We start from the raw sequence: 51,772 nt of genomic DNA, 5'->3' as shown, positions 1-51,772 counted from the left end.
TATTTTAAAATTATTTAAGGATATTTTTGTCGATAATAATTTTTTTGTGCATTTTTATCAACAACAAAATTATTCGAATATATTTTTAGTAATTTACCCGTTTTTTATATATAAAAAATGCCCAAGTTCCGTTTTTTATATATAAAAAATACTCAAGTTCTGATGCTAAGAAACTTGAAACAAGTGATGTGAGGTGAGGTTGGGAAAAATTAAAAACATGATTAGTACTAACTGCGGCGTAATTTTCCATAATTGACGCTAATAACCAAATTCTATGTAACCAACTAATTACCAGAAGGTGAACCTTTCTTGTGTTAAAAAAAAAAAAAAAGAGAATAAGTTAAAGCAAGAAAAATAAACAAAAAGAATAAGCTAAAGCACTAAAGCAAAGTGAGGTTCTTTTTTCCAATTCAATTTGTCACTTGAAAACAGATGTTTATAGAATGCAGTCCACAGACAACAAATTATGCTACGCGTAAAAGCATTTATGCTCTTTGCATTGATATATATATTTATCACCAAGCATATATGCTAATTTGGTTCAATTTTATTCAACATTAACCACATAAGAATATAAGATGCTAATGCTATTTTTTGGGGTCATAAAAGCCTGCAACGTGTACATAAATATATGTACACAACTTCACATCACTTAACAGAATATTGTGAGTTCAACTCTTTTCAGTGCCTTTCATTCTTCTATCTATTTATCTAAAATTATTGTTATTAATGACACTAAAGAATGCATAAATTTGTGACCATTAATTGAAGGTGCATGAACAATAATGTTACTTCAACTGCTAATTGCTAAATGCAACTGATTTCATGTTGCAGCAAACAAACTACTGAGATCTGAGATGTGAGACCTTTCATATACATACAAGATTTTCTGAATTACACAGCATTAGCAAACAGGAAATTAAAGTAAATTAATGATGGTTAGCTCTCTAATAAAAAGAGCACAAGAAAATCAATTTATCAATACTTTTCCATCATTCTTCTGGCCTTCATCATGCAAGACAGGTTCTAAACACCCAAAGATTATGTAAGCTTGAAATGTCCATCTCCACAAACCAACACCACCAACAACAAAGGAGGCATTCTAACTCTTGTTTCAATCAATGATTGAGTACGTAAATACAGAGGAAGATCGATCGTTTCGCTTCCTATCATCGACGCTGCTTGCTAGTATTCAAGGGAGAAGCCCTGATGATGCTCTTAGATTGTGTGTAGCTGAGATGTGGAGTTCCATCCGATTTCTTTTTTCGCCGCCCTTGCTGGGATATTCGAGAGTGATATGACAAGATTGCAAGGTCATTGAGATCTTGCAGCGGCATCAGAGCTTTCACCACTTCGTCCATGTTGGGACGGCATTTCGGGTCTCTACTGAGGCAACTGTAAGCTAACTGAGAGATTTTCTGCACCCCTTTTAGAGAATAATTTAATTCCAGCCGAGGATCCACAAGTTGATATAGCTTTCTCTTGTCAGCTAAATATGGCCTAGCCCATGAAACAAGATTCTGTTCCCCGCTCGGGCGCTTCTTGTCCATCGATCTTCTTCCTGTTAAAATCTCAAGTAATACAACTCCGAAGCTATAAACATCACTTTTAGCTGTCAAATGCCCTGGTAACAAAAAAATCAGTAACAGACAATTTATTAGCTCTTTTAATTTCTTAGAAAATCAAATGTGTACTATCATCCTGCTAGTTAGTTACAACATTACAAACTTAACAATCCCATAGTGCTCGAGTTCTGGAACATGCTTACTTGTTTACCAAGATAGGGGGTACTGAAATTAATCATCTTGGCATAATGTGCTCTTTTCTACATTATGTTATGCTTTGTAGCAGAATCAATAATCTATTACACAACTTTGTTTAAGCACAGATTTTGCGGAAGCACATACGTGTGTGTGCGTGTGTCCTAAACTGCTGCATTCTTACCTGTCATGACATATTCTGGAGCAGCATAGCCATATGTTCCGACAACTCGGGTAGAAACATGCGTCTTGTCTCCTTGAGGCCCAGCTTTTGCTAGACCAAAATCTGAAAGCTTTGCATTATATTCCTATAAAACAAAATGTGAATAAATCCGTAGACTGCACAAATCTTCTTGGACACTAATATTGCTAACCAGACACACATACCGTATCAAGCAAAATATTTGATGTTTTAAAATCTCTATAAATGACTGGTTCAGGACCATTATGGAGGAAGGCCAATCCTTTTGCTGCACCAAGTGCAATCTTAACCCTGTTGGACCACGGAAGAGGTACGGTTCCTTCAAAATGAAGGAAACATCAGCAGTTTTATTGTAAGACACAATAATCAAGAGGAAAGCAACACGAAACAACTCGTTCTACAAACCTAGAAATTATTTATCACATACTCCAGATACTAGATTCTAAGTCAAGGCAGAAACTCACTTCTGAATAGATGATTCTCCAGACTTCCCCGGGTCATAAACTCATATACAAGAAGCCTCTGATCATCTTCAATGCAGTAGCCAATAAGTTTCACAAGGTTAGGATGATGAAGCTGTCCGAGAAAGGTAACCTCGGCCTGCATTAATAAAATGCCATGTGACAATCCAATGAACCAGCATGTCCTAAGCAATTCTTTATGAATTCAATCTACTAACCCAAAGGCAGATATTTACTAACCACCCATTCTCTATGGCCCTGAAGACCATCTGGCTTCAAGTTTTTGACAGCCACGGTAACCCCTGACCCAGGTTTCGCCGGGGCGGTTCCATCTTCCTCTATCCATCCTTTGAAAACATAACCAAAACCACCCTCCCCAAGAATACTATCCGGTCTGAAATTTCCGGTTGCAGCTTTAAGTTCTTGAAATGTAAATTTAAGAAGTGGGCAAGGAGCCTTATTCTCCTGAGGTGGGGGATCAGGATTGTCAGAAGATACTCTAGCTTCATTAGGAGGGCATAATTCTCGATTGCTAGCATTCAGGTATCTTGTCTCAGTTGCTGCAACAATGCAAAGAAATGTGAAGCCTTCCTTCTTCAAATTTTAACCACTTTATTGAACATGGTTGATTATACATGACAATTGCATTTAGCTTGGTTTTTGGATCTGATATAATGTAAATAGAACCAACATAGTACATAAAAACTGAAGGAAAAAAGGAAACACAAAATTTCATGATTTGAACTACAAAATTGGCTAACTTACTGAGAGTAAAATTATAATGATAGAAAAATCAACATTTAAAAGAAAGAATGAGAAAATTGGAGCAGTCTGTACTTGAATGGAAGTGTTTAATTTTGTTGAAAGGGAATTATGCAGTAGCACAATGGGGGGGGGGGGGGGGGAAGGGTACTGGGAAAGCAAGAAGAAAAAAGGATCCATCTTTTTTGATAATTGAAATCCATAAAAAAAGCAGCTTTCCCCAAAAAAACAAAGTAATGAAGAAGGGTACCTGCATCATAAACGAGACTAGTACGAGGGATAGTGTTAGGGGAGTGTCTGGAAGCTGAAGAAGATTTGCAGGAACCTCTAACACCGCGTTTGAGAACAGACCAGCAACCGCACTTGTTCTCCATCTAGCAGTTGAGTGTGGTTGCATGTGGTGGTTCCATAAGAGAGAAGACAGAAGAGAGAAAGAGAGAGAGAATGATGATCGTAGTGGCATCATGGCGGAGTGTAGAAAAAGAGGTTTTTGTTGCCACCACCTTTTTCTGTGGGGGATGCCATGCCCCAATTCCAATGGGGACACTCCACTCTCTCTCTCCTCCTCTCTACGCTTTTTCAAAAATTAACTGTATTTAAATTTTTTTTCTCATGAATAATAAAATAAATTTATATAATCATCTTATCTTAAGATTAAAATATGTTATAACACATAAATTTATTTTCAAATAGAATTATATAAGTGTAATACATTCAAATAAAGATGATATACAGTAAAAAAAATATAAGATATTAATATATTATTTATAAATTTATTGTTAATAATAATTAATTATTATATTTTTAACATATATATAAAAAGATATATTTAAAAAATATATCTATTAAACACAGTTATAAAAAAAATATTTTTATTAAATATATTTACAAAAATATTTTTATCAAACATAATTATAAATAAGAGTTGACAATAAAATAAAATACTGTTAGTAATGTAATAAAATTGAATTAAAAAATAGGCTAATTACATAACAAAAATAACATTACTTTCTATTGTTTTAATTTTTAAAATTTTAAAATTAAAAATAAAAAATTATCTGAGTTAGCTTATGCTACATAGTTAACCCCCAGACTTTTTTTTATTACAAGACATGTTTTACGCAAGTCGCATATAATTTTAATTATTTCATTTAGTATTAATAGTTTATTCATAGTGTATTTTAGTATAAAGATATTAAATAAAATTATTAATTTAGTTTAAAGAAATAAAAAATTAAATTTGTTATTACTAAAAAATATTTTACTATATATCAAATAATGTGTTTATTAGTTTTCACTTTATTATAAAAAATTATCTAGATCATAATATTAATAGTATATCATAGGATTATTATTATTAATATATTAACTTAATTTTAATGTTTATTATTTATGTATTTAAAAATTATATTGGAGAATGATTTATTTAGTTTCATAATAAATGATATTTTTAAATTTGAATAATTTATTAATTAGTTTGTACTTATTATACCTTATATTTAATAATTTATTGGAAAAAGATTATTAATATAATAAATAAAAAATAATATAAAAAATATTGTTTAAAAAATTATAATGACAAATAAACCTCTAACTAATTTAAATTTAGAGACAATTAGATCTATGTCTATTTCTAAACCTAACACGTCAACATTTTCTGTTCAGAGTTGATAAAAAAATATCTATACAGACCGCGTTGTGTGACGAAATTAGAGAATAAAAATCGAAATAGATCGATTTTATTTTGAAAAATCGCATTATCATTCTTAAAAATGGACCGGACAAGTTGGAACTTCACTCTTTTTTCTAATTGATTTCAATTTGTTTCATAAAGAAATGTATGCAATGTGAGGATGAGTGCGATATAACAAAGGTTCATGTTATTGTAGTTTTTAACAACATTAGCGTGCCTTACACAGAATGTAATAATGTACCTGTCTTACAAAATAACTAACATGCATTAAGGGTGGCAGCAGTAATTCTATTGGCGGGTATCATATATACGTTAGGAGTAAGTGTTAAACTAAGAAATTTTTATTTATATAAAAAATATTTAACTATTAAATTAAGATTTTTAATAAAAAAATTTAATATTTTTGTTTATATAAAAATTAAATTTATTTAGTGATATATAAATATTAAATTATTATTTTAAAATTTTATTAAATCATTAAATATTATATTTTTTTATGACCTAAGAATAAAATTGTCATATTATAAATCTACAGATAAAGTAAGATGGAGTTTTACTGAAATTAATTTATAATTAGAATTGGATACTTATAAGTTAAAAATGGATAAAATTAAAGTTGATATTTCATAAACTCACGAATAGAGTATTATTGAATTTTAATAAAAAAAAAAACTTACAAGTAAGATTAGAATAAGTCTAAATCCTATTCTATCTTATTTATTGTTACTTTTAATATGCATAAATGAAAGAAAGATTAAATAATTTTTATGATACTTTTTACTTTTTGAATTATCGGTAAATTTTTTATTAGTAAATTTTTTTTATAAAAATACATTAAATTTTTTATGGAATTATCGACGGATTATTGTATTAATCTCATATTTCATTAAAAAATAAAATTGACTATATGATTTATTATTTTATGTCTAATTTATAAATCTTTTTTTTTTTTTGTGGGATTCATTACTCTATTCATTTTTTCTTTGAAAAAAAAAAGAAAAAACAAAAGTATACCACACTTAACTTATTAATAATTATAAAATAAGAAGTTGAACATGCTAAAACAAACGAGGATAATGTTAGAAAATTAACTTATTTATGGGTAATACATATATTAATTATAATTACAAATTAAATTATTTCATAGTAAATGATTTATATAACGATAATTTCGTTTATTATTATAAATATTAAATTAAATAAGTTATAATTATTTTAAATTTAAAATTAAATAAAAATAAAATCAGATATATTATTTTATTTTATATTTAGAGATTAATATGTGTTATACTCAAATATAAATAATAATTTTGGGTTTCGATCCTCACCACACCAAAACTATTTTTATAACCCTTTTCCTAACAAAGAGGTTACAAACCAAACCTACTAGAAATATAAAAAATTTCTGTTAAAAAAGACTGAGACAACTCTTGTATTACTTTTATGAATATAGATACACTTTCACATCTTGATATATATATTTTTGATAGTTTAATATAGATAATTTGAATTATAAAATTATGAGAAAAAGACAAATAGATTCTTGATCTTTTAATCTGCATATATTTAAATTCTCGAGAATTTAAAAATACATTTGATAAAAAAATATAAATAAAATGACATGAATTAAAATTGAATAAAAAAGATATATTAAAATAGAAATAGAAACAAAAAGATCGATTGAAATTGAATACAGAGAAAATCACTAAATTTTCTATCCAATTGGACTCTTTAACTTAATTTGTCCACATCATAATTTGAGAATTGAATCAAATGAACACCTCAACTTTCTACCCAATTCTCTGTGCAACAAGAGAGAGACTCACTCAACTTCATTTGTCCACACTACGGTTTCATCACAAAATAAAAATAAAAAGTGCTTTGACACCTCTAATCACTCAATACTATAATTACAATAGCTAAGGAGGCTGGTATTTATAACCTCCTATTAGGTTAAAACAAAGAAAATCCTGAATCTCATAAATATAAAATCCAATCTAGTAATTAAATAAACAAAAATAAAAATACATTAAAATAAATTAATAACTTTTAAATAATATTTGATCTCTTTATATCACGAATATTTGAATCACGTATCAATATTAAGATCCTGATTTTTTAAAAATTTAAACATATCATCTCTCATGTTCACTTGGTCTATCAGATCCAACAGAAAATTAAACTTAATTTTCATTGTGTTGACCTGATTGATACAAAATTTATAAAATAAGAGAAATTAGATCCAAAGATCAATATGTCTAAATTTTAAAGAGGTTAAAGATTTAAATATATTTTAAAATTTTCAAAAATTTAAAAATTGATTTATCCTTTTTTTCTAAAATTATTTGTTCAAACAAAAACATATGAACCAAAAATATATTGTGAAATTATTAAATTAAAAAATAAATTAATACCTAAAAATGATTAAAAATAATAAATTCGGGTAAGTTTTAAATATTTCTCTTGCCATATATAAGCAATCTCCAAAACCTCACAATAAGGCATCAATTAAGTTAGAACAATATAATAATTAAAACAAATATATTGCTTGGTCAAAACTAAAGAAAAGATGGTCAACAGCATATTTGAGTGCAATCCCATCACTCTTTCTCTCTCTTGCCCCCAATAAGGGAGGAGACCATATATTCTTACCTGGATGATCAATGGCTTTAGAATAAAAAGAAAGAAAACTCTAGGACAGCAGTTTTATTGAATTTTGGTCAGCATGTAACTAGCAGAAAAATGTGAGTCATTGGATGAAATCTCACACTAATCTCACACCATTAAATTATCATTGATGGTTAGTTGATGGCTAACAATCATAAAAATTGCTGGCCCCTAACATTGCTCTAAAAAAAATAGTTGTATTGTTTTTCTATATTCTTATGCTCTATTTTTTTATTTTTTCATAAATCACTTCTAGTGAAAAAAAAATACATATAACATTATTTTCATACAAATCATTTTTTTAAAATTTAAGGATGACTTATAGGTGTTTTTAGAACTAAAATTAGATTAGATGTTTTAGATTTATTTTTGTAAATCATACACTATTTGCTGCTAAACAACAACAGCAGTAGTGACTAAAAAAAACGTAAGGGTGATTTATCGTCACCAATAATATGGAAAAGAGTATATATATATATATATATATATATATATATATATCTAATGGTAGTCACATAATAATAATAATAATAATAATAAAGAGTGTACATGTTATAAATTTCTTGGGTTAAAAACTTTTAAGGGTTTTTCATATTTAAGGTGTGTTTGGCAAAGAGAAAAAATGTATAGATAAATCAAATTCATCTACATATTTTGTTTTATAGTATCTTTGTCTTCATCTAAATATTTCTAATCGAGAAAATTTATTGTTTACATACCTAGCATTGATATTCAATAATAAAAAACCATTGATATTTAAAAAAAATTAATAATAATATTAGAAAGACAATTATCAAAAGTGATATTATTTAATCTAATATCATAATTTTATACAAATAATATTTACAATGGCATGTTTATTATATTTAATATTATTTAATTATTCTAATAAAATTAAAAAATACAAAATAAATAATTTAAAATTATTTTATGTTGTTTTTTTATTATTTTATAAATATTTGTGTATTCTGAGCGTGTTATAAATATTTTCTCCTAATAGAAAAAGAAAAAGAGTAAGTGGGGAATAGGGGGGGGGGGGGGAGGGCCGATGGAGAGGGTGCAGAGTGCTTGGTGAGATGTCATTTCATCAACCAACAATAAACAAAATTGTATTCTATATATGATGCTTCCATGAATGAAAAGCAATTTCAGATACTATTATTTATTTATTTATTAATTATTTGTATTTATTATTTGTATACTATTATTTGCAACTTGACATGCCTTGTTGGAAAGGAAGTGATGCCAATTTTTTGACCCCACTAGGTATGTGGGTTCCACTAACAAATACAAGACAAGAGGGTGTTTGGAATTTATAATTTATAATTTTTATCTATTATTTTTAATTATTATTCTAATTTCTTTAATTTAATAATATATATTTTACATGTTATTAATTAAAAATATTAATTAAAAACAATAAATTTTATTAATCTTTTAATATTTCTCTTCTGTTAGTCTTCTAATATCTTTCAATAAATAGTTATCACTGGTCACTCATGAGTGTAAGGCACTCAATTAGATCATATGGCCAAAAACAAAAGTTCCTGTTGTTGGATCCATAAAGTTAACACTCGAAATAATTGGCACAATAAGGTGAAAAACTAAAAGTGCTTATCTGAATTTCTTTACATTTTTGCAGATGTATATAATGTGACGCACAATAACAAATGTGCCAGACTTTTTGAATAATGCTAACTCCACAATTATTGGGGCATTATCAGTGCCCAAAATTTTCCAACTAATTAATTTTTAAATTTATTATTTAAAAATACTTAAATATATATTTTTTATTTAAATAAGTATATAAATGTCTGTACATAATCAATATATTAAAATTAAATTTATATTAAATTTGATTAATATTATTCCAATTGCAAAAATGTGTGTCTAATTAAACTATGAAATCAATAGCACTAGGATTAAGGATTAGGGGGCACATGGACTGGTCCGAAGATCCGGTCCGATCTCAACTATTTTAGGGGTTAATTTGGTGTGATTATCGGGTTTAAAGTCGGGTAAGGATCTCAAAAATAGATCCGGTCATTATTTTGAGTTGAATCTGGACTATAGTTCGGGTTACCCGAACTCGGCTCGGTGGCCTGGTCATCATACATAATTAATATTTTGTGTTATTAATAATGGATCATGGTTATTCTTATGTGAAATTTAAGTATGTAAATTAAATTTTACTATTTTGTGTTATTAGTCATTATAAGACTATAAGTTAATGTTTTATGTTTAGAATGTATAAGACTTTAGACTAATGTATAATATTGTGTTATTTGTATTGATTTAAATATTTGGTATTATTAGACAATATTAGTATTGAGTGTGGTTATGCTTTAATTTTAAAGAAGGGTTAGTTATTGTTATATTCTTTTAAGTGAATTTTACCATGTCAAATAATGGTTGGAGTTTTGGAAATTTAGACAAGAAGATATCAACGTAATGTAATGTTAATGACCCGATTTTCATCCGGTATAATTATAACCTGAAAGTGTGTTGGTTTTATCGAATCTAGAGTCGGATTCGGGTCTAATAAATAGACCCGATATATATTTTAAATGGAATCTGAGTCACATCAAATTCGATTTCACCCGACTCATATACACCCCATTGAAAATGCAATAAATAAACATGCCATTAGAACCAAAGACTAAAAGACTAAACTATGAAATCAATGGCAAACTATGATAACATGTTTTTTATATGGTAAAAAGACTAAAAACTCATGCAATTATTTTTTGATAAAGTTAATAAATAAAATTATTAATTTTATATAAAAATAACTGCAAATAAATTTTTATTTTTTTATGCTTACTTACTTTAAATAGAAAAATAATAATATTTGAATGATAAAAAAATTAGTTAAAATAGTTTAAATTTATTTGATTAAATATTTATTAATCGTCGCTGCAATTAATAATATTAAATAAGATAAATTTGATTACCGATAGAGAAATATCGAGCATAAACCTATACAGATGAAATCAAGAAGGAAAAATTAATAGCAAAACGCATTTTCACATTCACATAGTAATACGTAATGATTAAGATTGGCAAACAGTTATAAATGAGCTTTTATTCTTGTGATATGTTTGATTATTATGTCTCCTTAACGTAAAGTAGAACAAATGATGAACCTAAACCATTTATTGGAAAGTGACATCTTGAGTAAGATTTGTCCAAGAGAAAGGTTAAGATTCCCATGGTTTGATGGACCAAATTAAATCTCGTGTTCTTTTAAAATTGTGCTAATCAATCAAGCTTGTTAGCTGGTAAAATTAAAGTGTTTTATTATTGAGGATGCATCATGCATTTGCTTAATTAATGAATGTACGTTGTTTTTAGGTTACACCGCTTATTTTTAGTCAAATTTTATTTTATTACTCTTCTGCTAACCTACCTTGTGGAAAAAGCTTTGGTTTCATGACTTTTTCGGATAATAGTCACCATCTTTATATAGTAGTAGATACTAATTAAGTGCATGGGATGGAACATACATACAAGTCTCTACCTGTAAGCTAGAGTTGATTTGTTTTATTATCTCAACTTTAATTATTATATAAGACATTAAAAATAATAATTGGAAATTGGAATGGGATAAGAATTAATGTATAATTTGATTGCATAAAACTGGGTTATTAGCTACAAAGGAACCTTGACAAGATATTGCTCGTTATTATTGCTGAATAATTGAATCCGTTTGGAACTGTGGACTCAATTCATAGTCATACGCAACAACATTCATTAATAATAATATAAATGAAAAAGAATAGTTAGGGAGAAAATCTTTTCTACCCAATTATTTTGGGTGCATTTTTTTTTCTTAAAATATTTTTTAACTCTACAGATTAATATCAATAAATTATTATATGTATAATATGAAATTCGAATTTTTGACTCTTAATTTTTTTATCTTTTGTATTTTTTTTTGGTTATCCATAGCATTCTCCAACCCGACAGGTCAATGACTAATCCGTCGCGAAACTGAGTTCCATTTAAGGGTCTGCCGCCCCGACACTTGCTTAAGCAGACGAGTGAATTGACCACTCGACCAACTCAAGTTGATTTTTATCTTTTGTATCTACTCCTCTCATTTTTGCTAAAGCAGCAGTCCCGGAGGAAACCTTTTTTTTTTTTTTTTTGATGATAGGAGGAAACCATTTTTAAAGAAAGACTTTTGTTGGTTTGTTTTCTTGATCCACATGTGTCGTGGGATCATGGCCCAACTTATTTTTGTGTAAATCAAAAATTAAAACCAGAGAACAAGGAAAGACAAATTTACAGTGAAAATTTACTATTCAGTGTAAACCAAAAAAAAAAAAAAAATTACTATTCAGTATATTTTAGAATAAAGCATTATTTTTATTTTTAACCTTTAGAATAGGCTTTAAAATTATCTTTTAACAGTTAAATTATTATATTAAAATTTTTAATATTTTAAAATTATCTTAATATTATTTTGATATAAAAACTTATTAACAAAATTAACGCACGATAAAATTGAGACATTTTAAAACATTTGAAATTTAGATATGACAAAAACATTAAAAACAAAACGATACATTATTCCTCAAAAAATAATCAAATCAAATAAAATCAATTTAAATTTTAAAAATTATTTATACATTAGAGACGACTTTTAAATCTTGCACTAATCTCTTTGCACAAAAATAATACTTTCCTCTATTTTATACAACTGTGATAGAAGTCATAGAACACATTATATTAAATAATTTACTCAAACCATTCATAACATAATCTAAAGAAAGATGCAGGAATTAATGAAAAGTGTATTTGATTAGTGAATGGGAAGTGGATAGAGGGGTAATCGGAAGGGACAGCTGACAGCTGTGTGATTCACCTGATTGGTGATTGCTCCTTCTTCATCGTCTTCATCTTCATCTCCATTTTCTTAGGGTTTGTTTCTCTCTTATCCAATTGTGGTTCTGGAATCTGCATGAACAGATCGGCGACGTTTGTAACCGCTGGCCATCGGAGGAGGAGGAGGAGGAGGAGGTAAAAGTAATCTGTCGAAGCAGTTAGAATAACATGTCTGCCATCGTGTGCGGCAAGAGATCCGCCATATTCGAAGACCTTCCTTCTACTTCTGCCTCTTCCTCTTCCTCCTCCCCTCCCGTCTCCAAGAGGATCCGCTGCTCCTCCTCTTCCCCCGTTCGCAGGCACTCCTTCCTCCTCGATCATCTCATCGCTTTCTTCCCTGACATGGACAAGCAGGTAATCTTCCTTCGTTTCTTCTTTTTACCATTAGCGATTCATTTCTCACCTCCGTTTTCGTCTTTCTTGCAGCTACTGGAGAAGGCACTCGAAGAATGCGGGAATGATCTCGATTCTGCCATCAGGAGCTTGAACGACCTTCGCCTCGGAGGATTTCACGATAACTCCATTGATTCTGCTCCTGCCGTTGGCTCCCATGTACCGATAGATCCAACTGCTCACCTCCTTCCCCAAGGTAATGCCTACGAACGAACCTCTTGGATGTTGATATCTTACGAATATGCTTCATGTCATCATGTGGATTCCGAATCTTTCTCTTGTGTGTTTATATGCTGATGCCTACAAGTATTGAATGTAACAGAGTTGTATGTATACATAAACAGGACAATTCTATGAAAAAGAAAAACTAGTCACAACGTATCGGATTTTATATATTCTTCAAGTTAATATGTAACACTCTGCATCCTTGAACTCAAGTTCCTAATGGTTCATGTTCACGTGCCGATGTAAGAAGTATGTGATTTATAGCTCAAATTCAATTGAATTCAGGAAGAATATATGGTGATATATAGCAGTTACTATGATAGTAAGGCGAGTTTTGCTCTTGCTCTTCTTAATGTTACTTTTATGTAAAGTCTTTGCATGTCATTATACATAATGAATTCTTGGACTGCTTATGGAGATAATTGGCTACTTTGTTGTAGGTGAACCGAAATGTGAGGCAGAAGTTGCAGCTTGTGAGGAATCAGTCCCCGGACAAGATTATCCTTTAAATGGTGCCGAATGGGTGGAGCTTTTTGTTAAAGAAATGATGAATGCCTCAAACATGGATGATGCCAAAGCTCGAGCTTCAAGAGTGCTAGAGGCTTTGGAGAAATCCATTTTCACTCGAGTAAATGCAGAAACAGGGCAGAGCTTTCACCAGGTTAGTTGTTTTACCCATGTTTCTCGTGTTTTCATTATCAACCCAAATATCACTGTTATACTTCATTTCTTTGTTCCTTGTGTTTGCTCTTATCGATTCATCTATTTCTTCTGAAGACATCCAATCAAAATGAATTGTCATAGCATGTGTTTTACTTATGGTTTTCTTACTATAGGAAAAGTTGGTGCTAAAGGAACAAATGGAGGCCCTTATTCAAGAAAATATAGTTCTAAAGCGAGCAATCTGTATTCAGCATGAACGCCAGAAAGAGTACGAAGACAGGAATCAAGAGTTGCAGCAGTTGAAACAATTAGTATCCCAATACCAGGAACAGCTAAGAACTCTAGAGGTGAACAATTATGCATTGACAATGCATTTAAAGCAAGCAGAACAAAGCAGTTCCATACCTGGGCGTTTCCATCCGGACGTGTTCTAGTCATCTCACAACAACCTGTTCTATCGCTGCTGCTTTTGTAGTTTAAATAAATCAGGAAGAAGGAATGAGAAGCCAAATGCATGGTTGTTAGTTGTTACACTCCACCTTTATCAATGGTGGATAGTGAGATTTATAACTACTTGATGATGCTTTGATACAGCCGAAATATTAGGCCGTACCCATTTAGTAAATTGTATTTGATATAGTCTTATTAGATACACATTTCTGAAGTGGTGTATTAAAATTTGGAAACCCTGGATCAAGTGAATGGTGTTAACCATGAAGCTAGAGTTATCATCAAGGGTGCTGTAGCAGGAGAGGAGTAGTGGTTGCTTGTTTTGCAGGATTCAGGAATGTCACGAGTCCAACCAGTGTGCTGATTTCTTGGCTGGTCTTCCATCAGACTGATCAGGATTGTGGTGACTATATCCTCTGAGTTGTATCTGTGTAGTTATCTATATTTTCCTGGGCATATAGATTGCTCATCAATTCTCTTATCAAGTATGATTTCTTAGTTTATGCAAGTTTATACATGGAATGTAATGGCGAAGATTTGATTCTGGGCCCTTATTAAGTTCAAGGGCAATTTTGCTTTAAATTTTATTATAATACCAGTTCTGTTAAGTTTTATTTTAAAGAAAACTTACTGCAGTTTCTTCTTGCAACAGCTATAATTTACTCTTAACTTTGCAAGAGACTAATGGTTGTTGTGCTGACATATAAGCTTGTCTCCTTCTTCCCACGGTTAAGATTTCAGGTCTGTCTGTCTTCCACCTCCTCTGGTTTTTTCTCCGTCAGAGGGCACTACTCAAAAAGATAAAGAAGACATGGACTAGTTCAGTAGTTCCTCTTTTGGAGTGTCATAACTCATAACTCGTCCGTTATTATGATATTATTTTGGGTGATGCTCTTTAGTGTAAAATACTTGAAAAATATTTTACAATATTGAAATTTGACCATAGAGCTTTATTGGAATATTGATTTAGTAATAAGCAAAAGGTTATTTTTTTACCCGAACTAATAAAAGTAAGAAAGAATTTAGGATTGAGTATTCCTTTAAAGCAAGTATAAGAAGTATATTTTTCTTAAAATAATTCTAAATTTTGTTACAATTTTAATATATCATATGCTTTTAAAAAGTAAATACTAAATACATTCTTATTTGTTTACTTCATAACCAAGTTTATTGTGACATGATTTTCCTCTTTTAGTTTGCATTGCTTGAAAAAGTAGAATGAAAGATTGATAAATAATGTTGTATGTATTCATTTTATCTCTTATATTTATTAAATTGATATATAGTTTTTATCATTAAACACAATATAAAACTCATAAAATAGATCTTAGACTTCATTTAATAGTCAAAAAATATGTATAAGACATAAACGAGGTACAAATACCAAATCTTAGAGAGGGGGGAAGAAAAACTAAAAGACACATAGGAGTGGACCTGGACCATGCAGAAAGCCAGCATTACTTTCATCATTATATGCACTTTTGCTTTTGTTGACACCCTTTGAAGAAGAAACTGGAAAAAGGGAAGCAATAACCCACCCACATAATGAGAGATTGAGGAAGCATTGTTCGTACCCATGCCTTAGGGTGTTCTGTAAGCCAAACTTTCAAGTTTTGGTCCCCTTTACACCTGGATATTTCTGCTTTAAAATGTTTTATAAAATGTCTAACATCCCTCTATTTATTAAAGAAATTAAAACCATGGTGGAGGGAAAATCCTAACCTAAGCATCAAATCACAAATCTTGGCATCTTGCTTCTTGAAATAATAGTTGAAAATTTATAAGGTAGTCATAATAATAAGTCAAACATATAGATATCAAAGAAACTTCAAAATGAATGAGTGACAATAGTAATATACAATAGAGAATACAGAATTTGCACGGTGATGAGGGTTTTATGAAAAGATGGATGGATTGAAACGGTTTCCTCCATTGTTATTGATCATCATTTTCTTGAACTCATGAAAATTAACCATGCCATCACCATCCATATCAACCTTCCTAATCATGTCCCTGCACTCTTGAATATTCTTCCCTTCCCTTAATCCCAAGGAAGTTAGCACCAAAGCAAGCTCCTCCACTGATATTAACCCATCTTTGTCTTTGTCAAACACATCAAACGCCTCCTTCAAGTTCACCTCTTCTTCCTCTTGTTCAACTTCACCTCCCAATTCCCTCGTTAGCAAGCAAAACTCTTCGAAATCAAGCAACCCGTCCCCGTTGGAATCAAACTTGACAACAATGTCATCAATCTCTGTGTCCGTCATCAACATTCTGATGTTCCTCAGTGACTCCTTCAACTCCTGCCCTGTGATGAACCCGTCCCCGTTCTTGTCGAAAGTCGAAAACACCTTCCTAAGCTCCTCTTTCCTCAACGCAGATGCTGCTGAAGATCTAGAAGGTGATGATGAAGCTTCAGCAGTAGTATTGGTTTTGGTCTTCTTGGGGAACAAAATTTGAAGGCACGCAGAAATCTTGTTAGTGGGTATGTTAAAGAAGATGTTGATGATGGCTGCAATGAAAAGCAGTAATAGCAAGAGTGTAGCTACAACCATGTTTAAGAATTGGATAAGGAAGAAGAGGAAGACAAAGAAGAAGGAAGCTGTGTAGTTAATTACTAGTTAGAAGACAATGAGTCAATGAGCATATATAACAAAACAAAACTTTATCGTTGTTATAAAACAAATTAAACTAAGGTTCCAACTTCCAAGTGTAACGCAAGTTACGCGGGGTTTGGTACATATAAATAAAATGCTCTTTCTCTTTTTTTGATCCCACACACAACCGCGTCATTTCTAAAGTGTAAGCACACGACTAAATATATAGCACTAGGGGTATTCAAGATCAAGTTCCAAACTTTTTCCTTAATTTTTAACCGTTCTTCTTAATTATAAAAATATATATAATATATATAATTAATATTAACGATAAAAATCATTTAAACATCAATATATCGCTATACTTAAAATTTTTTTCATATTTTATAGTGAAAATATATATTTTATATTAAAAATTTAAGAATAAAACCTAAAATAGCCCCTAAAAATTATCTCAAAAGGACAACGACGAGGTCTCTGTGCCAAAAAAAATCTAGGCTGTTTTTTTTTGCACAGGAGCCCAAAAAAATATCAGATTGGGTGTTTTTTTTCTTGGAGACTTCGTTGTCCTTTCGAAATAATTGTCAGGGGTCAGATGGGGTATTCACTCTAAATTTAATAAGAAACGTTATATCTTATGCTTTTATTAAATTTTTTATATTGCACAGTATTATTTTTATTTTAAAACAAATTATTTTAGTATAAATATTATATAATATTTATTAAATTCAATTTTTAAAGGCAAGACTATTTATTTGTTATATCAAAATTTACAAAATTATATATATACTATGTATTGGGTCAATTCGGTGTAAATTTATTTATTTCGAGTTAATTTAGGTCGAATTCAAAACTTTAAAATAGCTAGACTCTAAAATATTCAGACTGATTTGGGATATATCTAAAATCCTAACCTAGATCAGCTATATATATTATGTAAATCACTACTAAATTAGTTAAATGGAAAACTTATATCTAAAATTAATTCACATAAAAATGGATGTATTGGTTCACGTAAATATATTTGTAAAATATTAAAAGATATTATTTATGTTCAAGTTAGTTTTAATAATATCATTGTCATTGTTATCAATGTACGAGATTCAGTAATTTTATGGTCATATATAGATACTTGTGAATTCAAGGTACGCAAAAGAGAACATTATTTATCGCTCAAACTGCAATAGAAAATGCTATTCAAACAATAATAAATTAAGACATTCAACGAATAGAAGTCATGATAAAAGGTCCCGATTTCAAAAGAGATGCGACATTAAGAGCTATTCGTAGAAATGACATATTCTTAAATTTTATACGGAACGTAACTCTATGTCATATAATGGGTGTAGATCTCTAAAAAAAGACCTATGTAATGTAAAATAAAAGATAAGCATAAAAACATAGAATAAATTCTAAGATAAAAGAAGTAAACAATTCAAGCATTTGAAAAAGAAAAATTGATTACTATCATTCGAGAGAAAATTAGAGTATCTATTTAAACACTATACTGAAAGTGTGTTGAATCAAGAGTAGATAATAAGCATCTTTATTAAGGACACTTATTCACTTATGAAAAAGCATTGCCATGCGAAAGAGTTTGCTTGTAGAAATAGAAAGAACATGTATCTCACTTGCAAAATAAATCTAAAAAAATATCACATGTTTGTATAGAATAAAATTAATAGAGGTTAAAATATAAAATATATATTAAAAATAAATTAATATATATATATATATATATATATATATATAAATTAAACGGTTGGATACAAATATATAAATAATTATAAGTTGAGTTACTGTGAATCTGTGATAGGAGGAATTGATTCACTACCTTGCCCAAAGGTGAAGAAATTCTACCTGTCCGATGTGACACAATAGGTAGCGGAATTTTTCATTCCACATACAATAGTAACAGCAAATTTAAATTCAGTGGATTAAGGAATTTTGTGCCTCGAGTCTAATTTAAGTTTAAACTGGTTTCGGACATCGACAATTCTCACTCAAAGATTCTTGAAATGAAATCATGATGAAGGCCCTAACTTTTTTTAAGTGACATGAACACGCCACACATTTTATCGCACCCTCCTCATTAGGTAGTGTGTGTTCATGAAGGATTCCATAAATTTTTAGAGAAGGTTATTAATTTTCTTTACGAAAATAATTCTACTCTAAATCTCACTTTTCATTCGAAAGTTACAAAATTTTCCAAAATCATTAATTGGTTCTCAAACTTTCCAAAATCATTAATTGGTTCTCCTCAAAATCCAATATTAATAATGAGTTGTTTGTTCCTAAACAATATTGAGGGTGCTGCAGTTGTTGATGGTTTGGTGCTAATGTTGAGGTTGAAAAATAAAAGTTTTGAGTAGAGTTTTTCATACTATTCTTGAAGATATGGGTGAATCTTTTCATAGTTGTTCAATGGGTTTATATTTTTTTTTATTAACAACGGGCTAAATGCCCAAAAAAGAGAAAACTAACCATAAATTATTCTAGAGTGAACCGTTCTTACAGCATCAGTAAAGAAATGTAAGGAAATATAAGATGGCAATGAAAAAAGAAATGACAATCATAACTTAAATTATGACCAAAAGATGCCAATTTATCGATACAAGAGTTTGTTTCCCTGAATTCATGGTGAAGAGTCCAGCTGCTGAGTCTGTTGCACCTGATTTTTATTGCTGATACAAGAGTTTCTACCGAATGTAGGTTACTCAAATCCTGAGAACATAGCTGCACTGCTACCGCTGAATCAACCTCAATTTCAACATGGGAATGTCCCAAGTTAATGATTAGTTCAAGGCCGAAGAGTATGCCCCAAAGCTCAGCTACAGTCACAGTGCATGCACCCAAATTCGCACTATAGCAAGCTAAGAACTGACCATTACTGTCTCTAAGGATACCACCACAAGCTGCTCTGTCATCCTTACTAACTGAGCCATCCGAATTCAGCTTGATAAAAGGAGGAGGAGGTGGCTGCCACTTAATGAGCTTCTCTGCAAAAGTTCCCACTCTTCTCCTAGATCGCATAGACTCAGAATGCGCCTTGTGATAGTCCTGTGCCATATACCAGGCTATTTCATGAATCTTGCTTTCATCTGGGACTCTATCATTGTCAAAGACAAAAGTGTTCCTTCGAAATCACAGGAAGTTTAAGGTACTAGTAAAGAGGAGGGGTCACGGAACCCCTTTGAAAGGAGATTGGAAAGATAAGTTCTCATCAACCAAGGGATAAGAGGTTTGGTGAAGAAATTCTCAGCATCCAACCTGTCATCAATGCTCTTCCATGTTCTATATGCGACTGGACAGTCCCGCAAGACGTGGAGCAAAGATTCTGAGTTGCTGCCACAAACACCGCACAAAGCAGACTGAGCTATATTTCTCCGAACACGCTCCTCATTCGTAAGAAGTGCATTATTGGCTACCAACCAGCAGAAACTGCGAAGCCTTTGAGGGGCTTCCAACTTCCATATCCGAGTAAAAAGGCTCGCATTCTCAGAACTAGCAGGGGAGGCAAGGGCAGAACAAGCTGATTTTATGGAGAACACCCCATTCGGTGTTAGCATCCAAGCAATCGAATCCTCACCTAACTCCGCTTCTGGTGGCTTAAAAGAGGCAAAGATGGAGAGCCAATCAACCCCCAAATTGTAACCGATACGGTCATATATTGTTGTATACAAAACAAATAAATGTTTTGTCAAAAGAAGAAAAATTTAGATGTAGTTAATTTCATGTGAAATTAATATATGAGAGTTGTTAGATGACAATTTAATTAAATTTATAAATTATTTGACAGCTCTATTAGGTAGAAACAATGTGAACAATGAGCTAAAAATTTGGCCTAATGAAAATAAAAAAAAGTACCATTTAAATTACTCAAACTAAAAATTTCATTTCATTATTCCAAAATTTTAATCATCTCCTATACCTTAATTTACCAAATCAACATTTTCTTCTCTAAATCCTTTGGCATTGTGCCTTCATCAACCATCCCCTTTTTCTGGCCTCAATCTCTCCCTCACAAGCATTATCGAATTGAACAAAATAACCATCCAATTAAAAATTAAAATAATTATATGCATACTTACTGAACCAAACATTCAGCATATTTTACTTGTATTTACTTAAACTAACCATCCTTATAAGAAATACAATAACCATCCGCCAACTTAGTAAACTGAACAACCGGCATATTATTCGTCATCAATGCATAGACTTTCTCTGCTTACCTTATTAGATTGTTCACCCTCCACATCAATAGACACCTGAGGGGGAAAGCACGAGTGCGGCTGTGACTGCAGAGGAAATTGCCGCAGACGGTGAGGCTGCAACGGTGTCGGCACGGTCGGGGTGCAGCGACAAGGGGATGCACGGGTGTGGCTGTGGAGGGATGGACTCCATTTACGTGTGATGCACGTACGAAAATGTTGCTATCGTATGCCCCTAGACGTCAACGGAACAGCCGCGACGGTGAGGCTGTGACAGTGAAGGCGGGGGGCTGTGGTGGGGTCTGCATGGCCAGCGGTGGGTGGGCAGTGGAAAGGAGAATACACGGCACTATTGCGGAGCGTTCTACGTTGCTACGGAACGCAAGCGGGACGAGGAGATGCTTCGACGGCGTCTGCGGGAGGCCGGGCAGCAAGGCGGGAGGTTGGGTAGTATCGAACTGGACAGCCGGAGAAGTGCAGCGAGTCTGCGGACCAGAGATTGCAAATAGAGAAGGTTATCATGAAATTGGGAATAATTGTACCAATTGTTATTTGGTTTAGTTGCTAATTCTTATTTTTTAAATTTCAAATTTTGAAACTAAAAATAATTAATAAATAATCTGATTTATGATTTTAATTTTATTTTTTTATTCTATTGTTTATATTATGGTGGAAATTCAGGTGTAGTCGACTTCACGTGAAGTTGATACTGAGAATCGTTAGATGATTTGACTGATTTGACTAAATTTTCATCTAATGACTTTCAGATATCAACTTCACGTAAAGTCGATTTCACGTGAGTTTTCACCTTATATTATTTATTATTCTCATTATCTCTTTATACTTTTTCATTATTTAATGACTCTTAACTATTAATTTCTCGTAAATCGATTCCATCTGAGTTCATATCTTTGTCAAAATTTCAAGCTCTGTTCTATAATGAATTTTCCATTGAATGCTTTCTTTTGTTGCTTAAGGAAGCATAACGGTGGAGGAAAGGAAATTGGGTTTAAAAGAACAATTATAATTTTAAACGAAGAAAATAAAATTTAAATTATAATTAGTTTCAAAAATGGTTAGCGTCTTAGCGATGATCTATCCTTAAAACTGGCTACGGAATCCTTATCCTTCTTTGTCAACTCTCAACAGGAAGCAAAGTATTTGATCCGATCCGTTAGTATGACTATGATCACAATTCACAAAACATAAAGTATAAATGCAATTACAAGTTTGATCCTAGGCCAATTATTCCCCTTTCCTTGTCACGTGTTTGAAAATTATATTAGCGTGCATAGAGGGTAAAGTTTTTAAATATAGATAGGATAACCTATTATTTGTATTTACAAAAGTTTAGAAAACTAATCATTTTACTCGTAAAAAAGTAAAAATAATTTTGTACCTACAAAAAATAAATTTTAGCGAATAAAATTATTTAAATTATAAAAAATTATCAAAAATTCTTAAATTACTTTTTTTTTAATTTAATATATTCTATCTCAAACTCTTATTCTTTTCATAGCCACTGCCTAAATCTATTTTCATCCAACTCGCTATTCTTAATCTTTTTCTTTTTTTTTTCTCCTTCTTTTTTAATTTCAATTCACTATTTGAGTGTTGTTTTTTCGTCTCTGGCTCTCTCATTATTACTTCTTAAATTCAAATGGGCAGGTTCAACGTAAAAAAGTCACTAGCTGGCCATTTTTAATAAAGCTCTATACTATCTTTTTTTTTTTTACTTTTTACGATATTTTTCAGTCCAATAGGTCAAAGACTAATTTATCGCGGATCAAAATTCTATTTAAAAGTTTGTCGCTGACCAATAAATTATTACATACATGAGACGATATTCGAACACCAAACTCGTATACCAGTGAAATATGCCAATACCAACTACACATTATGCTCTTTCAGCAGGGTCCATATATTTCTCGCTTTTGTTTTTTAATCTTAGCCCATATATTCTTTGAATTGCATTCCTATGCTAATAAACAGGGCTAGGCCCATGGATAACAGATAAGCGTCCAAGTTGTGAACTAACCCAAACTAAACGCATACACTACCCATGACCAAAAATAAGCCTAAGACTGTATCAAAAAAAAATCACCACACGTACAAAAAAGAGCCCTTAAGATCAATTGTAGGATGTGGGATAAGGTTCGAGGCTACACAAATATCATGATGTAATGCCTTCTTTCTCCTTCTTTTTCCTAATTTAATGTGAACAAAATTAAAAAGAAAAAAAATACAAATGTTAGAAGGTCAACATTTTTTATATTCATCTTACATACACTTGAGTTAACATTAATTAATAAAATATTTATTATATTAGTTAGAGTGAAGTAGCATGTGTTAAGTGAAAAAAAAAAAGAAAAAGAAGAGGGAAGGATATTACAACATGATAACACTTTACATTACACACTTTTTTTGGTTTCCCATCCTCTATTCCGGCAGGTCAAGGATTAATTCGCCGTGCTCCATTTAAGGGTTTGTCGTTGACCAATGAGTTGCTGCATGCACAAGGCAAGATTCGAACCCCCAACACTTGTTTAAATGGACTAGTGAGCTAACCAATAGATCAACCCAATTTGGTTACTTTACATTACACACTTTGACACCCAATATTAAGGATTTTTGTAATTGTTAGTGTTGCTTAATGCTCCATTCCTGTTGGACCTAAGCCCTCAACCAAAAACTAGTGGTGGTTCCCACTACAATCTTAATAATTCATGCAATCCCCCAAACTTGTATGCTATATAATACTAACAAAAACAAACAAACAAGAGAAAATATTCCCACTGCTGTATTTATTTTTGTACCGAAAACATCACCTAATGTAGCTTCATTTATCCATCTTTTCTTTATTTAAATCCTTAATTAATTTTGTTTTCTAAATATTTTCTTTATTCCCACTGTTGATTTAACATATTTACACATAAGTAATTATTAAAACTGACTCTGTCTCTCTTTGATTTACCAATTAAATTGTTATTTAGAACATCACAATTAAACTTTTTTATAATGTGATGATTGGGTCTAAAAATGATGTCATTTTATGAATTGAAAAAATTCATGATATATTGAAGACAGCTTTGTGATAGACGGAGTAATTGTTATTTATTTATTTTTTAATATATATATTTGTCGCTTTTATGACATGAACAGCAAATATATAGATTCATGCATTATACAAATACAACAATAAAAGGCTGCCAGCTAAAAAGGAAGTACAAACTACAAAGTATAACATTACGTTAGTTCATACAATAATAACTTTATCTTTTTTTTTCTCAAAACATAATTTTGATTTCCTTATTTGAACTATTTAATCCATGTGTGAAAAGTTAATTTACAAACATACGTAATGCCCCCAAATAGATAAAGAGAGAATATGAAAACTAGTGAAGGACTGAAGGCAATATATATAAATATAATAATGTAGAATTATTATTAAAATTATGAATTAAATTAAAGAAAGATGTTAGTTTGGAAATTGAAAAGGAGGGTGGGAATAGGAATAGGAATAGAAATAGTTATCACAGGCTGTTAGAGTGACCCCATGAGTGAGACTTGTTACGGAAACAGACAATCAGACTTCTCCATCTCTCTCTATCAGCAGCCCCTCCTTCCTCCGTCCCGTTTCTAAAACGTACATTCATTTATTTACTTCCTTTTCCCTTTTGGAGTAGTTCATCACATGCTCTTGCTTCCACCCTCCTTAGTATGGTCCCACCCCCACCATCAACCACCCACGCGCTCCTCTTCCTTTTGCCCTTTTGCCTTTTTAAACTGTAAAAACTTATAGGCAGTTGTTTTTCTTTTTCTGTGAAATTATTTTAATAGTTAAGGATCACTAGACGATAATTTAGTTAAAAATATTAAATTATTTAATAATTTTTAATTAACAATATTATATGATTAGTAAATATTATTAATTTTATTAATATTTAGTTTGTAATAATTTATATCTATATTTATAGAATTTTACACACACAAAATATATAGTTTATATTTGTATTTACTAAAATTTATACACATGAATTAATATAATTTATATTTATATTATTTAAAATTACACAAATAAATTAATAAAATTTATTTATTAAAAATGATTTAGCGTTTATACTAGTCAAATGATGACTGCAAATATTAAAAATTAAATCCTTAAAAATTTTTTATATTTAATTATTAACTTTACATAAAAATAACTACAAGTAAATTTTTATTTTTTTAGGACGAATAAATTTATAAAGTAAGAAAATAAAAATTTAATTTAGTTGTTCTTAAATTGTTTGATAAGACATATGGATTAGGTAAAAATTTATTTGATTTGTGATTTTATTTTGGTGAATATTAATATAAAAGTAATAATTAAAAATTATTAGATAATTTAATATGTTTGATTAAAATATTTAATATAATATATATTACTATTTGTTTAATTATTTTGTTGGTCCTATAATTTTGTAAAATTTTTAATTGAGTTTTTATATTTTTTTTAATTGAGTTCGTGTACTAATTTTTTTTTAATTAAGTCATTTTTAACAGTAATTAGCTTAATTTTACAGGGATCTAACTAAAAAAAAATTGGTGTAGAAATTCAAATAAAAGAAAAAAAAATGTAGAGACCCAATTAAAAAAAATTAGTACAAAAACTCAATTAAAAAAAATATAGAGATCTAATTAAAAATTTTGTAAAATTATAAGGATCAACAGTAATTAAACCATTCTTACATAATAATATTTGCATGTGTGTAATAATTTTTTATTTTTTATTTATTTTAGTATTTTGTAAAAGAAAATCTCATTTTAGAAAATCCAAATCTGAAAGGCTCCCTCTCCTTTATAGATTAGATTGGCTATCTGTCACGTGATGAGTCTCAATCTCATACATATATGACACCAAAAATGTTAATATCTAGTTAAACACCAATTAGATTAAATTGCAGATCTCACGATCTGAGTCCCTTATTCATTCTCTTGATCCTTTAAGTTTACTATGTCTAAATAACACCCATTACTCATTTAACTTAATTTGGAAATGTGCACTTGAGACCAATTTCGAAGTAGAGACACGTGTGCAAGAATGAATGTTTGGGTATAAACATTTTGAATTTTGAATTAAGGATGTTTAAACATGTGCTTATCAAGTAGGACATTGTATATTCAAATGCAATTAATTTAATTAATTAAGTATGTATGTATGTATGTATGTATGTATGTATGTTAAAGAATAGAGAAAGAAGGGGGAAAAGTGTGATAGGATAGGATTGGGAATTGAAGAGATATATCCGTACGAGTTCATATCATTAGATGCCGCGGGTGCGATGCTCGTGCACCTGACTTGTCAAACCCATCAACAAATTGAATCAATCCCTCATTTCCACTTTCCACCCTGTGCCATGTGGGCCCTTCTTACTAACTTCCAATTATATTTATACATACATACGTATTTCATACATGGGCATTTTTTCTCTTTACTTTAACCAACTCCACCTTCTTATGAGAATGTTATATTATCAGCCTAAGATGATAATAATTTTCACATTAACCAGTATATAATAATAATAATTGGTATTGTATGTATGTATGTATGTATGTATTTGTGTTAGTTGGTATGATTGTTGAGTGAAGAGAGTACAGTGTTTGTGTGCAGTCTGCTGGCACACGCTTGGGGGGTGGATCCACTCCTCACAGTCACACACAGATTCTTCATTATTCACTTCCAAAAAATCACATCAATTTTGCAGACTCCTATTTACTTCCAAATGAAATAAAAAAAAAAAATCCCTCTACTATCTATCTCAATCTCAGTCTCATCACTGCTTTGCACTTTGGCCTATTAGGTGACTTTGCCCCTTCTCCTACCTTCTGCATACTCCCTTATCATTAATTAATTTCATCAAGAACTACTATATCATTACTTTGAATGCATGGATATTGGAAAGATATCAAGCAGGTGTTTCAGTTATTTTAACCGTTAATTTTAATTAATATATATTATATATATTTTTTATAATTTAGATTAATGGTTAAAAGCACTGAAATACCGATATTGTTGATATATCTAAAATTCTTTTTAAAATTTGTTTTACAATTATTAATTCATGAAAAAGTTTAAGGACTCAGCATTTTTATTAAAATATAATCAATATTTAATTATAAAAAATATAATTTTATATTATTAAATATTATATTAATAATAATAATAATAATAATAATAATTAATAATTATAAATTATAAAATATACTGTCCCTAACTGCCACTACTGTTAATTCATTCTCCCATATCGTGCATATGTGGTGATGATGCTTTTCGTTTAGATGCTCATAACTCGAAATTTGCAGTTTTCTTTTCTCTTCTTCCTTTTTGTAGTCTTTTATGGCCTCGGATCTAACTAATATAATTGAATTCCTGGATTATAGTCATGCAAATGTATCTCTCTCACACACAAACTCTCTCTCTGTGGAATTTGAATAGTGAATACCACTCTTTTATTTATTTCACTTCATATAATATATATATATATATATATATATATATATATATATATATATATATATATATATAATTTTTTTACATGATATATTTGCATTATTAAAATAAAAGTGCTATTTTTCATTCCATATATATACTTTTTATCACTCAATTTTAGAAAAAAAATTTAAAATTTTTTTAATTTTGTTCCGAGAATTTAAAATATATTTCAATCATACTTTTAGGAGGTTAATACTATTAATAAATATATTAATGTGACAATTATATGCTAATGCATCATTATCGTATAGTAACTCTAGACTAAATAGTAAATTTTTTTCTTTAACATTTATATTTACTTCAATTCTATTCTTAACGGTTGGTTTTAATTTTACTCTAAAATTTTGATCAATATATTTGAATTATATATATACACATACACTAGGTATGTATGAAGAATATATAAGGTGATAATTTTATACTAATGTGTGATTGGTATTTGGAGTTAAACTCTAAAATAGTTTTTAAGATTAGCGTCGTGTAATAAAATTGTTTTTGAGATTTTAATTACACTAATTATGTCTCTGAGATTGACAAAAGTGTACTACGTTAGTTTTTTACCCATTTTTCATTAACAACGTGATGATATGGCTTAATGACATGGGCTGTTAGTAACACGTGTCACTCTATGGTTTAATCACGTGTAATGGTATGATGATGGGATGACCAATGACACGTGACGACCAGTGCCACGTGTCACAATGCTATCTGGCCACGTATCTGTTTGTGTCACGTGTCACAAGAGTATTCGTTCACATGTCGTCCATTATATCATCATTGTAGATGTAATAAATTAGTTACTCGCTTTGCATTAAACTACTCATTTTAATCTCTAAAATTGAATGTCATATACCAAATTAGTTCATTCTCCAGTTTTTTTCTCATATTTTTTAAATTTAAAAATTTCAATATCTTGTATCCACTAATTTCAATTCTATTTTTTCATATATTGTTTAAATATAAGTGATTTCATAAAAAATTTTAAGATTTTAGTTTTAATTATATAATTTTTTTTATAATAATTTAACATTGATAAATTTTATAATATATAAGTATGTTATTATAAAAAAATTATATGATTGATTAGACATATTTTTCATCAAAAAACATGTATTATTAACAAGAAATCAATAATTAAATTTTTTTATTTTTATAAAATACACGTTTTTGTTGTATGTAAATGGATTAGATTGAAGGCACTTCAATCACCCTCACTACCATCTCCTACCTCTTCAGTCCAGACAAAAGAGGTCAGAGATGGTAGTGAGGGTATTTGAAATGCCTTCACATCAACTCTAATAGTGTGTTTGTTTGAGGTGAAAATAGGAGGAAGGAAAAGGGATGAAAAAAATAGGAAGAAAAATAGTTATTTTTCCTTGTTTGGTTGAGGAGAGAAATGAGAGAGGAAGGAAAATAGATGAAAAAATATTGGTGGGACCACCAATCTTTTTTTCCTCCAATAATGGAAAAAAAATAAAGAGAAAAGTAAATATCTTTCTATACTTTCAATATTATCCCTTTATTTTTTTTATATCATTTATAATATAAGGATAAAATTGTCTTTTTATAACATTTTTTTCTTCTTATTTTCCTTTCATCCAAACACATCTAAAGAAAATAAAAATCCACTCAATTTCTTTTCTTTCCTTTCTATTTTCTTCTTCTCTATTTCTTTCCTTCTAACCAAACATAGCCTAAGACAGTGGTTAGGGATATCCGCAAGAGAATTTTTTTTATAAAAGTACTTGTATTTGAATAACATGTAAAAAAAATAGAATTGAAATTAATGCATTCAAAGATATTGAGAATTTTGAATATATAGAAAAAAACTGGTGAAAGAACTAGTTTGGTGCACAACATTTAATTTTAGGGACTAAAATGAGTTACTTAATGTGAAGTGATGAACTAATTTGGTACATCTACAATGATAACATAATGGATGACACGCAAACGAATACTGTTGCGACACGTGGTCAAATATGATTGTGACATGTAGTATAGTTGTAGAGCTATCCACATCAGCTTACCATGTTACTGGTCACCACATTATCATATCATTATACGTGGACAAATCATGGATTGCCACATGTTATTAACAGCCCACGTCATTAAGTCATGTCATCACGTTGTTAATGAAAAATGGGTTAGAGACTAACATAGTACACTTTTATCAATGTCAAGAACGTAATTGGTATAATTAAAATCTCAAAGATGATTTTAGTACAGGACTATAATCTTAAAAACCATTTTGGGATTTAACTCTTGGTACGTGAGTATCTGCATTAACGGTGTTAACATGGAAGCATATAGAGTAGTAGATGCATGTATGTATATATCTAGAAAGAGATGATGAGAAACGCAACAGATTAGAGATAGATATATATGGACCCCTTTAGCATGGTATAGAAAGGGAGAAGGTACAGGTTAATGACGAAAGGGAATTAGATGAATAGTGTAAGAATAGAGACATTGCATATATATAGTACCCCCTGCTGAATGATTTCTCTGGCCCTCTTCAGCCCTGAGCTATAACATCAAACTAAGCATCTTTTACATATAATCCAATATGCCAACCAACTTACTTCAAACACATACACTAATCACCTTTAAACTTCTCCTGTACCCCTTGCCCCTCCCTAATTGTCTTCTACTCTTCTCTCCTGAATTGACCTTACATTCTTCAACCCTGTCTCTGCCTCCTCTTCTACATGTGCAATTCCCTTCTTACTCCTTCTTCAACTTTCATCTTATTATTAACATCATCACTTCCAGACAATTCGCATTTCATTCTTTTACTTCATCTACTAATCATATTATTCTCTCTAGCAGTATAATTATACTGGTAAAATTAAAGTAACGTTTTCTATTATTTAATTATATTTTAATTTAAAATATAAAAAAACATTACTTTAAATTTAAAAATATTTTTATCATTATAATATTATTAATTGTTGTGAATGATGTTATGTATGAAGAATTTGAATATATAAAATAGAGAGAAAAGTGGAGGTAGAGGAATCTGAAAAGCGAATTAAAGCAAGAACAGGAAGTGTGTTGGAGTGATCTGAGGTGAGCAGTGGCGTGGAGGAAGGAATTGAAATGAAAATTTGAAGGCTAGGTAACAGGTTTGTCCCCCAGTTTGAGTGTGAAGTGTGAACCCTAAAAGCCTAAGAAGTCTCTCAATCTCTTTCACCCTAAGTAGCTTTATTTTTGTCTCTGTGAGAGTGAGATAAGGGTTTCAGCTTTCATGGTTCCATGAAATTAACAACAGGACAAGACCCTCCCCGGCCCGACCAGACCATGCATGTCCCCAGTCCCCACTACTTCTAATATTATATATATAATCAACTCCTTCATTCATTCATTCAATAATTATTATTATATATGATCTCATCTCATATGGAGACCTGTATAATTGAGCCTATGGCAGGCCCCCCCCGCTGCTGCCAACTCTTCTCCATATTAATCATGACTGCAACTCATCGAATGTCTCTCTTTCTGTGTTTTTTTTTTTTTTGTTAATATTACTCTAATTTTTTTAAAATTATTTTGTTTACCTTAAATTTTAAAATTAACAACTAAATAAAAAAAATTAATTTCGAAATTTCCGGTTTAATATAAGCTTAGCATTAGCAACCGAAACCCTAATAATAATTGCAAGGGATTTTGATGGAATATAATATATATAGGTAGCTAGGCCCAGTGGGCAAACACGCACAACACACTTGTGATTATAAAATTAGGAAATGCAATGATTTGTCTGATTTAATTTGAAGCTCGTCGCTGCACGAGTAGTGCACGTGTGAATAGATATAAATAATGTTATCTTGTTGATCGATCTTCCAAAGATATTGGCATAAAGAAGAATGAAATAAAGCCTTGTTTTGGGGGGAAGTTACAGAATACGTAGGGATACGGTAGGAATACGTAGATGTAATTGTGCGGGCGTGTGGAAGAATTGATTGTAGGGCCATGGGAAGGGAAGGGAGTAAGAAAGTGACACCTAATAAGAACGATGGAGATTGGAATTTGAAGTGAAAGATGGGACTTTGAAACATTGTCAACTTGCTAGTAGTGCCTTCAGTGCTCTATCTCTCTATGCCTCTACACTCATTCATCATCCATCTTCCCTTTCTATTTTTGAATTTCGATCAAAATTTATTAATAAATAAATAAATTAGTGGCAATGTCCGATCGATGCTGCTGCTTGCCAGCAAAAAACACTGAGACATGTAGCCGGCAGTGAGTGCAGAAGGCAGCAATAATGGCGAGGCACAATCAAGAACAATATGAAAACTCATGGCTTAATATTAACTTCAATATTCATACTGAAATTATGAACATACATGAGATATATATATATATGTGGGGTCAATATATAATTATATATAACCTAGCTATACTACAACGAGCAGCAGCAAGGAAGCTGTCACTAGCTTCAATTCATACACTATTATTGCTCTTGTATCTCCATTTAAGGGACAACCACTACTACTCACAAATTTTCAACTTATCAAGTAATTCAAACTTTTAATACTAATTCAAAACTATTTATTTCTTTACTTACTTATTATTTTTATTAGTATTTTCATATTTACTATTTTATTGACTGTTATTTATTAACAAATTTGATTCCCTAACAAAACCCTTGAAAATATAAAGAAAAACACAAGATTCTTACCATTTTATTTTAATTTGTAAACTTATCAAATAGTTTATAGTGATTTTGTTTAGTTTTTCATTGGTTTTGATTCATTTTATAAATTAAATACAACCTTATGTATTAAATAGTTTGTTTAATTAGTATAATCTACTAAAATAGGTAACTGAGATACAATTATATTAAGTATATATTAAAATTAATTAACAAAATCAGCAACTATATACGTTTATAAATACAAACATTTAAAAATTGAAAAAACAATCTTACTCTCACTCATTCAATTTTAATTTTTGCATATTATCATTCTTCTCGTTTGATTTTTGCTATTTTTTCTCTTAAATAATCAATTTTAAATCAGATTCATAAGTATAAAAAGGATAGAGAGAGAAGGAGAGAGAGAAAGAAAAAGGGAGAGCAACTCAGTTCAATCCATAAAACTAACATAATCACCAAAAATATATTTTTTCAACAATATCGATTTATAACAATTCTCATAAATAAAATAAGATTAAGGAAAGCACCCCTACCTCAATTATTCGCAATCCACATAATTAAACGCATTAAATTCCTTTTCCCTTCAGCCTATCACAGCGGCAAATGCAACCACAGTTCCAAACCACTTTTGCTACAACCACAGCTATTCTAATTGCAACATGTAATAATAACTGAAACTCAATCAAATAGCAAATAGTGTCACAAAACCTTAGCCACGTATAACAGAACAACGACTAAAAGAGTTTCGGAGTAAGAACGACTCACTGTACCAACAAGGAGCTAAGTATAGCGAGCCGCAGCTCCAGCGGTTAACTCCGGCAAGCTCCAGCAGCGGCGGCTTCAACTAGCAGCGAAAAAATTCACTGTGACAACATCATCAAACATATACAACTTAAGCGACGATCCTTACAGTAACAAAGATTTCGACGGACAAGGAAAGAAATCTGAAACAAGGCTAAAGCTTACCAAAAAGATGGCGGCTCCGACACTCGGGAGAACAAAACCCGGCATAAATGAAGCAGAGCCAGAATTCAAACTGGAACGGGATGGGGTTTGGCAGCTGTAGGGGTGTCCTTTGGCGGTTGCAGTTGCAATTTTTCGAAAATTCTAGGTCTTACACCATCAAAATTTGCTACGGACATATTCTCAGATTTGCTAGACTCCCACACTATGTGATTCAAACAGAAATATTTTCTTTTTCCTAACTTTGACCAGGGCAAGCGGTGAAGAAATAGAAACGACCAGAGTGAGCGACAAAAAACTATAAACGACCAGTGTTAGCGGTGAGCCGTCTAAACTACGGCATAGTAACGACAAAATGACGATGAAATAAGTGAAAAAAAGAAGCGCGTGACGCATAAAATTATTAATTGATTTATATTAGACTTGTATACATGTAAAAATATATAAAAAAACAAAAAAAAATTCGCAACAAGTAAAAATTTAGATTCATAATTCTTAAATTACTTTTTATGGTCCTTTCTTTTAAAAAATCACATTTTTCAAAAATGCTATGTAAATTTTGAGCCCCATATATTCCTTTTCTTTGTTGCAGTTTTGTCCTTAAAATGCTTTGATTCAACTTTGTTTGACAAGTAATGTATTTATTAAATTAAATATGAAATAATTTGTGTTGAAAAAAGAAAGACACAAAAAATTACAATGTGATTGTAATACAAAACAGAAGTAATAAAGTAATTTTAAAAATTTATTTTGTGTTTAAAATTTTATTCAAATAACATATATCAGATCTAAATACTTGAGTATGTTAGTAAAAATAAAATTTTTTTAATTATACAAAGGTGTTATGCATATTTATATTGAGACTAATTTTTGTTATTAATTTTTTTACTAATAGACTTTTAATCTAAATTGTAAAAACTTCTTTACAATTCTTTGTACATCTACCACCAAATTTTTCTCAAAAAACTGGAGTTATATATATTTGTGTATATAGAAGTAAGAGAATAAAAATTTTTGGATGTCATTTTTACTCTTGTCATATATATGATATGAGATTTGTTATTAATTTTAAATTTTAATCTTATTTTATATTTAAGTCTTATTTTATTTTAAACATGAATCTTATTTTATTTCGAATTAAAATCTTATGAATCATATTATATCACAACTCAATTTAAAATATAATCAATTAAGATCTCATCTAAAATAAATTAAAATAACTAATTATTTTTTATTCTCATTTCATAAATTATTATTATTATTATTATTATTATTATTATTATTATTATTATTATTATTATATTTTTAGTACTATTAAAGAATATAATAATATTTTATTCTTGAATTAATATAATTATTTATTTGATCGAATCAAAATAATAATTAAATAAATTTTTAGCAAAAATTAGAATACTCGTTAGTATGTGATCCTAAATGTTCAATACTAATTAAGCAGGTAGTAAATTAGTCATATTAAATTTACTAATCAAGGTTGGTATCTAACAACACTCATCAATAACCCAATAGTATGAAGTAATTTTTACTAAAAATTTGAGAAGAATAAAGTATAATTCCTTCTATCTTTTCAACTCTTAGTTATGGTTTAATTGTCAAACTCTAACTTGTTACCGCTGTTATAATGAATTCCGAATGACTTAAGAAACTCATTTCTTTATTCATTCAATATCTTTGGTAAATGTTTTATTTATCACCGTGTTTATAATCATAAAACTCAAACTCTTTATCAAGAGTCGATAGATTTCATATTGACTAATTGTTAATTTTACAAATATTTAAATTATGCCAATGTCCATTTAACTAGTACCCTAAGATATTTGGTGTCTAAAAATAAAGTATAATAAATATATTATTAATTACCATGATAGTTGCAGGTAAAAAAGATTTTTTATTATCGTGTTCATCTAAGAATATGCTATTAAAAAATATGCGATAATTATAACTATTATGAATTTTCAGAGTGAGTTAATTCAATGATCATGTCTCTATATGTACTATATATATAATTTAATAAATGTGATTAATTAATTTTCATCTAATGAAAATCAATATATATATATATAATTTAATTAATTTTGATACACTAATAGTATAAAATATTTTACACAGTTGTACAATCACATCTATTTTTTAGATGATCATTCATGCGTTTAATATAAAAAGTAGCTATTTTTACTAATATAATATTATATAATTAAATACATGTATAAAACTGCTTTACACCGATAATATATATATATATATATATATATATATATATATATATATATATATATATATATATATATATATATATATGTGTGTGTGTGTGTGTGTGTTAATTATTAGTGTTCCTTTTAATGATTCTATAACTAGAAACTATTTGGATTAAATTTAAAAGATTTAATTAGGAATTTATTATATTAATCTTTTTGTTACGATATCTTTCAATCCGATAAATTAATGACTAATTTATTGCAGATTAAAATTATATTTAAGTCACTGATTAATAAATTACTGCATACATAAAATAAGATTCGAATCTCAATATTTATTTAAGCGAACTAATAAACTAATTATTAAACTAACCGATTTTATTGTACAACCTTTAGTTGAATAATAGAAAGAGACACATGCAGTGCAACTGCAAGAGGCACGCACGCATGAACAAAACGGTAAAAAGCCTCATTTCACATCCCAACATTGAACAAACAAACCCAACGAAGCCACTTGCTGTTCCGTACGCTAACGACCGGTGGACCTCACATTTCATGATTATCATTTAACAAGCAGCCCCCTCATCTTTTGTTGATTTAGTTTTTCACCCCCTCAGTTAATCAGAGTACTTAGGGTGTGAGCGGGGTGGGGGCCCATGGTGCCGCAACACACCACATGATCATGATGTGATGATAATATATCTTTATAATGTTATCTTGTCATATATTTAATATAAATAAATAATAATAATACAACTAACACATACAGTTGCCTACAGAACTTTATGCGTGTGTATGTCATGATGTCCGATGCCTATGGCTATCTATCCCACTCATTATTCATCATCTTCACAGTACATTTTATGGTCCTGCGTCTAGGATGGTCCGTAAATGTACGTACCATTCCATTTACAACAGATTATTATTATTATTATTATTTACTATTACATTATATATTATAATATCATATATTGCTATATGCACCTCTACAATTATCTCTCTCATTAATTATAATTCATCACAAACACTCAACATTAAACTACACTACTAGCTCTATATATTTATTTACAAGGGTTTTGACCACGGAAAACAGTCAATAAAAGACACATACACTAACATTTCAATCAAAATTTGGATCCCACCATTATTTGAAAAACTCTTCCAAAATAATAATATATATATTGTCTTGGTAAATGGTAATAATTGAATATGTTTAAAAAGATATTAGATAACCAAATTATTTTTTAACTAAATTCAACTAATTTTTTATGTATTTTTCATTTTTGTTCAACTGATTTCTATTATGTCAATAATTTATTGAATTAACTTAGTTAAACTCAAACTTAATTACAAAAACAATTTGATGATATATCATTAAGTACTTTTTAGTACTTCAATTCATCCGACATTTCCTTCAACTAGTCATGATAACTTGAATCGCAATCCACTTAATTAAACAAATGAAATATTTTTTATTTTTTATTTTTTTCCAACAGAGAAAGAGGAACAACTTAAACGGTAATTTTCACATTACAAACTGTAGCATTACTGAAATAAATAAACGTGGTCCAAAATGACAAGTAACTAGTGACTTGTTTTACCAGTGAATTGAATCAGTCAAAAGCGCAACTTAGCTTTTTGTCTTTGAAATCAAAGATTCTTTTCATTCAAGATTAGTTCATAGTAGCATCTAAGCACTGAAAAAGTCATAGCATCTATCATGGAATATACTTCCATTCAGTTTTTATTAATAACATTTAGTTTTATTAGGAAAAAAAACTATATAGAAAATTAAATTCTAAATCTTTTTGGATATAACAACTTAACAAGATGTGTTATTTGTACATAGAGCAATGGTGTTTGCACGGTATACGTACTTTTTTTACAATTTTTTTATAATATAAAAAGTAAGTTTTTATATATATTCTTTTATTTTTTATTGGTACATATAATAAAATGTGTATAAAAGAAAATTACTTGAATAGTATATACAACATTTTTTCTGTACATATATACATGAAAGACACTTTAAATAAATACTTTATTCAAGTTAGATAGATATTAAGATTATACCACAAAATTTTGAAATAGATAAAATAATTATTACAATATTAATTTACTAAATAACAATATAAAATAGAAAATAGAACTTAAAAAATAAAAAAGGATGCATACAAAATTTTAAAATTATAGATAAATTATAATGATAACGATATTACTATTATTTTTCTACCACTCCCTTAAAACTAATTGTAGTCATGTAAATTAGAGATTTAGCTTATTTAAATCCATAATTGTTGCAAAATCCAATATTTAATTGCAGCCCTATATTTCAACGAATTTTTGAATATTTTATACGAATTCTAGTATCTAACTAGATCCTTCACTCGTCCACTTCATGTTTACTCAATTTGAATATTATAGCTTTTAGATGCTTATAAATTGTGTCATGGATAATTAGGTAAAAATTAAAGGGAGATATATAATGTTATATCCTCTGTTATATGTGAATTAATGATCTACCATAAATTAATATTTAATTTTTACTTCTCATTCCTTTACTTAATCATTTCATGGTTAATTGCTTGCTAGTTCAGTAAACTAAACTAATGTGGAAACAAAGAATGAAATGTTTCCACTTAGAGGCAAGTTTGATACTAATAGAGAAAGGTTAAAAAAAATTAATAATAATTGCAATAAGATATAATAAAGTGCGAAAATTAATTGTGAAGGGTATTAAAGAATACAGATGAAGCAGACAGACTTTAGACATATTAATATTTTGTTAGAACTGTAGTGGCAAAAATGCAGATGAAAGTGGGCACATATTTTCTTTGATTTTGAGGCAAGATTTGGCAATAAAAATTGAAGCAGTTAGTGGTATGGTACATCTTGATCTGTGTATGTAGCTAGTTGTAGATGTGTAGCACACAGTGGATAGCTCCCGGATATAATACTCATATAAGTAGAAAGAATAGAAAGGCACTTTATATGGAAACAATCTTCAACTCTACTACTTCTTTTTATCCCTTTCCTATAATTAGGACTTTGAAATTTTGCACAATATATAGATATGGGCACCCTCATCACATGGATGGCGCCAATTCCACCTTAGTCTCAATAATCATAACCATATAATTAATTACAATAAATCATCATCATAATTCAATTCTAACACTCCTTATAAGAATAATCCAGCCCACCTCTAACAAGTTTTTTTTGTTTATTATGTCTCACACAGAATTTTCTAACTTGATAAGTTAAGAATTAATTTATTATAAATTTAGATTTTATTTAAAATTTTATATGTATTAAAAAAATTAAAATTTTAATATTATTTACTTAATTGAATAAGTGATCGAAAATGATAAATTTATTGGTCACATAGTCTTCCTTTTATTAATATAAGTGTTTATGTAAACGGTGAAATTGACTTTATATAAAATTGATAATTAAGAACTGTTAAATTATTTGACTGATTTAACTTAATATTTGTTAAATTTTAGTTTAGCGAGGAATAACAATTTAGCTAACAAACATGAATTTAGATAGTATAAAAATGGATTAATATTACTAGAGATGAAAGCGATAGAAAGTAATAGACATAAACGAATAGGACGTATAGAAAGAAAGATTGGGGACCATAAACAACCCATACCTTTAAATCTAACAGAAAAAAAAAAAGAAAAAAAAAAGAGAGAGAGATCGTGGTCACATGGTGGCATGTGAGGGGAAGAATGGGGGAAGGTTTTATATAATTTTGTTAGAATAATAATGAATATGCAAGTAAGGAAAAAAGAAAGGGTGATTTGGGTGTGAATATAAATAATTACAGTTGATGGATTTGTCTGTTTTTGGGAAGATTATTGTTGGGTGAATGTGTTACTACCCATGTGACGTGTATGTATGTGATGGGTAAATTGAATGAAGAAGCAAGAAACGGTGAATGAATGAATGAAGCAGAACCCTACTTACTTAGTTACTTACTTACTTACTTACTTACTACATAGTGATGATGGATACTGCTGTTATCTCTGAAACCCAAAAAGCAAAGAATTTTCCACCACTCTCATCTCTCTATAAATTAAAGCTGCTTCTAGAGTGGTCCATGCTCTTCTCCTTTCTATACCAATGCTTCACTATTTCTTCTTCCTTCCTTCCTTCCTTCCTTCATTCATTCATTCATTCATTCATTCATTCATCAGATCTGAGTCCTGGTCATGCTTTTCCACAGCTTTCTTGAACTTCTTGTATGTGCATCCATCCATCTCAACTTCTTCTAAGTAAGTATGTAATTACAGTCTTATCCCTACAACTAAGCAAGAAGCTCAAGAAAGCTGTGGGAGAATATGGCAATTTCAGGCCTTTCTTGTATTTCTCTACTCTGATTCTCTCAACATCGGTAAGTGCTATTACCCTACACCTTATTATATAGAGTCATCATATGCTGCTTTATGGTTGTGTATGTAATTAGATCCAACCAAATCAAATTGTTGCATTACATTATATTGTTTCATCTCTGTTTTGTTTTAAGGAAATATATAAAGAAAGAAAGAAAGAAAAGGTTCCCTGTCTCCTCTGATCTGATTTCAGTGGTAGGTTCAACTTTCTCTCTACCTGTTAGATTATTAGGATATGATGATGAACAATGTTGTTCAAGTTTAATTGGAGGCATCCATGCAAGAAATTAAAGTAACAATGAATTAGATGAAGAGATAGAGAAATGATTGAAAGTAATAATAAAAAATAATAATGAAGTTTGGTGCAGATGAGAGAAGATTCCTCACCTTTCCTTTTGATCATTAATGATGATAGTTGTTGGCGTTGCCCTTTTGGTTTAGTGAATCCACATATCCCCCCTTCCTCCCTCCTACATTTCTGTGAAAAAGGTTAACCTTTGTCACTACATGACATCATTTTTTTAACCACTCCTCTTTCTTCATTTCTTCTTCTCTCTCTCCTGACACCATTTCATTTTTAACCTCTCTCTGCCATGCTGTCTCTTGAAAGCAATGTTGGTGCTGAAATCTTGGGTAATTTATGATACTACCATTCCATTGCTCTATCTATGTATCTCTTCTTCACCTGTCACTAGGTTTTCAACCGTATTACAGTTTCTGAACACACACACACACACAAATTTATTACCAGAATTTTCTTGCTTCTTCTTCTTCTTCCTTCTCATTATATATATATAATATTGCACATGTCATAAGGGAAAGGAAGGGCCCTAGGTGGCTAGTTAGGATTATATTAGAGAAGAAGGGAAGGAAAAAGAGAAAAAGAGAGAGAGAAAGAGATAAGCTTTACCAAATTGAAGGGCATAAAGTTAAGATACATTATTATGAAGATTTAGCCAAAGAGAATGCAACAAGTTGTACAGAGAGGAGTAGGACCACCAAAGATATATCAGATTAAATCAATCTGCCACAAGACACAGTGGCATGGCATGGCATGCCACTTCAATTCTGATCTCATCTCTCGTCTATGTATCTGCATCTGCATCTGCATCTTTCTTTTTTTATCAGAATTATATCATTAGCATATTGATTTCAAGAGATTCTGTCTTGCTCCTACTATTTATATATATCTATATAATTAAACTCTAAATTATTATATTATATTATATATATATATTATGCACCTAGCTACCTTTTCAGGGAAATAGTGGAAAAATAAAGAATCAACACTTTGAGCAACGGGCACACGAAACCCATGAAGCAGCTTTGTGAATTGTGACACGACATCGTATGAGTTACCAGAGATTCAGCTGTAAGTAACTGATCATGGATGCTTGGTGATTGGTGACCTGAACCCTTCAATGACACTCATGAAAAGATGAAACTGAATCATCAGACAATTTTCCTAGTACGGAATTATTCTTGCTTTCAAACTTTAACACCACTGTTCAACTTTTTTACAAAAAATCAAAATGTAAAATATAAAATAAAACCAGAAAATTCTCGTGCTATAGTTCATTTACTTATGTTTTCTGCTAAACAGGAACGTGTCAGCTGCGCCATGCAGTGTAAAACTACCTGCTCGTTCTTTTTATCCATTTTTAAATACTTTAACCTAATATATAATTCTTCACTTCACTTGATAAATATTAATTACTATTATTATTATTATTATTATCGAAATATTTTAAATGGGTCTTGTAGCTTTAAAGAGCTTCCCTACCACACCCACCTTAACAAATATATAAATGGGAATGTTCGGATTCAAGCATCTAAGGAAAAGTGAAAATGGTTTTTGCTTCGTTTTATGTTTAATTAACACATGATGATTTGTCGTCTACTTGAATTAAAAAGACACATTGTGAGGCACAAACAAAGGAGTACCTCACAATTATTCACGGAATTGAGTCATCAAAATTGTTTGCTTAGGGTGTAATTAACATATATTATTATTTGTTATAAAAAAAGAGCATCTATCACGGTTCAAGATTTGAAATAGATATTGGATCCTCACTGGAATATGACCATCATGTTGGGAAAGAGATAAGAGCAAATTTGTTTATACACAGACCCACCATATATAAAAGATTATGAGACATAATAATTCCGTTTAACTTTATCTCTGTCTTTATTTCTGTAAAGAAGCTACCTAGCTACCTCCTCTCTTTAATTTAACAATACGATAAAACGTTTTAGCAAAGGGCATTGCAAACTTTGATACAATATTACTTTACACATTGATGAAACTTATTCCTATTGTGAATTTCTCAAGCATCCAAGTCAATACCAACGTTGGTTTTTGCAAAAAGAAAAAAAAATAATAATTAATGTCCAAGTGCAACAGTAGGTAGCACCATTTCAAAATGCAATATTTGGAGCAAGCGTGCTTAGCTTGACCCACTTGAGTCCCTTTTATGAAGCCCTTATCGATTAATAAGCAGCACCACATACATAAACAAACAATTTTCCGTTCTTCATGGTGCTGGTCTGATCATCTCATGTATTCTATTGTGACTTGTGAGCCCTATCATTAACACTAATAAAAGGTTGATTTGATTGGTACATGATTCTTAATTGATTATTCTTCAAAAGTAGAAAAAGATAAAAATACCAATTGAGACAAGTAATTTTACTATATAGTAAAGATTGCTAAAAGAGAATTGTCTTGTATATCAGATCTAGGTGAGTTCAATTAAGAGGCACGCACATAAAACCAAACCTGTTAGGCATAGGATTAGTCTTTAAAGCATAATGTCGGCAGAATCCGTTGGAGTTGGCTGGCTATAATTTGTATATATTTACAGATTAGGTGCCCCGTGATAGATAGATAGATATAATTGAAGAAAATGAATGATATCATCATCATATATATATATATGAGGAGTAATGAAATGACAACAATAACACTACATGCCCACCATCAATGGTAGGGTATGCTATTGACGTAAGTAACTCAGTGATGAACCACCCATACAAAGAGGACGCCCCAATCAAAATAATAACTCCTTTTCCCCTTTCGCAAGTGAAAGTGCCAAAATAACAATAAATGGAAACTGTGTTGACCCATGATGCCAAATTAGAAATTGTACCCATCGACAAAGAACAATCATGGTGATCACATACATTACCGTACAATCTTCAATATATACATACATATATTATGCTCATTTTTAACCTGAGTTACCAAGAAACTATTTATATATATGGCTTATTCTTCATTCTCTTTTTCCTCGCTAAGGGGGTAGAAAATAAAGGACTAATTAAATATATATGGAAGGTAGGTAGTTGACTATAATTGCATAGATAAAAGCTACAAAACATTTACATACAATTAATAAATGAGGGAAACATGTAGACATGTTTGCATCTTCATTTCATAGAAGAATGCAATATTGGCTAGAATGAAGGGATACATAATAGCATCATATATGGGGACGGTGGATTAGAACTATAATAACTAATTAATTAACATTTTCTTTTTCTCTTTCTAGTTGGCTAGATCGATCTATGCCAATGTGATAAGCTAAAAAAGCTCATGAATTAAGGGGCTACGAAATTTTTGAAAAGCATTTAAAAATATATAGAAAGATGGTTGTAGCCACAAGACAAAAGTGGCACTGCTAAGACAGCAAGATCAAGAGGTTTGTCCATTAATTTATTGCCTCCCTGTCGTTTCTTTTCACCGATCTTCCCCTCTTTTGTATATCACGGAGCACAAGAAAATCTAACTTTTCCAGTTCAACCATTCTCCGAAGAAGGAAAAAAAAAATTACTGAAGTATAGATATAATATATAACATCAATACAATCACACAATTCACACCATGCATGATGGGTGAGCTAGCTAGAAGCACTTTTGTATAAAGTAATATAGAGGCTGAGGTTATTACAATAGTGAATAATACAAACAAGTAATAGATCCAAACAAAGGAGGAAAAAGCAGGACATGTTGCTGAATGCGTTTAAAATTAAAGCATTATATTTATGAAAGCCATTGAATAAGGAACAAATGAGAATATACATGTTAGATTAGTGGGTAACATGTAGGATTAGGATATTGATTTAGCAAGAGTAAAGTGGCATATTCATGACTTTTGCATTATATATCTTTAGAAGGAAAAAGAAAACTCATAATGCCCGTGAATGCACCATGACCATGTAAAGTTTTGATGGAGCTTGAAGCTCACCGTTTTGTCGGTTTAATTGTCAGATATTACAAACCAAAGGGAGAATAATAGACAGTGTAGGATGTTATTTATTTTGGGGATTGGTCACTTCTTCTTCAAGCCCATGCAAGCTAAGGTAGATGCTTTTTTACCGTTTCTAATTTCTAATGCTTTTTGAGGGATATTTCTCTCTGATTCAAAGCGATCCGATTCTCCTCGGCACAAAAATAATGAAAGAAATAGTACTTGGCAGGTGGTCTAAAACTCCACCATTTGTAGCAAATGGTTCTTGTCTCTAACTTGATTGGGAAAATAAAGAAAACCCTAGCTTCCACCACAGGCTGCTTCTTCTTCTGCATATAGTAGTAGATATAGCCTTTATTATTTCATTTCTTTTTGCTTCAATTCACCACCATAGGTTAATTTTTGTGTGCATCCTTATGGTTAATCTTTCCCATAAAAGCCTTCACCTAATAATCCCCCTCCCTCCTCTTGCTAGGGTCATCAACCAATGGGGCTTAAAAGCATTCATAAGTTGTTGGAGAGAGAGAGAGAGAGAGTGAGAGATAAAGGTAGCTACCTAAGGCATAATGGTCACTACACTCTCTCTGTGGTCCATTCCCTAACAATCTCTAACTGAAAATTGTTCCTTCTGGTTATTAGTCCCCCGTGCACCCAAAACAAAACAAGTGTTTTCTTTGTTCTGATTTAATTATTTGAAGATATTTATATACCCTTTTAATAACCACATACAGTATCTTGATCCAGCTTATTAGCTAAGATATATATATGAATCTGGATATACTCTCTTGATTTTTGTAAACTAATTAATTAATACTATATAAAAACGTTTATAATTGTTAATAAAATATATGGATGAGTAACAATTCAAGATAAAGATGGTGTTAAATTATACTCAGTTATGCTTGTCCTGCATCTGAAGGCTATAGAATATACATATTAAATAATAATTATTACTGAGGGGTACAAATATAAATACAGATAGATATATAATTAATGAAATGAGGGACATGTATGTTCTATACATAAATTGAAAATTTCTCAATGATGATGATGACGACCTTTAATTCCAATGTGAGTTGTAACTTTTTCCAGTAGTTTTAGGTTTACCAATTACATACACACATTCATTGAAAACAAGAGCAAAAAGACACCAAGATTAATTATATAATATTCAAAACTCATCAGACAAGATTAGCAAGTAGCAAGCCAAGACCACATAAAAATATCCTCATAAATAAATAAATAAATGTATATTCTGGATTCAAACAGCTACACTTACATGATATATATCACAAATGTTTATCATGTGCAAATTAACCAACCACCATACCATAATCTTCAAATAAAATTTCCCTGCTTAATTTATTAAATTAAAATTGCTGAAGATCTGCTGAAACGAGAGTTTCTAGTTTCTCACAGTAATTTCTGCTTCTATCAATATCATGAAAAAATTCCTTAAATTACGGATCGAACGAATACCTGTTAATTAGGCCATTTCCCTTGGTGAACCATCGTTGCCATCATCATCATCATCATTCGTTCTCTTCTGATAGCTGCATCTCAAAATTTTCGGATCAGATATATGTGAAATTAAAATTGCGAAAAAAGAAAAGAAGTAAATTATGTTATAAAAATGGAAAGCGGCGGTGAGAGTAGAATCCAGAGAGTGGAAGGTAATTTAGGCGTTTGACCCTATCTGTATCTTCCCACAGCTTTATTGAACCGCAACGCAAGAAGAAGAGTGCCATGGCATGCATGCAACAATTAGATGCAGTTCAAGAAAGCTGTGGAAGAATACAAAGAGGGCCATATCATATTATCATGCATATTCCCACACTCAACCATACCCCCCGCACGAGATTCACAAGATAATCAGAACCCTAAGAAAGCAAGATAAGAGAGAGAAAGAGAACAATGTAGGGGTAGGGAAGGAGAGACGTGGTATTTATAGCAGAATTTAGGGGTTTTATTGAAATTTCATCATTTTTATTTTTAATTCTTAATTCTTAATTTTCTTTTTTTTTTTTTTTTTACTTTACATCAATCCCTAGAAGAATATTGGGCCTAAGATTATACGGATTACTGAAGCACGCCCTTTTTTTTTCCCTCGAACCCTAATTAAAAAGCTGACTACGTTTGATCCCAGTTAGGGGATTAGGGATTAGACTGCTAAATTAATGAAACAAGTTTTACTTTTGTTTTTAATTGGTGTATAAAAGTGATTTAATATTTGTGCGGCTATGATGCACCTTTCCGGATCAAACGGTGGCGGTTACAATTTGTGGGGGGCACACCGTGGGGCCCACACTCAGATCTGTCTTCTTGTTCCAACGATGACTGTGCACTTCACGCGCTCCTCGTCAGCGTTTCCTTCACTCATCATCCAGCCAGCCAGCCGGCGAAATAAACAAAGGATAATCCCTCAATTATAGATGATCAATCATGATTCTCCATCAATAAACCACATTATCTAAAAAAAATAATTATCCACATTATTTTAACTTGGGTATATACTATATTATCTAACAGATATATGAGGTTTGTAAAAGATATTTTGACACTTAAATAACTTGTAAATCAATATTCGGTACTTGAATGAAATAAGAGTTTGAATAATATTATTCAAATCATTTAAAATGGGCTCGGTGGCTAGTTTATTTGTTTATTTTATTTATGTAAATTTTAAAAAATTTTATTTTATATTAATGAGAAATGTTTAAATAGAGTTTAAATTTGTAATTGATTATACATTTATTTGCAGAACTAAATATATTATGAAAAATAAAAAAATTATATTAGGTAAAAGAAGAATGGAAGAAATTAGGTGATGTACAGTTCTTAAGAAAGATGAAAACGTTATTTGTACCACTGCGTAGATGGCATAAGCAACATTTGGGGATATATCAGAGAGGATGAAGAGGTTTGAGGAAGAATTAAAGAAGGTGGATAATATGATTAGTAGTGAAAGGCATGATGGTACAATTTAGGCAAGGAGAAGGGCATTAGTGAGGTACTGTGAGAAGTGGTATGTGAGACAGGATGTTCACTGGAAGCAAATGTCCAGATCTCGGCATGCTAATGAGATGGATAGAAATATAAGATACTTTCATAATATTTCTTCAGCGAGAAGAAGAAATAACAGAATAGAGTCTTTGGTAATTCATAAGAAGTTAGTGAGGAATCAAGCAAGGATCAAAGTTGCGATTCGGCACTTTTATAAACGTCTGTATCATTAAGAAGCTTCTCCAAGAGTGAGCTTTAGGTATGGATTAGTTAATCGGCTAGAGAAGGAGGAAGCTGAAGCCTTAGAGGTATTACCATCAGTAGAGAAAGTGAAAGACTCGGTGTGGGACTGTGAATCTTTTAAGGCTCCAGGGAGTGATAGCTACAACATGAATTTCATAAAAAAGTGTTGGGTTGATATTAAAACGGAATTCACAGGTGCTGTGATGAGCTTTTTCGAGACAGAGAGATTACCAGTAGACTCTAACGTCACATGGATAGCATTGGCTCCGAAATTTGTTGGGGCTAAGGAGATAAAAGATCTTAAACCGATCAGTATGGTTGGGTGCGTCTATAAAGTTATCTCTAAACTGTTGACACGAAGAATGAGAAGTGTGATGCCAGGCTTAGTCGGGAAATCGTAGAGTGCCTTTGTGAAGGGGAGGAAGATACATGATGTGGCTTTAATTGCATGTGAAACTATGCAATGGTTGAAACTGAAAAAGAAGACGTCAGCGATTATCAAATTGGACTTCCAAAAGGCCTATGATAGAGTGAAATGGTGCTTTGTGGATACTGTGCTAGAGAAGATGGGCTTTGGTAGAACTTAAAGGGCAGGGATACGGGAGTGTATTAGATCTGCATCTATCTCGATTTTGGTAAACGGGTCACCATCAAAACCTTTTAAGACGGAGAGGGGCCTCCGTCAAGGCGACCCATTATCACCTTTTTTGTTTTTTCTGGTGGTGGATGTGCTTAACAGAATGATTGGAGAGGCAGTTAGGAACGACCGAATATCTCCACTCTTAGTTGGTAGAGATAATATAAAGTTATCACACTTACAATTTGCTGATGACACTATATTATTATGTCCGTCAGAGGAGGAGTCAGTGAGAAACTATTAGAGGCTTTTGAGGTGCTTTGAAATGATTTCTGGATTGAGCATTAACTTTGAGAAATCCAACTTAATACCAGTAAAATGCAACCATGAGTGGGTAAGACGAATGTGTCAGCTACTGGGTTGTCAGGAGACAGCCTTACCAGTGAGGTATTTTGGCATTAGTTTAGGAGCAAATCTGCGGCTGGTAAAAACCTGGAAGCCGGTTATCGATAAGATGGAATAAAAGCTCAGCTTGTGAAAAGCAAAGGTTCTAAGCAAGGCTGGGAAGCTGGTTCTCATTACGTCGGTAATCAATAGCTTGCCTGTTTACTACTTGAGTTTGTATAAGGTGCCGAATGCGGTTGCTCGAAGAATCATTTCTCTTCAGACGATATTCTTCTGGGGAAAGGAGGATGGACGGCCTGGAATGGCTCTGGTGAAGTGGGAGATGATCCAGACACCTAAGAAGTTAGGAGGTTTGGGGGTGGGTGATGCTGTAATTTGTAATGCGGCTTTACTGTTTAAATGGTGGTGGTGCTTCTCTAAGGAGGACTATCCCCTATGGAAGAAGATTGTATACTCTTGTAATAGTTTAAACCCAAATCACTTGCTGTCAACTCAAAAACTACCAAAAAGAGGAGGCCCATGGAGAGACATTTGTCAAGTGCAAATAAAGGAGCAACATGTAAGACAGAAAATGATTGATAGCCTTGCTATAGAAGTGGGGGGTGGTAGATTTACCAGATTTTGAGAGGATACCTGGCTCCAAGTGGGAAAGCTGAAAGACTCCTTTTCGAGACTCTTCTTGATTTTAAACCAAAAAGGATCAATAATTGGGGATTGTGGATTTTGGGATGAAATTGAGTAGGTCTGGCACTTCCAATGGAGGAGGAAACTATGTTAATGGGAGATAGATACTTTGGACCAGATGCTTCATGTCCTGCATTCTGTTAAATTGATAGCAGAAGTGCAAGATAGAGTAGTGTGAAAATTTGACAAGGAAGGCATTTATTCGATTAACTCATTTGTGCAGGTTTTGCAGGAAGATACTTTGGATGAGGAGCTTCTGAGATTCATATTCACAAAGAAAATTTGGAGAGTTTTAGTTCCACCTCGAGTCGAGTTGTTCACTTGGTTTGTCTGGTAGGCCGGCTCAACACAAAGGATCGGCTAAATAGGTTGGGAATATGACCACAAAATGATAATTTGTGCGTGTTGTGCAAGAAAGATGTTGAAAATATAAAACACTTATTTGTTACTTGTGAGTAGGGGTGGCAAGCGGGGAAGCCCGCCCCGCTAGAAGCCCGCCTCGCCCTGCCTAGTGAGGCGGTCCTAGAATCCTAGCCTGCCCCGCCTAACGGCGGGCTGGCGAGCCGGCGGTCTAAGCACGCCAAATAATCTCTTTTTTTTCTTTTTTTTTTACTTTAAACTATTAAATAATATATATAAAGGCATAAAAAAACTCTCATTTTTTACTTTTAACTATTATAATTTCTAAAAGTATATAAACAAATTATAATTTTTATATTCACAAACATTAAAGTCTTTATAATTATAAATATCTAATAAATATAATTATAAACCAAGTTTTCATCTAAAACATAATTATAAGTATTGTTCCCAAAGCAAAATAAACATAATTATAAATATGGTCTCTAAAACAAAATAAATATAATCCAAAATACTCAATTTTCATCTTCATTCTCTTGTAAGTTGGGTTGGAGGAAGTTGGATTTTGGTAAAAAAAATTGTAAAAATAAATATAAGCCAAAGTCCGCGGTTTAAGCGGTGCGGGTTAGGCGGGCTTTTACTATTTAGCGGTCCCAATTTTCCAGCCCAACCTGCCTTTTTTGGTGGGTTATGCGAGCTGGCTTGGCGGGTTTAGGCCTGTTTGCCACCCCTACTTGTGAGTACTCTTGGCAGGTATGATGTGCATGGATTGCAGGATTTGGTCAGGTGTGGATTGCCCCCGATACTTTGAAAGAACACTTTGAGAGTTGGAGATCAATGCCGATAAGAAAAGATAGACGCAAGTTTTGGCTAATCGGGTTCTTCTCAACTATATGGAACATTTGGTTATGACGGAATGATGTCATATTTTAGAGCAAGACTACAAAAGTCGTTGATTGTGTGGCTCAATCTTTCTCATGTGCTGCAGAGTGGTGTGATAAATAATCCATGTTGTTGATGGCTATGTCGAAGATGATATCAAAATTATTTTTTCTTTTTTTTTTTGCTGGTTTTGGTTTTCTTTGCTCCACTTTAGTATTGAGCTTTTTCATTAAAAAAATCATATTATTCAAAAAATACATTTTACAAGTTATATATGTTAACAAGTAAATAAAATTCGGGTAATTAAACCCTATTGTCATTTTTTTAAGTTACGAGTGAGACTCGAATATGCGATTTGTAGGTGAGAATAAAAAAAGCATGTCATTTGAACTATAACTCGTTGACAAACTTGTTATCATACTTAAATGTTGATAATCATAAAATATCATTTGAAGAAATATTCTAATTCATTATTTTAATTATTCTTCTACCTTCTAAATTAAAAATTTTGATTTTATATATATTACGTTTACTTCATTGAAATATTAAAAAAGACAGTACCATAAAAAACAGTATTAATACTTAATATAAACTGTGCCATGTTAAACATTCTAATTACGTATAAAATTTTCATAAACTTCTTTACATGACAAATACCTAATTATTTCATATACATGTTGAAGAAAATAATAAAAATTAAAACTAAAGAACCAAAACCTGGTCACCATATGAAAAACTTAGGAGTTAGGACGCAATATTTTAAGATCTTTTTTTGTTGAATAATATTTCAATATGTTATTGGATGGTGTAGCACTTTTCAATATTTGTTTGTGTAATTTTTTAATTCATTTTAGAAGAAGATATATTTCTTTATATTAATTTTTTAAAATTAGGAGTGAGATTTGAATTCAAAATTTCTATTTGAAAAAGAAAAAATTATACTATTTAAATTATAGCTCGTTGACATTTTTTTCGCATTACTTTATTACCATAAAACAACAAGTGTATTAACCCGTGCGTGATAGGATTAAAATTATAATTTTAAATTATTTTGTTAAGATTAATTTAAATTATAATAATTTAATTAATAAAAATAAAACATGTTATGTATTATTTATTTTTTCTTAAGCTAGTGTTAAATATATTAACTCGAAAATAGTTATTAATTGATTTTAGTAATTTACTTTCTTCAATAAATCAAACATATATACTCAATGTGACCATAAATAACTTAATAATACTTAGACCCACCAATAAATTTTTATATGTTGTTTTACTGTCAAATAAGAACATATCAAAATTAGCTCAAAATAAATAATAAATTATTAGAGAATTTTAATGCACAAAATTCTCTAATAAACAATAAATAATTTAAATCTACTAAAAAATAACTCAACACTTTTCTTTGATACCTGTAAAATATATACCTGAAATAATATTATATCAATATTAGTATACAGTTTTACAATAATCGACCGTATTTATTATACATGACTCTTTCTTAAAAGTTATTCTATACACGTGTGTAGTCAGAAGATAAATTACTGGACTTTATTTTATTTTTCTAAATTATTATAATTATGCATTATTCATTAAATGCTAATTGTAATATTGTAATATAATTATA

The 51,772-nt window shown here is 30.6% G+C and overlaps 3 protein-coding genes and 3 long non-coding RNA genes across 7 annotated transcripts; 2 read left to right on the top strand and 4 right to left on the bottom strand.

Moving 5' to 3' along the window:
• Positions 1-743: 743 nt before the first annotated feature.
• On the bottom strand, positions 744-3,756 carry LOC112701755 (serine/threonine-protein kinase PBL34). The gene is made up of 6 exons (XM_025752506.3): positions 3,436-3,756; positions 2,664-2,983; positions 2,427-2,562; positions 2,148-2,281; positions 1,945-2,068; positions 744-1,624 (listed from the first exon to the last, which is right to left on the bottom strand). The coding sequence occupies exons 1-6, from the start codon at positions 3,557-3,559 to the stop codon at positions 1,170-1,172; spliced, it is 1,293 nt and encodes a 430-aa protein (XP_025608291.1). The 5' UTR covers positions 3,560-3,756; the 3' UTR covers positions 744-1,169.
• An 8,524-nt stretch (positions 3,757-12,280) lies between these two features.
• On the top strand, positions 12,281-14,792 carry LOC112701763 (uncharacterized). The gene is made up of 5 exons (XM_025752526.3): positions 12,281-12,422; positions 12,520-12,789; positions 12,862-13,024; positions 13,494-13,714; positions 13,890-14,792. Exons 2-5 carry the CDS (start codon positions 12,604-12,606, stop codon positions 14,148-14,150), a joined length of 831 nt encoding a protein of 276 aa, XP_025608311.1. The 5' UTR covers positions 12,281-12,422; positions 12,520-12,603; the 3' UTR covers positions 14,151-14,792.
• A 1,129-nt stretch (positions 14,793-15,921) lies between these two features.
• On the bottom strand, positions 15,922-16,953 carry LOC112701746 (calmodulin-like protein 2). The gene has a single exon (XM_025752494.3). The coding sequence runs from the start codon at positions 16,719-16,721 to the stop codon at positions 16,062-16,064; it is 660 nt and encodes a 219-aa protein (XP_025608279.1). The 5' UTR covers positions 16,722-16,953; the 3' UTR covers positions 15,922-16,061.
• Positions 16,954-39,195: 22,242 nt separating this feature from the next.
• LOC140174781 (uncharacterized) lies at positions 39,196-41,313 on the top strand. Its single transcript, XR_011864455.1, has 3 exons — positions 39,196-39,744; positions 39,877-39,937; positions 41,003-41,313. It is a non-coding gene; the product is annotated as an uncharacterized lncRNA (long non-coding RNA).
• LOC140174783 (uncharacterized) lies at positions 39,766-40,682 on the bottom strand. Its single transcript, XR_011864456.1, has 2 exons — positions 40,130-40,682; positions 39,766-39,959 (listed from the first exon to the last, which is right to left on the bottom strand). It is a non-coding gene; the product is annotated as an uncharacterized lncRNA (long non-coding RNA).
• A 1,756-nt stretch (positions 41,314-43,069) lies between the features above and the next one.
• Positions 43,070-45,753, bottom strand: LOC140174779 (uncharacterized). 2 transcript variants are annotated; one of them, XR_011864452.1, is made up of 2 exons: positions 45,471-45,753; positions 43,070-43,549 (listed from the first exon to the last, which is right to left on the bottom strand). It is a non-coding gene; the product is annotated as an uncharacterized lncRNA (long non-coding RNA). The 2 variants fall into 2 exon arrangements; XR_011864453.1 differs by having other exon boundaries at positions 43,070-43,526; positions 45,471-45,739.
• Positions 45,754-51,772: the final 6,019 nt, after the last annotated feature.

The sequence above is a fragment of the Arachis hypogaea genome, chromosome 1, assembly GCF_003086295.3.
Source record: "Arachis hypogaea cultivar Tifrunner chromosome 1, arahy.Tifrunner.gnm2.J5K5, whole genome shotgun sequence".
In the NCBI taxonomy this organism is placed as follows: Eukaryota; Viridiplantae; Streptophyta; class Magnoliopsida; order Fabales; family Fabaceae; genus Arachis; species Arachis hypogaea.
This window is presented reverse-complemented; position numbering and strand designations above follow the sequence as displayed.

Bases quoted from the DNA above. Each gene is read 5' to 3' on its own strand.
- LOC112701763 (XM_025752526.3), top strand. From the start codon at position 12,604: ATGTCTGCCATCGTGTGCGGCAAGAGATCCGCCATATTCGAAGACCTT. The intron at 12,790-12,861 runs GTAATCTTCCTT...TCTTTCTTGCAG, and splicing joins TCCCTGACATGGACAAGCAG to CTACTGGAGAAGGCACTCGA. The intron at 13,025-13,493 runs GTAATGCCTACG...ACTTTGTTGTAG, and splicing joins TGCTCACCTCCTTCCCCAAG to GTGAACCGAAATGTGAGGCA.
- LOC112701755 (XM_025752506.3), bottom strand. From the start codon at position 3,559: ATGGAGAACAAGTGCGGTTGCTGGTCTGTTCTCAAACGCGGTGTTAGA. The intron at 2,069-2,147 runs GTATGTGTGTCT...TTTGTTTTATAG, and splicing joins CAAATATTTTGCTTGATACG to GAATATAATGCAAAGCTTTC. The intron at 1,625-1,944 runs GTAAGAATGCAG...TTTTGTTACCAG, and splicing joins TCCAGAATATGTCATGACAG to GGCATTTGACAGCTAAAAGT.
- LOC112701746 (XM_025752494.3), bottom strand. From the start codon at position 16,721: ATGGTTGTAGCTACACTCTTGCTATTACTGCTTTTCATTGCAGCCATC.